Raw genomic sequence first — 72089 nt, forward strand, 5'->3', positions numbered from 1 at the left:
GGGTCCTCGTGCTGGCCCAGTCTCACTGTAAATAGGTAACAAAGAGGTAGTTCTGGCATGGCAGTAAATGGACTCACACAGGTAACTGTCACCGGAAGAAGCAGTATGGGGTTGAGACCAGGAAATGGGCTGAGAGTAAGCACCAGTAGAGGAGTTAGAAGCTTTCCAACTTTTTTGTTTTAAAGCCCAATTGCCTGTACTCTTTCCTACTTTGCCCCCCACTCACCCAACACACACACACGCATGCATGCATGCGTTCACTCTCCTACAGGCTGAAACTTCAATGCTCTGAATTTTTTCCCACACCACCTTCCAACCATATTGTCCATATCTGTGCAAAGTCCCACCTTTTCACAGCTCCCGTCTGAAGAACCAGTATCACTGACAGGATAGCTGAATACATTCCCCCTTTCTCAGGAATATTTACATTTAGACAATGGGGACTTCAATATCACAGTCCATCTATCTGACACAGAGATTAACCACATGGCAGTCCACAGCTGTGGTGAGGGGAGCGCAAGGGGACCAGGGGTATCTTTCAGTTCTCATTCTGATGGTGAAGCCTGGCTCTGGCCTCCCCCCCACTCCTGACGGTTTCACTACAGTAACTATGATGAGCTTCCTCTCCAAGGAGATAAAATAAGCGTGGGAGAGTCTTCCAAAGTAACCCTGCAGAGGAAAACAGAACAAATATCCAAAACGTTTCTCTGCACAGACTAATCCTATTGCAATTGCTTGAGCCCACCTGCCCCACCCCCTTCTTTTAAAATTTCTCCTTTACTTTTTCTTTTTCACGGCTGGCATATTTTTATGTGTCCATTCTTCAACATTTTGTGAAGAGTACCTTGAACTCTTTGGAGAGTACATGCTATATAAATACAATAAAGTAATGAATAAACAAAATGTCTACTTTTACAAGAGTATAGGTTTTACTATTCTTGATAGTATGAGATCAACCCCTTACTCAGCACTAGACCAGGAGTAGGTAGATGGTGTATTCTGAGGAATATCAAATAGATCTCCCTGCTCTAAAATAGCTCCCCACACTACCTGAAATCTCACAGTTTGGTGGTATATATATATTTTTACATATGTGCCCTGAAGATTTTTTTCAAGAACTCTTTATCAAAATGCAAATACCATGTGAGGGTGGGTAGATGGTCACGATTTGACCTTAGTTTCCTTTACATGAGCCCATCACTTCTGCCAAAAAAACCATATTTTTCACATTCTAGCATCTTCCATGCTTTTGTTCATGTTATTTTCCAGAGGTAATGCTAAATATAACATAAATTATAAATATAAAATTACCTTATATGTTAAACAGAGTCTCTCATCTGATATCTAAATCCAAACCTACTCATTCTTTTTTAAAACAATTTATTTTTTCCAATATAAGAGTAACAGGTTTATTATAGAAAATGTGAAAAAGGCAGGAAGAAAGCAGGAAGAAAAAATACCAACCATGGTCCTACCACCTAAAGAATGACCACTGTTAACAATGTGATCATGCTAGTGCTTTAAACAAATCTTAGTTTAGGTCCCATATCTGATGTGATGCCTTCCTTCAACTTCCTCCCCTCGCCCCCAGAATGCTTCTGTCATGTTTGTACCACTCCCTTGTACAAGTTAGTTGACCTGGTGTGTGTCCTGTGCTTCCAACTAGGTTGTAAGATCCTTGAAGGCTGAAACCATGAGTTATATTTCTTAATTTATCCCCAAACACCTACTGCGTTGGACCCAATATTTGCTGGCTTTCACCTAAATGAATACAAACCATTTAGGAAAGGATATAAAACAGGCCAAGTATCTACATCATGAAAATTATAGCTTTCAGGTCATCTGGCTTGGTGACTATTGCTTTTCTGTTCCTGGAAGTCCTGAAAGCCCATCAACTAGCCTCTTTCTCCACACCAAAACTGAGTAAGAAGCAGACTGAGTAAGAGCCAGGATTTCCTCAAAGATCCTCTACATAAGGCATAACGGTGAGAGAGAGAGAGAGAGAGAGAGACAGAGAGAGACAGAGAGAGACAGAGAGAGACAGAGAGAGAGGGAGGAGGAATAGAGAGAGAGAGAGAGGAGGGATAGAGAGGAGAGAAGAAGAGAAAAGAGAGGAGAATAAAGTAGAGTAGGCTAAAGGAGGGTGTATAGAGTAGTAAGTCTGGTGCTCAATCCAGTATGTGATTTGCCTCCAGCACCGTATACAGGATCCCATCCACTTGTTCTGAGTCAAACCCGATCTCACGAAGCTCCAAGTGAGGGAGGACAGAAGTAAGGAGATAGCTGACGTGGATACGCAGCCGCGTAAGCTTTGCCAAAGCCCTGTATGATGGAGTGAGGGGGCAGAAGAGATGACATGAAGTCATTAGCCAACAACAAAATGAAGCTCCTTACAAACGGGCCTACATTTCTCAACAATTAGGTTTTCATTAGCTAGACAGAAAGAAGAAAGCACAGTGCCACAAAGCACGGGGAGACTAACTGCAGCTCTCTAAGTAATTCCTTGATCCTTAGTGGCCTATGCATTAATTAAGGCTTCCGCCCTTATCTATGGCCAGTGACTGGGGTTCTTCAGGGATGCTTCCCATTAGCACTCACAAGCTGATAACTAAACCCTAGTAATTAACCTTTCTAGGTCATCTCCCTCTGGGGTCCGGTAGGAGACCTGAGCCTTCTGCAGCACTTCTAGGTGTGTCTCTGTCTCCTTCAGTTTCTCTTTGAGCTCCTGCTTTTCCTCCTTGGTTCTCTCCAGCTCAGCCTTCAGAATCTGGAATTCAGCTTGGCGATAGCCCATGTGTTTCTTGCTCCAGTACAAGCCTTCTGTCTCCTGGGTAGTATAGGTCACCAATTCATTTTGGACTTTCTTGAATTCAGAATGCCAGTGATTTCTCTCCTGTTCCAGCTCCTCCACCTGCAGTCCAAGAAACAGAAATTCAATGACCCCCACATGCTATGAGAGTGCCCTGGATTGCCCCTGATAAATTCACTCTGTGATTTCTCTATCCATATTCTACTTATGGGCCTTCTCAATCCCCAAATACGGGAGGGAAGCCCATTTGGGCCCATTCAATCTGAGACCCAGCACAGAATGACTCAATAGCTTCTTGTGTTTAAAGGCCTCAGGACACGAAACCATCAGAGCTCCAACTGTCTGGTCCCTTGGTTAAAATAAGGTCTTATATCCTAGTGTTAAGGGGGTGCCCTAACCTTTTGCTGGAACAAATTCCTTTCGGCCAAAACACGTTCCAGTTTTTCTGTGGTTCTTTTCAGTTCTTCCAGCTCTCTTTGGTTCTTCGTCTTTGGCGTACTGCGCTCTCCACTCTCCTCATAACCTTGTCCCTTCTCCCCAGTGGCTGCGGCAGGGGTGTTGACAGAGGCCACAGAGGAATAAGGCCCTGGGCTCCAGGATTCAACCACTTTTCTTCTCTCAGCAAGCTCCTCTCTGTTAAAAGGGATCAGCTGAATGGGAGCTCCTGAATCTCTAACACCTTTTGCGACACCCACGACAGCTACAAAAGGTCCCTTGTTCACTTCCTCCTTGTTTATGTTTGTGCTGCCTCTGTTAGACTCTTCTGCTATCAATCTTGGCATCTGATCTTCTAATTCTTCAGGGAGCAGGGACCCCTGGTGTTGGTCTTGGGCCCCTGAATACAGAACAGAGACCTCCCTACTCTGACTGGTACTCTTGCCTGCTTCTGGGTATTCTGGGGAAAGGTACGGTGGTGTGCTTCTCTCGGAACTGGATTTATCATGGCTGTTCTCCCCATCTGAGTAGGTGACAGCTGCCTCAACCCTCCTGTAAGGGCCAGGCATGGAATAATCTAGAGGAGGTGTTGTCCTCTCACTATGGAGCCTTCTTCGTTTTTCTGCCGGCTCCTCTCCCAGGATCCATTTGTACTTACTGCAAGAAGAAGAGGAAATTAAATTTTAAGCTGTCACAATACAAGCTAAATATATTCTTAATCCTGTGGAGCCTCTCTCCAAATTTCCTGCATTAAAACTGACTTGAGCTTTTATCCACAGAGCATTTCAAGTTAGGAATATAACTCAACCCCCAAACTCCAAACCCTTCAACTCATGCGACTTGCTGAGATAGCAATCGGTCTGAAGGGACAGCTGAAATCAAAAGGTAGGAGGGTGAGCATCTGGATATAACAAGACCAGATTGACCTTGGTAAGAATTCTGAAAATAGGATTGAAACCAGACTGACTTAGGAGGTCCCAAAATGCAAGGAAAGGCAGAAAAAACAAACAAAAAATACACATGCAAAATCCCTTAACACAAGAATGGAAAAAAGGTCATAAAAAGCCCCGCAGAGTATGTGGAGGAAAACCAAGCCAGCTCGTTAATTTTAAAGTGTCACAAAAACCTTCCAGTATCAAAGACTTAGACATATTTTTTTTATATTGCAAGAGAACACCATATAGTTCCTTTGCCAGCCAACTGGATTGTGGTTATTGCCCATTATTCACTTGTAAAAGTTAATTAAAACACAGGGTGCTAGTCAGGAACAAACAAATTGAATCGGCCAATTCAAGTCATTTCCCTCTTAGGGCAAAAGAACTCCCCTCTGTCACAGCAAACAGGCACTCCCTCATTTCTTCAGGAAAGTGCAGGACAGTAATCTTGAGTCACCTTCCATTTCTGGCTGCTATGTGCACTGACTGTTGAAGGAATTAACAAAACAAACTTGCACCATGAAATCCGTAGGCAATTTAAAATCATGCGGTAGGATGGGGACCTCACAGTAGGATGGGCCACCTCACAGTATTTTGAGGCCACTAGGTTTTCTCTGCAATTTTTGGCAACATCCGTAAGACATCTCAAACATTAGCTTCTTATAGCACCATGAATGTTCTTCAAAACTAGCGTTCACTCAGGAAGAAAACTGGTCTGCATCTTAATAGATCTTGCTGTGTCAACCTTTGGGGGAAAGCCAAAGTATTTGTGGGCAATGTGAGAACACACGGATCCATCTATATAACATGCGCAAGGGCCACTGCAGACGGCCCATTTAGCTGCAGTGTTGAGGAAGATAGTAAAGCAGTCAGTTCAGGGGCACCTGGGTGGCTCAGTCAGTTAAGTGTCCTACTTTGGCTCAGGTCATGATCTCATGGTCCAAGAGTTCGAGCTCTGCATTGGGCTCTGTGCGGACAGCTCAGAGCCTGGAGCCTGTTTCAGATTCTGTGTCTCCCGCTCTCTCTCTGCCCCTCCCCCGCTCATGCTCTGTCTCTGAGAAATGAATAAACCTTAAAAAATTTTTTAAAAATAAAAAAAAGCAGTCAGTTCAGAGGTCTTCATGAAGGAAAGTTATGGGATACTGGATAGCAACACCCAAAGTTTTATGAAAGGCAATGAAAGTCAAATGATCTGCCTTCTCTTCATTTTCCCACCTCTAAGCGTTCTGTCCTTAATTCACTTCTCTTCTCTCTTTTCTTTGGTAACTTCATACAACCTGTTGGCTATAACCTCTGGTCAGTAACTCTAAAGTCATTTCCCCAGCCCTGATTTCTAGTACTGAATTTCTAATTGCCCATCACTCATTCCTTCCTGGAGGTCCCACCTGTACGTCACGATGTATAAAACTGGCCTTTCCATTTTCATTTTTAAACCTGTTCCCTCCCCTATGTTTCTGATATGTGTTATGACACCAGCAAACTCTCAGTAATTTCATATAGTTCTACTACTATCAATACTCAAGTTCAAGCTCACATTACCTCTCCTGAACTACTGCAGTGGCTTCCTCCAGTCTCCCCTTCTCTCATCTCCAGATTACCTGCTGCCAAGTTAATCTTCCTAAGGTGTTACTCTGATTACGTTATACCATTAATTGAAATTTTTATGTACTGCTCCCCACAGCAGAATAGTTCAAATGCCTTAGCTTGGTATGCTTTAGCTTAGTCCATTTGGAGTGGACTCCAAAACATAAGAAACAATTATTCAGCACTTACTCTGTGCCAGACAGTGTGACAGGTGCTTAATGTGTATGGTCTCATTTAATTTTTCCAATAACCCTGAAGTAGGTGGTGGTATTATCTGCATTTTTTTGAAGAGGATGCGCAGACCTAGAAATGTTAACTTTCTCTAGTCAGTGACAGCACTGACTGCACTAACTGCAGCTAGTCAGTGACAAAGCTAGGACATAATTTGGCCCTAGCTGCTCTCTCATTACCTCCCTTCAAGAACACCAGCCAAAAGAAATGTCCCATGATTTCTCATGCTGCTTCTTTTGATTGGAATGCCCTTCTCCTACCCAACACTGCAAGTCTGACCAGCTCAAATGCTACTTCTGAATTCCCATAGCACCTTAGCACTCTATTATAATGTATATCACTTTTTACAGCGTGCCTATGTGTCTCTTGTAAGTTCCCTACCAAAGTACCAAAGTAGAAACTCCTTAACCGAAGAGAGCTTAACTAACTATGCTAGATGGGAATGAAGGAACAAAACTTTGCATATAAGAGGAAATCAAAAAGAAACTATTATGTGAATGAGAGAAAAATAGGTGGATATTACTTATTGGTTCTATAAGTACTTACTAGCTTTGTAAATTAAGGTCTGGTTCTTCCCTTTAGGGATTGACCTGGAGTCACTCATTTTAGTAAAGATTAATATAGGGTTTGAATAGCAGGAATTCTTCTCCAACTGCATAGTTTCTTCTCATTTTCTTTCTTCTTTTTGTCATAGCCCTCAAAGGTCTGTCTGCAGAAGAACAAGCTGATATTTTGATAGGGACTGCATCGAATCTGTAGCTCAATTTGAGGAGTACTGACATCTTATCAACATTACATCTTCTGATCCATAAACACGAAATGTCTTTCCATTCATTTAGGCCTTCTTTAATCTCATTCAGCAATATTTTATGGTTTTCAGTTCCCAAGTCGTTCTTGCACTTCTGTTAAATTTATTCCTAAATACTTCATTTTTGAGGCTACTGTAAATAGAATCATTTTACTGTTTTCTTAATTTTTGGTGGCTACTTGAAGTATAATTAACATACAGTGTTATATTAGTTTAAGGTATACAATATAATGATTCAACAATTCTATACATTACTCAGTGCTCATCAAGAAAAGCATACTCTTAATCCCTTTAATCTATCTCATCCATTCCACACCACACATCCCCTGGCAACCATCAGTTTATTCTCTATATTTAAGAGTCTGTTTTTTCCTTTGTCTTTTTTTCTTTGTCTCTTTTTTGTTTGCTTATTTTGTTTCTTAAATTCCACATATGCGTGAAATTATAGGATATTTATCTTTTCTTTGACTTACTTCACTTAGCATTATACCCTCTAGTGTTGCACATGGCAAGCTACTGTAAATAATGCTGCAGTAATCATAGGGCTGCATATTATTTATTCAAATTAGTGTTTTTATTTTCTTTGGGTAAATACCCATCAGTGGAATTACTGGATCATATGGTAATTCATTTTTAAAATTTTTGAGGAAACGCCATACTGTTTTCCATAGTGGTGCACCGATCTGCATTCTCACCAACAGTGCATGAAGGTTCCTTTTCCTCCACATCCTTGCCAACACTTATTATTTCTGCTCTTTTTGATTTTGACAGGTGTAGTGTGGTATCTCATTGTGGTTTTGATTTGCCTTTTCCTGATGATTAGTGATGTTGAGCATCATGTGTCTGTTGGCCATTTGTATGTCTTCTTTGGAAAAATGTCTATTCAGGTCCTTTGCGCATTTTTTAATCAAGTTATTTGTGGGTGTTTTTGGTGTTGTATAAGTTCTTCACATATTTTGGATATTAGGCCCCTTATAGGATAATTTGCAAACACCTTCTCCCATTCAGTAGGTTGCTTTGGCATTTTGTTAATGGTTTCCTTCACTATGCAAAAGCTTTTTATTTTGGTGTAGTCCCAATAGTTTAATTTTGCTTTTGTTTCCCTTGCCTGATGAGACATATTGAGAAAAATGTTTCTAGGGCCAATGTCAAAGCTTTCTTCTAGGAATTGTTTTGTTTTGTTTTTTCTTCAAAGACCTGACTTTTGTTTCCACTGATTTTTCTGTATTGTATTTCTACTCTCTATTTCATTTCCATTCTGATCTGTGTTATTTCTTTCTTTCTGCTTGATGTGAGTTTAGCTGGCTCTTGTTTTTGTAGTTTCTTCAAGTGGAAGTTTAGGTTATTGACTTGAGGTCTTCCTACAATTTTAAAATGAGCATTTACAAATATAATTTTCTCTTGGAGTGCATTAGCTTCATTCCATAAGTTTTGATATACTTTATTTTCATTTTAATCTCAAGATATTTTCTAATTTCCCTTGTGAGCTCTCCTTTTACTCATCTGTTATTCTGAAGTGTTGTTTACTAGCCACATATTTGTGAATTTCCCAAATTTCCTTCTGTTGTTGATTTCTAATTTAATTCCAATGCGACTGAAGGACATCCTTTGTATGCTATCAATACTTTCAATTTGTCGAGCCTTTTTTTTTCATGGTCTAACACATAGTCTGACCTGGAGATATTCCATGTGCACTTGAGAAGAATATGCATCGTGCTTTTTTGGGGGTGAAATGTTCCATATGTGTCCATCAGGTCCAGTTGGTTTATGGCATTCTTCAATTCCTCTACTTCCTTGTTGATCTTCTACCCATTATGGAAGGTGGGGCATTGAAGTCTCCAACCATTATTGGTATTTATTTCTCCCTTCAATCCTGTCTGCTTTTCCTTCATGTATTTTGGGGGATCTGTTGTTAGGTCCATATTTAGGTATAATTATTACATCTTCTTAATGAACTTTATCATTATGAAGTGTCCCTTTATATCTAGTGACATTTTTTTTTTGGTTAAAGTCTATTTTGTCTTGGGGTGCCTGGGTGACTCAAGTCAGTTAAGTGCTGCACTCTTGATTTCAGCTCGGGTCATGATCTCCTGGTTTGTGAGATCAAGCCCCACAACAGGCTCTGTGCTGACAGTGCAGAGCCTGCTTGGTATTCTCTCTCCCTCTATCTCTGCCCCTCTCCTGCTCGTGCTTGCTCCCTCTCTCTCACTTTCTCTCTCAAAATAAATAAATAAAAACTTTTTAAAAAGTCAGGTCTATTTTGTCTGATGGTAGCATAACCACTGAAGCTCTCTTCTGGTTGCTGTTTGCATGGTATATCTGTTTCCATCCTTTTATTTTCAACCTATTTGTATTTCCGAATCTAAAGTGTGTCTCCTGTATATTTAGGTATTTAAAAAATCTAATCTGATAATTTCTGTCTTTTGATTGGATAGTTAAAAGTTGTCATATTTAATATTATTGAAATGACAGAATTTATATCTGCTACTTAGCTTTCTGTTTTCTACATGTGTCATGCATTCTTTGTTCCTTTCTTCCTCTACTGTTTCTCTTTTTATGTTATGTGGATATTTTCTCATTTAACATTTACAAATATAACAATATATTATTGTTTTATGTAATGTCATGTCTTTTGAGGAAGCTGAGAGAAGAAAGCAGAGCAATCGCATATTGATAATGTTTACAGAGTTTGCTAAATCAACCTTATTTTTCCATTTAAAATTTTCTTCATTTCTTAACTATGGTGTTATTTCCTTACTCCAATACCACTTTGCTCCCACTCACCTCCTCTGTGCTATTATTGGCAAACATTTTACATCTGTAGATGAGCCCAACAATAAGGTTATATATTTACATAAAATTATATACAAATATATACATATTGTTTTGTGAAATTATTCTTTAATTAAAGATAGAAACAGGAAAAATGCTATTCTATTGTCTTTTATAATTAATTAGATACCACTGCCAGTGCTCTTTTATTTTTTCATGTGAATTTGAATTATTATCGGGTATCACTTGCTTTCAGCCTAAAGAACTCCCTTGAGTATTTCTTGAAAGGCAGTTTTGCAGAAACAAATTTCATCTGCTTTTGTTTATGTGAGGATGTATCTATTTCACCTTCATTTTATAAAGATAGTTTTCCTGGATTTAAGATTCTGGCCTCACACTCTTTCTTCTTTTACTACCGTGAATATGTGATCCTACTGCCCTCTAGTTTCCACTGTTTTAATGAGAAGTCAGCTGTTAATCTTACTGGGATTCTCTTGTACATGATGAGTATTTTTCTCTTTCTGCTTTAGAGATTTTCTCTTTGCCCTTGGCTTTCAATATTTTCACTATGCTATGTCTGACTGTGAATCTCCTTGCATTTGTCCTATTTTGAATTTGCTAAGCTTCTTGGATGTGTAGATTAATGGTTTTCATCAAAGTGGGGAGGTTTTCAGCTGTTATTTCTTTGAATATTTTTTCTACCCTTTTTCTTCTTGTATCTCCTACTCTGCAGATGTTAGTGTACTTAATGGTGTCCCACATTTCTTTTGAGGTGCTGTTCATTTTTCTTCATTCTTTTTTCTCTCTGTTCTTCAGATGGCATAATCTATAATTGATATATCTTCAAGTCTGCTAATTATTTTGTGCCAACTGATATATCTTCAAGTCTGCTAATTATCTTGTGCCAACTCTAATGTACTTGAGTCTTTTTAGTGAAATTTTCATGTTAGTTACTATACTTTTCACCTCCAGAATTTCCATTTGGTTCTTTTATATATGTATTTACATATAAAATATATAGATATAGATACAGATATAGAAACAGATACAGATGTAGGTATAGATAACTTTCCCCTTTATTGATATTCTCTAGTTGATGAGACATGCTCTCCTTTTAGTTCTCTGAACATATTTACAATGGCTGCTTTGAAGTCTTTGCTAAATCAAACATCTGGATCTCTTTAAGGGCAGTTTCTATTATTTGCTTTTTTTCTTATGTACAGGTCACACTTTCCTGTTTCTTTGCATGTCTCATAAATTTTTGTTGACAATTGGAAATTTTTTAAACTTTATTTGAGAGAGACAGACACAGCGCGAGCAGGGGAGGGGCAGAGATAGAGAGAGGGAGAATCTCAAGTAGGCTCTACACTGCCAGCACAGAGCCCAATGCCAGAATTGAACTCATGAAACCACAAGATCATGACTTGAGCTGAAACCAAGAGTCTGACGCTTAACCCACTGAGCCACCCAGGCACCGGATATTTTTTTTTAAGGTTTCTTATTTTTAAGTAATTGCTATAGTCAATGTGGGGCTCAAACTTACAACCCTGAGGTCAATAGTCTCATGCTCCACCAACAAAGCCAGCCAGGAACCCCAACAATTGGATATTTTAGATAACACAGCATAACAACTCTAGATACTGATCCCATCTCCCAGAGTAGTTGATACTGTTGTTGTTTGCTTGGTTGTTTATTTAGTGACTTGGCTGAACTGACTCCATGAAATCTATTTCCTCTGCAGTATGCAGCCTCTGATGTTCCTGTTCAGATTTCTTCTTGGTTTTTACCTTTTACCTGACAACCTAAGAGTCACCCTTGGGTCAACATAGGCCCCTTTACTGGTCAAAGATTATGCTTAAGCCCTCTTATCCAGTTAGATTTTTAGCTTTTACTATTTCATGTATGGTACCATTGGCTTGGAGGCTGCTATCACAGTTCAAGGAATCTGTTTCTACCCCACATTCAGCCAGATAGTAGCAGCTTGGATTTTCCCTAATCACCTTTGAAAGGACACAACTTTGAGCATGCACACAGTCTTCCAGTCTACCAGGAAAAGTGTGATTTATTTTTAAGCCTGGTTTCCTAGGAATTGCCCATGGGTCAGAAGAGCTTACTGTTCAGCCAGTGGTTATAGGTTGTGCTTAAGCCCTTAGTGCCAGTGAGAGCCCTGTTCTTTGTTGTTTGATCTGTGTGAGGCTTGAGGGCTGCTTTAAAGTCCACCTTATGTCCTAGTTTGATTGCTCTAGAGTAAATGCAGCCTTATGCTTATGCACAGCCTTCCTAATCCTAGGGCTATGATCCCAGAAGAGGTCTTCTTGACTTTTTTCTTGGTTTTCTCTGTTATCAAACTTCTGACTGCTCAGTCATCTTTCTTGTTGTAACTTGTATCATGGAGCTATGAGTGTCCTCTTAATTAATGCTCACCAAGATTTCCATTTTTTTTTAATTTTAGAGAAAGAAAGACAGCATGAGTAGGACAGGGAAGGGGAGGGGGACAGAAGGGGAGAGAGATAATCTTAAAACAGGCTCCACATTTAGGGCGGAGCCTGACATGCGGCTCAATCCCACCACCCTGGGATGATGACCTGAATGGTAATCAAGAGTTGGCTGCTCAACCGACTTAGCCACCCAGGCGCCCCTCCATTATTTTTGACAATGCTTTTATGAATGGAGTTCTCCATGATCTGTTCCACATAAAGTCAGCTCCTTTGGGCAGAACTAAGGAGTTCTTCATCTTTAAGGCCTCTCCCTAAGCAGAGCCTCAGTGCCATTGTGCACAAGTGGCATAAAGAAAAGAAAATTTTCTTTATGAATGGGTGCTGGGTGATGTTTTTTGGCTTGCTTCTTCAGGCATGAACCTCTGCCCTATAAGCAAGCTGGGTGTAGAGCAATAGGAGTCCAGTATTGTCAACATACTATCTCTACATGCTACGTGAGTGCTTCCCCTGAGTGGGGACTGCATAGAAGAGAGACCTATTCCTTTTGAGTCTGCCTGGAATAGAGCTTCTGCATGACAGAACTGGGGGAGATGAGAAATATCAGAGGCCTATTCCTCCCAGGTGAAACCATAGCTCTAGACTGGGAGCTAGGGAAAGAACTTCTGGATCATACCCACCTGCATTAGAGCTCCCTGAGAAGTTTTTGTAAAATATAGCTCGGAAGGGGGTGAGTGAGAACAAGCTAAATGTTGAAGACTGTTGCTGTTGTATCTGAGATTTCATAGATTTTCTTGACTGAATATTTCTGTATGCCTCTAGGACCATTTCTAGGAACTCCAAATGATTGTTTTTGCTGTTTAATAATATTTTCCAGTTAAATTGTTATTTGTTCATGAAAGAGTCCATCACACTCCTCATTTCTCCAGTCTGGAAGTTGCTTTCAAAGATCATCTTTTAAAATATTAATACTAGCTGCTGAATCAACCTTACTCATTTATAAAACTGTTCTTCTAGTTCTACCTGTATTTGTTGTTTCAAAAATTCCTTTAAACATATTAGAATGTCTTTCTTCCTCTCCTTCAGCTATTGCAGTGTCATTTGGATGGTATTTTTTGTTATCCTTTTAAAACATGAATTATAATTACCCTTTGACATATAGTTTATTCAAAGGGTCTCTAAATAGCTAAATGAATTACAGCCGCTGATTTTCTCCTTTGTCCATATGCTAATGGATACTTTAGACCTTAAGTTTGTATCACACCTAATGAAAAGTGGCATATATTGGAGATCCTTACATATATAACTTTACCATAAGTTCCTTCATTTTTCATTCCATTACTGCCTTAGAACATTGCCTTTCAGGGGCGCCTGAGTGGCTCAGTCAGCTGAGTGTCTGCCTCTTGATCTTGGCTCAGGTCATGGTCTCACAGTTCATGAGATTGAGCCCTGCGTTGGGCTCTGTGTTGATAGTGTGGAATCTGCTTGGGATTGTCTCTCTCTGTTCCTCCCTCTCTCTCTTTCTTTCTCAAAAATAGATAAATAAACCAAAAAAAGAACACCACCCTTCATTCAGCAAGCACTCAAATATATGCAGAATGAATAAAGAAAAAAGGACTATTTCCTTTAACAAAAATATGCTAAACGATTATGCCTGCTTACATACTGGCTGAACCTATTCTTTACTGCAAGTCCTCCCATCCCCTTGCTGGTTTGTGAAAACTCACAAAGTTATTTCCAATGACACCTTTGGAGCCCTGTACTCCACTAGAACTTTAAAAAACTCTGTAGGATACTGTGGGCTTTATTTTATCTAGAGTTGGAGAGCTGTACTACACGACCCAAGGAGCCTTATTAGCTTTAGGTTTTGATAATAACAGGGACCTTTGTAACTCCTGAATAAACCTATTATTTCAAACACTGTTTTACCAAGAAAACCCTGTAAATTTTACTAAACTCTTGTGTACCTTCATTTTTCCCTATAAAAAGGCAGACTCTTTGCAATCAATCTGAATCCCTTTATACATGTAGCTTAAAATGACAAAATCATCTTACCGACCTTACATAAAACATAACGTTAGCAGCATCAATTATCACGTATCTCTTTCCCTTGAAAGAATATTATTGTCAAATTAAAATTACACATGATTGAAGTACTTTACCTATCCTCTATAGCCAAAACCCAAATCTAGATATAGCAGCTCCATAAACAACTCATACGGAAATCCCATTAAAGGATGATGAAGTATGCCACCCAATGGATGTACTGCCATACTGCACTCATAAAATACACACACACACACATATATATATCAGCTATATATATATATATATATATATATATATATATATATATTTGAAATATATATATTTCAAATGCTATATATATATCAGCATTTGAAATCTCCTTCAGATTACCAGAAACCACTCTAGAGTAACAAAACAAACACTGAAGCAAAAGGAAAAGTTGTCACAGAAGGGAAAGAATAGCCTGCAAGGGCAATGAAACATTGATACAGCAGTGGCAATTTGGGTGCGTGACCATCTCAAGGAAATCAAAGTAGAGAGATAACAATGTGCTTTGAAAACACACAACACTTTACTGTCTATCCCTCCCAATATACAATGGGAGTTGGAAAACAATGGATAGGAACAGAGTTGAATTAGACTCAAGGCCCTGAGACTGAATGGATCATATTTTGTGGCACAGTTCAATCTTAGAAATTGCTCCTTCAGTATCACTCAGATTTAACATTAGTTACTGAGTACCTATTATCTTCCAAGGCACTGTTCTAGATGATTTCATACAGATTCTCATTTAATTCCTTTAGTGTTGTGTTAGTTTTACTCCTAATAGCTTACTTCCTCTTGAGACTTTCTGCTCATGTTCGGGGGTGGGGGATGGAAGGGGGGTCACACGATTCTTCCATTATCTATGGGGCTTAATTGTGAAGAATCACAGAATAGGGGACCTGCACACATGCAGAGATGTCTATCTAGATGAGAAGCTGAAGAGACCCACCTAAGAAAACAACCCTTTATATAATCATCACATTACTGATGACTGCAGAAGTTTCTACTTTTAGAGAGCAACTCTGTTATCTGCCTTATGGTTTGGCCCTGCCAGAAGTGAGAAGCATAGTAGAGAGGAGAAGGCAAGTCATAATTAGGAGCCCTGAGTTCCAGTCTCATGGTAGTAGAGGGGCAGTTGTATCTTTCAGCACTTCAAACACTCTTGTTATTTAAGAAAAAGGAAAGGTATGCTTCTTCCTGTTATAAAGATGAACAAAATCGTACTGAGGAGGTGCTAGAAGATGGACACGGGAAGACCCTGACTAAACTCATACCAATACTGACACAAACTTCTAATCGTTATTATTTATATGTGACCGACATGTTAGGCCTACGGGGCCCTACAGGACTAAATGTAAGGAGAGAAGTAATGCTTATCTAGGTACCACTCCCTTATATCTGGATTGCATATTATGCTTTTCAAAGAGTTTTTATGCCTGTTATTTCACTCACATAGTTCCCAACATAATGTGAAGACATAATACATAAATGAGTATTTGTCAGATGACTAGCTCAAAAGAGACAGACAGACTTGACATAGCAGGTGTAATGTCAAAAAAATTGGAAGTACATGCAACACATAAGTCTATCAGCTCCAAATGGTATTTCTCCATCTGAGTTCCATGCTAGGCCTTAGGAGAAACATACACATAAACACGATAACCATACCTACTTTACAGGAAAATGGACCTGAGGTTTACTATTGAAGAGAGACTATGTTTTACCCACCTGGAAAATTGAAAAATACTGGAATCCAGAGGCTTAAGCTGAAGAGAAGGTGTCCTGCTTTCTTCTCCAACAGATGGAGGCCGGCTAGGACTATCAATTCCCTTATATCCAATTGTCTTATTGTTCAATTCATCCATATCTTGAATAGCAGGAATCCTCAGTGGATTAGTGAACACCTAGCAAAGAGAGAAATGATTCATAAAAATCCTAATTTCAAATGAAATACCAAAGGATGAGTCAATCCTTCTGATGCTTGGAGAAAACACTTGGCCAAATAAAAAGAAACTGGTTTCTTACACAAAACAAACAGCACACGGTAATGTACACTAGAACACTGAACCCAGTTCAGTTATAACCTTATCAGCTGGACAGACCTCCCCAACTCACTTATTAGCTCCTACAGTCATCCCACCCACAACATAAAACCCAGGCCCCCTAATCACCACCTAATTCTCTCCTGTGACCCAGTTTTAAGGCTGGGTTTTCACTCCTCTGAAATCTGTGATGCTGGCAGGGGTGGAAGGAATAAGCATTGCAGCGAGTGTCAGTGCTGGTTTTGGAGAAATGCATGCGAGAGACTAATGTATATCCACAATGCACACACACAGAGACATGCATCTAAGATCTTGTGGAAGAGCCAGCTTATGAAGACAGTACAGATGATGAAGGTGGAGGGATGTAATGGGAAGGCAAACTGAATGAGGACAGGGCGGTCCCAGGAAATCTCCCAATCTCCAGATCAGACTACTAAGCCAAGACATTAGGGTCTGAAACCTGTGTATTCATATACCCGGGTTTCGGTAGGATGTCAGAAGAAGAATAAATTGCCTCTATCCTCACCAGTCTGACCTACCCTGATTGAGTGGGTAGAAGGTGAATCTAACATGCGACTAGCAGTTATCTCTGGGAAAGAGGGTCAAGAGGACAATCATGCAGAAAGGCAAGGTTGGGTGGGGAAGATACATGGGTGCTATGGTGGCTGTCAGGAAAGGAGTGTCCCTGAGAGGACGGCCAACCTTATTGCACCCTTCAGCGTCCGGAGCTGGGCAACCATGTCCGAGAGACAGTGCTCCTGAAAATTCAAAACAGCAGAGTCTTTATAAAGCCAGCCAGCCTGAAAGCGGGGAGAGGGCAGGGGCACAAAGAACCAACCCTTCTTCCCAAGAGGAAGGAGGAAGGAATCACCCCTGAATCCTGGAAGAAAGGAGATTGAGGAAAAAACAGACACTCAACAGGAGCAGCCTGTATGAGAATGGAATGCAACCCTGAATATTCTGTGACATTGAAAGTGATATTCACACTGTCCAGAATCAGTATGGAATCCCAATCGGGGAAATATATGATTTGGCTCTTCTATTGTTGGCGATCTGAACATCAGTAACAGGAGATCAAAGCAAAATCAAAAGATTCAACAGAAAAAAAGACCACCAGGAGAAATGTTTCATGATTTTTATGCAGCTTTCAAGATTGTTGCTTCCTTCCACCTATGTCCTCTGTTGGGGAAAATTTCATGTGAGAAAAAAAGACGATGGGCTGTCTCTCACCTGGTGGTTCTCACTCTCCACTGGCAGCTTCTTCTTCTCAAGAGCTTGATCTCTAGGAGAAGATAAAAGTGCTATTTAGTTCATTCATGAAATTTCTCCGTCTGAAATGGATTACCAATTGCAGATTTAGGTTATATATAATGTTCCTACCAATTTAAAAATAGTGTGGGCCTCACTGAATAACTGAGGGTGCCTTCCTAAACTCTGCTACTTAAGAGAGAGTTCAAATGTCCCATCAAATGAGAGACAGGGAGGGGAAGGTGAGAGACTAAAGACAATCACTAATTAGACACTCAGGTGATGATCAGCAGGAATAAAGAACTGGTAGAATAGAGAAGTGAGAGGGAAATAGTTAAAAATCAAAAAAGAAAAAAAAATCTCTCTTCTCAAAGGTCCCCTGTCCTATTAGAGTCAGGCTCCTCTACCTTATGATCTAGAACCTTAAGTATACTCAACTGTTTCTTGGCTTTGTTCAAGTACAGGTCTTCATCGCTGAGTTCTTGCTCCTCTGGAACAGAGCATCTCCTGCAGTACAGAGAAGAAATCATCTTTTGGAAACAAAATGTGCTTTTCAGTTTTATCCTTTACTTTCCTTACAACTATGACAAGATAGGTCATTGAGGTTAACAACCCTCTAACCTCACAGAGTTCAGATTCCACCCACATCACAAAACCTGTATGCAGGTTAACATGTAGCAATTCTTATTTCAAGGCATCATCTAATTCTTTTGGTGCATATATCACCTTTCTCTCATGACATTCAAAGTATATGACAGGTACAAAGTTCCTATTATGGTGGACAGCAAGAAGCATAATCTTTATTTTTACACAGTGAGTTTCAAGAGAGACCTGTTCGAGGTTCCATACAGAGATTATTGTTAACAGTAGAACCTGGGTCTTTTGCCTCTTGTTTACTAAGAAAGTAATTCCCAAAGTGCAGTTTAGAAGCACAAGAATCCCTAAACTAGGTGATGATGCCTGAAGAAAATCAAAGGCTATGAGAGAGAGAAACAATAAGGGATTAGGAGCTTACACTGCAAAAACCACACAACAGATTAGCAAAGAGGAGAGAAAGGAGGATTCTATAAATTGAAAGACATCTGTTATATGTAAAGCACACGGAAGAGAATTTTAGGAGTTAACACTAAAAGGAGTACTAGAAAGTGTATTCAAAGATCAAAAGCAGTCCTAGGAACAAATAAGCAAAAATTAGTAATAGTTGGAAACCCTCTTTTAAAACTATTTTATTTTAAAGTTTATTTATTTATCTTGAGAGAGAGAGAATTCCAAAAAGGTTCCACACTATCAGCACATAGCCCGATGTGGGGTTTGACCCCATGAACCATGAAATCATGACCTGAGCTGAAATCAAGAGTCAGACACTTAACCAACTGAATCACTCAGGCGCCTATTACACCCATTTTATAAGGAGGCAGTGTTCTGGAAGGGTATGTCTCTCAGATTGAGTAGAAACTGACAGGAGATACAGGATTAAAAAATGAGACTCCTAAGCACTCAGTCCCATACTCCAATCACACAATCCCAGTTATTCTCCAGGAAGAGGTGCTTAGGCACATCTGGGACTATGGGGGAATGCTTACTCATTACAGACCTAGACCTCACTTACTGAATTTCCTCCATTTTAAACATTTTTTTTCTAAAAAGCATACCCTGTTTTAGTGCCTTTTTTTCTACTGCTATTGTGCAGAAAAAATATTAAGAAAATCACAGCTAATTGAAGCAAACAGGATAATTATTTTGAGTCTCTGTGATTACTGAGTCAAATAAATATTTGTTAAATTGAAATAAATGCTCGTGGGTATGCCAGGCACTATCTAGATGTTAGATGCTGCAAGGGACATGCAAACAAATGGCATTAAATGTACAATATGTACTATAATAGATTCAGGCATAGGAAGCATATGAGTGAAATCATCAACTAAACGTGAAATGTAAAGCCCTTGTTCTTGAATAGTTTACAATCTTTTGAAGAGCCAAAGCATATACATATGAAAAGCATCTAAAAAAAATACAAAACAATATGCAAACAAATGTCAAGAATTAAATACCATGGGAAGCTAGCATAAAATCACTGTAAACTATTGTCAACAGGAGAAGTATCACACAAAATACTTAAGCTTCCCAGATGGATATGATTTGGATAGGCAGATGGAATGTAGAATGTCACTGTAAGCAAGCAGAATAACACTATCAAGTCATGGGAGAGGGAATAAGCATGGCATGTGTTGGAAATACTGAAGCCAGAAGCCTAGCTAAAGCATATGATTTGGGTTAAAAATAAGGTTGGATAGATAGGGTGGGATCAGTTAGCAAGAGGCTTGGATGCCAGGCTGAAGAGTATGGACTTGAGATAAAAAGTGTTTTAGTGGGCAAAGTGAGTGAAAGGGAGTGGGAGTCCAGTTATGGAATGAGTAAGTCACGGGAAAAAGAGGTAGAGCATGGGCAATACAGTCAGTGGTAGTGTAATAGTGCCATACGGTGACAGATGGTAGCCACACTTGTGAGCACAGTATAACATACAGAGTTACTGAGTCACTATGCTCATGCCATACATGAGCAACCAATGTAACATTACATGTCAACCGTACTCAAAAGAGCTTTTTAAAAGTGTTTTAGAACAGAGAGACAAATCAGGCATTTTCTCTGGCATAATAACCTTACCTGTACTTTGGATGGGAATTATAGTAACAGAACCATCTTGCAGGTAATGTAGATGGATCAACCTTGCCAGGAAGCTTCCTCCATTTAAGACACTCATCACACTGTACCCATGTCTGGTCGGGAATCTTCCTGAATGAAGGAAAACAGAAGTATGACTGTGTATATCCTAGCTCTGTGCTCTTATGTTAGAAAGGCACACCCTAAAAGGGAAAGAATAAAATTTTATATATGAATTGTGTTAGAACTGTAATGCTATGGTCTAAGTGTTTAAAACACACATCTTGGGGCGCCTGGGTGGCGCAGTCGGTTAAGCGTCCGACTTCAGCCAGGTCACGATCTCGTGGCCCGTGAGTTCGAGCCCCGCGTCAGGCTCTGGGCTGATGGCTCAGAGCCTGGAGCCTGTTTCCGATTCTGTGTCTCCCTCTCTCTCTGCCCCTCCCCCATTCATGCTCTGTCTCTCTCTGTCCCAAAAATAAATAAACGTTGAAAAAAAATTAAAAAAAAAATAAATAAAACACACATCTTGAACTTCACAAAGAAAATAATAATAGAATTATACCAAACATGGATAAGAAAAATAGTAACAAGTCTTAACATGGTAAGCTACCATTATTTATGGAACTAAATAATATTTTCCAGTATCTCTTGTTCTAAGCAAACCAAGAGGATCATTTTAACTCTAAAAATTAACAAGGAAGGGGGCGCCTGGGTGGCGCAGTCGGTTAAGCGTCCGACTTCAGCTCAGGTCAGAATCTCGCGGTCCGTGAATTCGAGCCCCGCGTCGGGCTCTGGGCTGATGGCTCAGAGCCTGGAGCCTGTTTCCGATTCTGTGTCTCCCTCTCTCTGCCCCTCCCCCGTTCATGCTCTGTCTCTCTCTGTCCCAAAAGTAAATAAATAAACGTTGAAAAAAAAAATTAACAAGGAAGAATATATATTACAATATTACCAAGAAATAAAACCCATAGAATCATTGTATTTGCTTCTATCCAACTGTGTAACAAGTTTAAAATGCATTTGTGGGGGTTATGGAAGCATCATCATCAAAAAGTCTTCCCCATTTCCCCGCAGACTCCCTAGTCCTCTCTTTTTGTCCATTTAAAAGTCTTTGTTTACACTTCAACCAAAATTTTATTAGGTTGGTATCCTCAACATTAATCTTAAAAACTCCTATAAATGTGATTAAATCTCGTAACTAGAAAGGGTGGCTTCAGTCTAACAACTGAGTGAAATTAAGGCAAAATCCTTCTAGAGGTCTATGCTTAAGATACAAAGCCACTCAAATCCCTGCCAGGAAGCATAACCCAGTCACCTACACCTTAGAGCAAATGTGTTTCTCTATGAAAGGAGGTGGTCCATATAGAACAGAAGTAGTCAGCAACTAAGGTGTGAAAAGCAGACTGGAGGGAGAAGGCTGGAGAAAAGAAACAGAAAGAGGGCACAGGGGTACCAAGGGTCAGTCTGAGAAACATGTAATTTAGCTTAGAGCATGATGTGCGTATGTCACATTTATACTGCTCTTACCAGTACCCATTTTCAATAGAGTGATAAGAGTTCTTTTATGTCTTAGTTTGTATCTTTTTCTTTAGTCTTTATTTTGTTTAAATAATGCTTTTTTTCTTTATAAGTAATATAAGCTCATTACAGAAAAACTGGAAAACACAGGAAGATATGAAAAAGAAAATAAAAGGCATGCATATTTCTACCACTCAAACACAGTGTCCTCTTCTTGTTTAAAAGTCTGCTTTAACATGGAAAATTCGTGTTTTTGGATATATGGCTTCCTTATCTCCTAGCTCCAGGCTGCTCTAGCCTTGAAACGTCCAAGCTCTAAGCTCAGGCCTGACCTCTGGTGTCTATTTATTTCCATACAGCTACTGCTTAATTTAGAGCCAGAGACAGCAAAGGGCAGTTTCAGCAGCAGTGGGAGGGAAGAGGAAAAGTCGTGTTGGCTTTGATTTGGCATGTGGATGCACAGAAGAGTTGCATGCAGAAGCATGCCAATGTGACTTCCTTGGAGAGAAGCATTAGAGACAGCAAATCCTTGCCTTAGGCTATATCAGACTATGGAGGATCCTTCCAACCAGGCAGGTAGGAGAGGCATTTAGCTGTGATTGCAATAAATAGGTAGTTGAAGGGCCTGTACCATCCATACTCCCCTACTGCATCCTTCCAGAAGAGCGTCATGGCTAAGCACTTGGGCTTGGGGGTCTGACTGCCTATATTTGAACTTCGTATCTACCACTTTCTACTTGTTTCATCTTGAGCAAGTTACTTAAGCTCTCAGTATATCAGTGTCAGTAAAAAGGTAATAATACCATCTGTCTATCCCACAGGGTTGTTGTTAACGATTCAATAAATCTAAATACATGTAAAAAACTTAGACCAGTTGACTGGCATGTAAGTACTCAATAAAGAATAATAATTATTACAATTCTGCCTCCAGAAAGGTTGAATAACATATACACACACTCTCTAGCAATATATGAACATCTGTTTAATGGCATTTATCACTGCTTATTTGAAAGGCAAAAAAATGGCATCTTGTCCTAGCTGGCATTTCTTTGAAAACCACAGAGGTTATACATGAGCAGAGATCTTTAGAGTGATATTCACACAACAGTCAGTCATGTTGAACCGAAACAAAATTTTGTATCATACATTTGCCTGATAACTTCCATTAAAAAAAAGTGCATGGATGTCAACCCCAAAATCTTTTAACACTCTAATCCTTGTCATGATAGGGGTGTAACTGATTATATATGTGTTGGTATGTATTCTATCCTCTGTTTTACCCTTTCCTGGTTACTGAGGCATGTCATCCTGATCCACACTTCTGTATGTAAGTCGCCATCCTAGACTCAATAAATTCTACTTTTTTCCTGATATGCTGGGTTCTCTACTTCAACCCTCAAATGCCTTGGTACAGGTCCAACAATGTTCACTAAGAATAAAGAGAAGGGAAGTTTGCTAACATTTCTGAACACCTACTATATGCCAGGCACTATGATACAAATGTTATGCTCATTTCATATTCCTACAGAGGTGAAGTAACTTACTTACCCAAGCTCACCCAAACTATTAAGCAGATCCAGAGTTTCAACCCAGGAGTGTCTCATTTAAATGGTCATCATCTTCCACTATATCACACTGCCTGTAGGATAAACTGACAGTACTAAACTCTGCATATTTATGACCCAAGCCACACAAGTGTTAAACCAGAATGAAGAGGTCTACAGAATGATGAAATCAGTACCTGTTATTTCCTATTTTTAGTTAATTAAACTTCCTGTGTGAAAGCACCATCTTACCTTTGTTCCTTCCATTTGCTCTATGGACATTAACCCCTGACATTTCTATATTCTACATTTACTACTCACGGTATTGGCCTGGCTATGGCTGAGGTCTCAAAATTCTCTTGGGAGGTCTTTTCCTTCCAATAAGCATTGAGCTTCTGGGCAAGGGCATTTATTGTCAACCTGAAAGAAGAAGGAAGAAGAAGCATATCAATGCTGAGGATCTGTTGAACAATTTTATGATCTCTGAGATGCTCCCATTTAATAGAGGCCACCAATGTAGAATATTCAGCCTAAGTTTGAACATCTACACTTTCAGGAACCAGGATGGGAATCTACTGCCTTTGCAAATTACATGTCAAAATGACGAAGTCATACTGTTGACTAGTCGCTTTGGTTGAAAAGGTAAAATGGTCACAAGTCCTAAGAAATACTGTGTTCTTTAAATTTTCAGGTCTTTTAGAATCACGAAGTGGGAGAGATGACATTCTAGACAATGAGAGAAGACTAAATTGCAGAGCTAGGACAGAACCAAATACTGGTAAGATTAAGGGGGAGCTGCTCAGACTGTCAGATGACTACAGGTAAACAATTCAGGACCAAACTGAAAGTCAGGGATCAAATGCTGTACCCTATGTATTAGAAATCAATCAAATACTAACATAAAAATGTCTACACAGTTCTTCATTCAAATGTTGATCACAGAAGTTACAGCACCAATGGACAACAAAGTCCCCTACAACCTTCCACTACATATCCGTTAGTGGAGGCTGGACCCCAGCTTTGGCTCTTGCTCAGTCTCCTTTATTTCTCTTTCCAAATGAACAACAGTAAACGTAGGGTCAAACAATGTAAGGTGTAGAAGACAAAACCTGAATTTTACTTTTTTTTAAACTTCACTTTTAAAAACTGTCAATTCGAGTGACCAATTCCTATTTAATTCTAGAACCTAGGATTACAATTTTTTAAATAAAAAAATTTAATGTTTATTTATTTTTTAGAGAGAGAGAGAGAGAGCACTCACAAGCAGGGGAGGGGCAGAGAGAGGAGACACAGAATCCAAAGCAGGATCCAGGCTCTGAGATGTCAGCATAGAGCCTGATGCAGAGCTTGAACCCATGAACCAAGAGATCACGACCTGAGCCAAAGTTGGATGCTTAACCGACTGAGCCACCCAGGCACCCCTTGAACCTAGGATCACAATAATGTTGAGTTGTACACACCTGGTATACTACAAATTTATGATTTAAAAAAAAAATCTTTGGACTTCTTGGATCATTGCCCAAGGGTTTTGTAGACCTCATCTCTCCTTAAAAGGAATTCTTCCTTACCTCCACCTTACTAATATTAAATTAGATTCTGACTACACAGAAAAGAATAAAGTTATTATATGTGAGCCCTTCCACAAACACTTACTCTACTCCAACCTACTAACGTTCATATTTTTATGATTATATCTTTCCTTCAAGTCACGGATGAAGAACAGTTTCTTGTCTTCTCTTTAAATTCTATTTTAAAAATATTTTTAAATTTTTTAAAGTTTATTTATTATTGAGAGACAGAGAGAAAGAGAGCATGAGCAAGGGAAGGGCAGAGAGAGGGGGAGACACAAACTCTGAAGGAAGCTCCAGGCTCTCAGCTGTCAGCACAGAGCCTGACACAGGGCTCAAACTCACAAACCGCGAGATCATGACCTGAGCCGAAGTCAGATGCTTAACAGACTGAGCCACCCAGGGGCCCCCTATTTTGAAACTATTTTTAAAAGAAGTAGATTAGATGGGATTCTGCAGAAGGCTTAAGTGGTAAACTGACACATTTCAGCTCTTAGAAAGGCAGCAACTACCCATCTCCCATCCACGCACAGCCCCCATGGCAGGCAGCTGTGCACATACTTTAAGAGCAGCTTGTAGGGGCCAGTGTGGGCAAAATAAGCCTGCCTCCAAATACAAGCTATCTGTACTCTGACTGCTGTTTGCTGCTCCTGATCACAGGATCATGTCATCCCATGGTAGCCACAAAGAAAACAGCTAGAGAATATATGCAAAAAGAAATTAGGAATAGATCTTTCACTATAAAAAATCAACTGAACACAAAAGAAGACAGTAATAGAGGAAATGAGGGACAAAAAAAATCTTAGAAGCCATACAGAAAACGGAGCAAAATGACAGAAGTCCCTCCTCATCAGTAAGTGCTTTAAATGTAAACGGTTTAAACTCTCCAGTCAAAAAACAGATTGGTGTAATAGGTAAAAACAAAACAAAACAAAACCACATGATTTAAATATATACTGACTACAGGAAATGAACTTTAGATAAAAAAAAAAAGACACAAATAGGGGGCACCTGGGTGGCTCAGTCAGCTAAGTGTCAGACTTCAGCTCAGGTCATGATCTCATGGTTTGTGGGTTTGAGCCCTGCATTGGGCTCTATGTTGACAGTGTGGAGCTTACTTGGGATTCTCTCTGTCCCTCCTGCACTCTCTTTCTCTCTCTCAAAATAAATAAATAAAAACTTGAAAAAAAGACACAAATAGTTTGAAAGTGAAAGGATAGGAAAGGCTATTGGTAAATAGTAACTAAAAGAGATAAATGGTGTCTATACTAATATCAGACCAAATAAACTATGAATCACAAAAGCTAGAACGTGGAAGCAGCCCAAGTGTCTGTTGATGGACCAATGGATAAACGAGATGTACTGTGCGTGTGTGTGTGTGTGTGTATGTGTGTGTGTGATTATTATTCTGCCTTAAAGAAGGAAGGAAATTTTGACACAGGCTACAACATGGATGAAGCCCAAAGACATTATGCTAAGTGAAAATAAGCCAGTCACAAAAAGACAAATTACTATATGATTTCACTTACATGAGGTACTTCAAGTAGTCAAAATCGTAGAGACAGAAAGTAGAATGGTGGCTGCCAAGGGCTGGGGAAGTGGGAATGGGGAATTATGGTTTAATAGGCATAGAATTTCAGTTCTGCAAGATGAAAAGAGTTCTGGGGATGAATGGTGGCGATGGTTGCATAACAGTATGAATATATTTAATGCCACTTAACTATACACTTAAAAATGGCTAGGATGGTAAATTTTATTTTACCACAATATTTTACCACAATAAAAAGAAAATTGGGAAAAAAGGGAAGTAGATTGTGTGGTTCCCAGGGGTTGGAGAAGGGGAAGTGTGGAGTGGCTGCTAGTGGACAAGTGGTTGCTTTTTGGGGTGGTGGAAAAGTTTTGGAGTTAGGTAAAGGTGATAGTTGAACGATTTGTGAATATACTAAAACCCTCTGTAGTGTACACTTAAAAACAGTGACATTAATGGTATGTGCATTGTATCTTCACTAAAAAGAAAATTAAAGCTCTGTTTTCATGTATTCAGGTAAAATTTACAGAGTGAAATGCATCTTTTTAAGTGTGTTGTTCTATCAGTTTTAACAAAGGTATATAGTCATGTAACCACCACCTTAACCAAGATACTGTTATTATGGATTCTCAATATCCAGTTCTTCTCAAAAAACCCTGGCTTGACTTCACTGTTCTATTAATCTCCTTCCACTTCCCCAATCCTGGTGTATGTAACTAGACACTATCTCCTCTTCATTCTCTTGTCTTAACCCCCTATAGGCTACTTTCTACCATCACCACTCCATGAAACTATTCCTTTTCCCAACGTCATTAATTCTATCAATGACCCTGCCAATATCCCAGTGTACTACATTTGAGACTTTGCAGTGATCTTTGATTCTTCCCTCTCCTTTATATGCCTTATCTGTCACCAAAATCTTTTGAACTTTTCTTCACAGTGTCTGTTGTACCCTTCCTTTTTCACAGCTATTCTTATTTCAGATGTTCACCTCACACCTAGGTTACTCCAATAGCCTTTAAAGTTTATTTATTTTGAAAGAGAGCACATGCATGTGTGCACATATGCATGTGTGAGCAGGAGAGGGGTAGACAGAGAGGGAGAGAGAATCCCAAGCAGACTCCTTGTTGTCAGCGCAGAGTCTGACACAGGGCTCAATCTCACGAACTGTGAGATCATGACTTGAACCGAAATCAAGAGTCAGACACTCAACCGCCTGGTGTCACTCAACCGCCAGGTGTCACTCAACCGCCTGGTGTCACTCAACTGCCAGGTGTCCCTCCAATAAAGAGCCTTTAATACTTCCTGTACCCTGTTTCCAGATTTGTCAGCTGACCTGATTCATGTAAAGGATTTTCTAAACCACAAAGCAGTACACAGTTATAACAAACTATATTCTTTAGAATTGTTTCAAGTCACTCCCCTATTCAAGAATACACAATGAAGTGTCACCATCTGAGGCGTCAACTACTCTATCCAACATCCCTCTAAGACAGACGTTCTCAAACTTTCTTGGTTCATGGCACCCTGAAGTCTCAAGTTTTTCATGGCACCTTTGGGTCAAAAGTGGTATGTACCAGTTCTAGTTATTAAACAGTTAGGTCCAAACAATTTAGTTGGTATTTATGTTCTAAAATGTAGCATTTATGTGAGAAATCAATGCATATGAATTGAAAATAAATTATTTCATTCTTAAAATAGTCACAATTACTTACTAATGGGAAGTGTGTGCATGCCTGTTGGGTACTGAACCCCTACTCGAACTTTGGAATGAAAGTGGACACAGTTTCCCTCACTTCTTATTCAACACTGACTTTCATGTATTACTTTTTATCACAGCAACCACCAAAAACCCAGATTCACAAAGATATGGTGCACTCAAAAGGAATGCAACAGATTTTGGTACCTGGAAATGGGGTACTGCTGTGACAAATACCCATAAATGTGGAAGCAGCTTTAGAGTTGAGCAGTGGGCAGAGGCTGAACGAATTTAAGGAGAATGACACAAATTGCCGAGATTGTAATCTAGGTTCTAGATTGAACAGACTGTGGGTAGAAATACGGATAGTAAACACCTCTGTGGTGAGGGCTCAGATGGAAGTGAGGAGCGTGACAGAGAAAACACAAATGTCCTCAGAGACTATCTGAATCACTGTGAACAGATGGCTAGGAGAATTAGGGATGTTAATGGTGCTGCTGGTGAAGGCTCAGAAGGAAATGAAGAACATGCTGATGGAAAATGTGAGGGAAGGTGGTCCTTGTTACACAGTGGCAGTAAGCTTAGCAGAATTGGGTCCTACAGTTCTGTGGAAAAGCAGAACTTGTAAATGATGTAACTAAACATTTAGCTGAGGAGATTTCCAAGTAAAGTGGTGAAAGCGTGGCTGGGTGTCTTCCTGCTGCTGACATAAAATGTGGGAAGAAACACACAGATCAGGAAAGAACTATTTGTCAAAAAGGAACCAGGGCTTAAATGATTTTGGACATCCTCAGCCTATGCAGATTGCAAAAGATGCTAAAATGAAGACATTCACTGTCAGGAAAGCATGCATGCTCTGGAGAAAAAGTCAAGGCTGTAGCTACAAAACCTTTTGCTAACATCTCAGATCAAAAGGTCAGAGCATTCGGTCACACAAAAAGCTCTTTCAAAAGATTAAACATGTGACTCAGATCACCACAGCCATCTCAGCAGAAGCCAAGAATAGAAATAGGATTATCTAGGAAAGACCTGTCAAGAGCTTCTTGTCTGACTGAATGAATATCCATGACATACATGTGGAGACCCACAAGGTTCTTGAGAACGGGGTGCTAGCACAAAAACTGCCAGACTGAAGGGATGGAGAGAGTATGAAATTGAAAGAAGGCTGGTGGACCTCCAAAACTCTAAGGCCAGGAAACAGGCTGATACAACAACTCAGATGCAAATACATGCTACCTTTCCTGAGAAAGGTAAGATGACTCTGAGGGTGCAGCCATGAGCCCACAGGGCAGGGCCTTCAGTTTATAGGAAGAAGCCACAAGCCCCAGAAGATTCTTCCCAGGTCTTGAAATTTAATGGAATTCGTTGGACTGGATTTTGAAATTGCTTGAGACCTGTGACTCCATTTTCCTTCAATTTTCTTTTCCGTCTGAAGTGGAATATCTATAACTGGTATCCTATGCTTGTCTTGCCATTATATCTTGAGAGCAAAATACAAAAAAAGGGACACAACTGCAGATGGAGTGGAATTTTATGCCAGGATGCATCAGACCCACACCTGATTCAGATGATGAGATTTGGGGATTCTGAGCTACTGATGGTTAGATGAGAGTTTAGACTTAAAGTTGTTGTAATAGTTGAGAGTTTGGGGGATGTTGGGATGGGATAAATGTATTTTGCATGTGAGATGTAAGTGGATCTCCGAAGGCCAGGAGGCAGGCTGTGGTAGGCGGAATAATGGTCCTCGGTCCTCTCCAAAGAGGTCATGTCCTGATGACTGATCCCTGAAACCTGTGACTATATCAGGATTCCATGGCAAGGGGGAATTAAGGCTGCAGATGGAATTAAGGTTACTTACCAGCTGACCTTAAGAGAGGGAGATTATCCTGAATTATCCAATTGTAATCACAAGGGTCCTTTAAAGTAGAAGAGTGAGGGCAGAAGAGGCAGAATCAGAGTTGATGTGGCAATGACAGAAGCAAGGTCACTGGAGGCATGTGATTTGAGAAGGACTCAACTCACCACTGATGGTTCTGAAGATGGAGGAAGAGGGCCACGGGCCAAGGAATGCCAGGAGCCTCTAGAAGTTGCAAACGGCAAGGAAGTGGATCCCCCTGGGAGCCCCCAGAAAGGAGTGTGGCCCTACTAATACCTTAATTTTAGCCTGGTGAGAGATCTGTGCTGGGCTTCTAACCTACAGAACTCGAAGAGAACAATTTAGTGTTGTCTTCAGCCACTAAGTTCGCAGTAATTTGTTCTAACAGGAGTAGAAAACTATTTCTATTATTTATAGGCAGAAGTCAAGCATCACTGTATTTCCCTCAAAAATCTAAAATATCCTGTGGCAACCCCGTGAGTTCATTATGTGCAGCTGGGCACATAGTTTGGGAACTGTGGCTCCAGGACAGGGATTGGCAAACTACAGCCTGGGGGCTAAATTCAGGCCACTGCCTGCTTTTGTGTGTGTATGTGTATATATATATATATATATACACATATATATTATATATATATATATATATATATATATATTAATTACTGGACACAGACATGCTCGTTCCTTTACTTATTGACTGGCTACTTTCATACTACAGCAGAACTGAGTAGTTGTGACAGAGACCATATGGCCCACAAAATCTAAAACATTTCCTTTCCGGCCCTTCACAGGATAAGTCTGTCAACTCCTGCTCTAGGATATGGCCCTACTCTATCCGTTTGACTCTATTTCCCTTCACTCTAGTTATATCTCTTATCCCCATGGCCTATATTGTCACCATTCTGAGTTCTCACTGCTTTATATCATGCTATAATTACATCTTGGAATTCCCTTCCCCCTGTTTCTAAATCCCATATTCTGTAAGACAAATCTCAAGCCCTATCTGTCTTATCAGGGCATTTTCCCTATACCATATCACTTGGTTTTGATTGATCACACATTTTATTGCTTTCCAAATTGTTTCACATCTGTGACAATTCATTATTACAAACAGACCGTAAGCTCCTCAAAGACAGCAACCGTGTCTTGAATTTCTCTGGAAAATTCCATAAAGCCCAGCCATGGTGCCATGCACCAGTGAGGTGGCTCAGTGGGTATGTGTTCATTATATTTCTTCAGCTGAAACTCACTCTAAAAATGTTGTAAGTTTGAGCCCTGATAGGTGCAGCTGAAATCTGATATCCACAACTATTAAGAGTGATATTACAGATGATTTATTTGTAGACATTCCAGCAGTATGATGGCTGGTTATCTCTTTTAGCATTTGCAGTTTTGATTATCTACAATGCTCGTAGGATGGGTTTCTGATAGCAAACAGCTTTCTCTAATCCTCTTCTCAAAGTCCCCTATTTTTTTTTAACTAAACACCTTTTCATTTTATATAAAATGGCATAAAAAAGGAAAATGATGCCAGAACTGGGATAAGAGTAGTGCAAATTTATTATCCTCAAAAGACTCTGTATGTAGGACAGTACATACAGTTTCCTGTTTTTAATAAAATGTGTAGCAGATATGAAGCCACTTAAGGCAGAAATCCTAGATGTTTAACTAAATAAACCTACTGTCTGTGGAATCTCTCTATTTGAATCCCCTGCAATCACCTCAAACACATCATGCTGAAAGATCACAAGCCAAGGTCTAATACCTCTAAAATTTAAAAAGGAGATGGGGAGGCAGTGACAAAGATGATATAAAAAAGACATTAAGTAGTTTTTAATATCTAATATTTGAATTTCACAAATCTTAACTACCTGGCTAATCACCAGAATTTCACTGTTCCTTTCACTCAAAAAAACAACCAAATAAACAAAAAACAAAAGCAGAAAAACTTGGCTCACAGACAGTGTCAAACTGATGTCACTTCTAAGCTTTCACTCTTAGGAGTCAAGTCTTAATTAAAGATCTCCATTATAAAAGGAGGATCTCACATTTATAAAAGGCCATTTTCCTTAAATTGGGGGCAGGTAGTTACCATACCCACTGAGCAGCCCTAGTGATCAAGAACCAATTTCCCTGAAATTAAATTGGGGCTGCCATCCAAACAGCTGTCTCTTTTTGAAGCACTAAACCTAAAATTCCCATGGTTGCTGATAAAGTGTAACACTTAACTAATTCTATTACATTTTTTGTGTACAAACGAAAAAAGATTTGGGGAAATACTTTTCCCCCACTCTAAAATCTGCTACTGAGGCTTCAAGGAAAATGGCACCAAATGTCCTGATGTCTTCTTCCTCCATACTCCCAGGACACCCCTTGCCCTTTCATGACTTTGCATATACTTCCCTCTGCTTAGAACGTCCCTGCCCTATTTGTCCACCTAGCAAACTCCAATTTCTCCTTCAGGTTTAAGCTCAGGTATAATCTGCTTTGTGAAGCCTTGCTTGACTCCTTTAGGCATATTTAAAGGCTCTTCCCATTTTGCATGCATCTCCCACTGAAGCAATTATTTTATAGGTATTTATGTTTCTTATCTGCACATATCTCATCCCATTTGTTCATAGGCATCAAGGATTCTTACCTTTCATTCCTATGTTCTAGTATCTGGCACCTAGGAAATATCTCATACTTGGTGAAGGAAAGAATGAATGATCCATCCCTCCCCAAAAGTTTTACAATAAACTATTAAATCCTGGCTTTATCAACTCCTTTTTTGTCTCCTAACAATATCCTTGCTGCTTGAGCCCCAATGTCAAATTCCTTTTTGATTCATTTTTAGTCTTACCTATGAAATCTAGATGCTTCCATGAAAACACACATGTCCTTCCTGCTGTTTTCCTCTCAATCTGTTCATTGGCTTCAAGAAAATCTTTTGGGGGCACCTGGGTGGCCCAGTTGCTTAGGCATCCAACTCTTGATTTCACTCAGGTCACGATCTCACGGTCATGAGATGGAGCCCTGCATGGGGCTCTGCACTGACAGGGTGGAGCCTGCTTGGTATTCTCTCTCTGCCCCTCCCCTGCGCACTCTCTCTCACTCTCTCTCTCTCAAAACAAACAAACAAACAAACAAATATTTTATCTCTAATCTTGGGAAAGTGACTGGAAAGAATTCTCAAGTTAACTTATCTGCCTGGTTTTCAGAGATGATTTTAGAGGTTTCAGAGAATAGAATCATACCTGAATAAACTATCAGAAACACCTCAGGTCAGGAGTGACTCACCGGTACTCCTTGGTGTACTCAAAGTCTTGTTTGTTGTAGGAAGGTTTTAAGAAATTGCACTCAATGACTCCAATCACTCCCACACCTTCTCCATGAGTTGGCTTAGAAGAAAAATATTAATTTCAACATTTACATTATTGTTGACTGTATGAGGCATTTCCTTTTGATTTTAAACAGCAATAGAAAGATTACATAACATTCAAAGGCAAGGAAAGTACATCATCTAGAGAAATACTCAAAATGAACTTCAATAGACTGCAAAAAATTAAATCGAATTGGAACCTCTGATAAATTCTAAGGCAGAGATTTTCACATGATCCATAGATTCTCTGGGATTTTCCAGGGATTAATGGCCATCTCTGCTTCACCCACATTACTTCCATTTCCATCTGTTTTGTATTATGGGATTGCCATAGGATTTCCTTTGAACAAAGAATGACAATGCTACAAAAAATCAAGGCTATATACTACTGCTCTAGAGAATGGAAATGAAACTTCATCTGAAAAAATGATTTTAAGGAGGCTATGTAAATACCACACTCTAGTCATATAAATAATTTATACATTAGGTAGGCTACCAAACAATTACTAAAGGGAGTCAGACTTGCAATGGTTATTAACTACAAGCTGATACAAGAGATTTTTGGATTTAAAAAGTCAAGGTGTAATTAGACTGGCATATAAATATGAGTTGTACATATAAAGATGATATAATAATAAAAAGCAGCTTAGCTGTAAACTAGCTACCCTGGATCTTACAGAACTTTGTCCTACTGCAGAATACAAAGTGGCTTCTCATTCTTTGTGGTTTAATAATCCTATCTGTACAATAGGAACAAATGGGATACTTATGGATATTACTACTTTAAATTGCCATTAAAACATTAAAGACAGGGGCGCCTGGGTGGCGCAGTCGGTTAAGCGTCCGACTTCAGCCAGGTCACGATCTTGCACTCCGTGAGTTCGAGCCCCGCGTCAGGCTCTGGGCTGATGGCTCGGAGCCTGGAGCCTGTTTCCGATTCTGTGTCTCCCTCTCTCTCTGCCCCTCCCCCGTTCATGCTCTGTCTCTCTCTGTCCCAAAAATAAATAAAAACCGTTGAAAAAAAAATTAAAAAAAAAAAAACATTAAAGACAATGGTAATATTTGTATAGTTCAGTTCATAAAGTATTTTCACATGCTTTATCCCATTTATGTCTCTCAAGCCTTTAAGCTGTGGAGCAGGCAGAGCAGGTAAAATTATTTATTGTTGTTTCTATTTTACAGGGAAGGAAAATGAGCCTCAGAGAAATTAAACAATTTAGTGAAGCTTTTACAGCTATACAGCTTTTAAGTGGAAAAGCCACAACTCAAATCCTGGTCCTCAAACACTAAATTTTATGCACCTTCTACTAGGCCTTGTTGTCTCCCCTAGAAAAAAGACAGAGCTACCTTAAAGCATTAATAAGCTGATACACATGCCAAAGTCACTGGTGTTCTAATTCTCTCTCTTCTCAACAGCTACCTAGAAAATGCATTCAGTAAAGTTCCTGGATTGATTAACATCTGTGAAGAATGAGAAGTAGAAGGGGCTTTTTAACACAAGATGGCTCACCAGCTCACCGGTAACAGAGTTCCGGGATCAGATTTAACAGCCATTGTAAGGTGGGAGTAAAAGCCTATAGTGAGTCTATGCCCTTTGCAAATTTTAAATCCTTGTTCTCCTTGTTTTAGACTTCTATAACAAAGAAACATTAACCACTTACCTTCACCTGGCATCCCACCTTCTCAAAAGACTTTATGAGGCGGTTGTTATGATACATCATTACTCCAAACTGGTTATCACTCTTGCAAGAGAACCCAAAAGTTATTTTCACCTGCTTATTCTGAGAGGAAAATCATTAAGGAGACAAACACCAGGGGATGTGGCAGACAACTTTTTGCACTGTGTTACAGCAAAAAAAAAAAACCAAACAAACAAACAAAAAATCAAATACCATTGAATGTAAATTGGTATAACTTTCCAGAGGACATTTAAAAAAAAATCTGTACCAACAGCTTTAAAAATACTCTTAATCTTTGACCAAGTCATTCTCTTTCCAGAAATTTATCCTAGAGAGACAGTCAGGAAAGCCCATAAAGGTTATGAGATTTATCAACTAGTTATGTCAGAAAAACATAAATAATTTAAATGTTTGACACTAAGGAAATAACTAAATAAATGTTGGTATAGTCACATGGTCTATTATGCACCTCTGAAAATTATGTCCTTAAAAAATATTTGGTAACATTAGAAAATGTTAGAATATAATAATAAGCATTATCTAAAAATATGTATATATAAATATATGCATAGAAAAGAGTGTAAGAAAATACACCAAAATACCATCAGTGGTTTAAAAATTCATAAATAATCACAAAACATGTCTTAACCCTTGCTAGTTGCTCAGTTGGCTGCTAGGTAAGATAAGAGTTGTAGCTAGTACAACACAAATCCACACAATCATAGTTGATGCTTGAACAACACATGTTTGAAACTGCACCGATCCACTTACGCGTGGATTTTTTTCAATAAATATATTAGAAATATTTTTGGAGGTTTGTGATGATTTTTAAAAACTCAGACAAAAATGAGCTGTGTAGCTCAGAAGTACCAAGACACAAAAAAGAAAAAGTTAGGTACTACTGTAAGAATGCAATATATAGTATCATACAAAATATGTAAACTGTGTATGTTATCGGTAAGGCCTCCCATCAACAGAAGGCTACTGGTGATTAGGTTTTGGGGGAGTCAAAAGTTATACTCAGACTTTCAACTGTGAAGGGGGTAAGTGTCCCTAACCCCCACACTGTTTAAGAGTCAACTGTATAAGCAATAAAGTAAGTCCCGCTAATCACACAAAACACACAATGAAAGCAAAAGCATGAAGAACAAAATCACTTTTAAAGGTAAAGGGCAACGAATAGTCCTGTTGTAAAATATTTCATGGGAAGAAGTGAGCAAGCTTGGATAGATGAAATAAAGTGGACTAAATATGACACATAAAAAATGAACAATGATGTGTTTTCAGCAATTCTATTTGATTTAAAAAACGAAGATAAGAGAATGAGAAAGACAAAGGGGAGACAGAGGAACTGAAATTTTCCTAAAAACAAATACTGAGAAATCTTCATGTCAAAATGAGTTAACTTAAAATTTACTTTTGTTACCAATTCAAAAAATGATCTCTAGGGGTGCCTGGGTGGCTCAGTTGGTTAAGTGTCCGACTTGGTTTTGGCTCAGGTCATGATCTCACAGTTCATGAGTTGGAGCCCCATGCAAGACTGCGTTCTGTCATCTCAGAGCCTGGACCCTGCTTCCAATTCTGTGTCTCCCTTTTTCTCTCTGCCCCTCTCCCACTCCCACTCTGCCTCTCCCCCTCTCTCTCAAAAATAAATATGAAAAAAATTAAATAAGTATTTCTTATGAAAAAAGAGATTTCCAGAATCTCCAAAATCTCAGGATGCTATATGATTTTAATAATTCCCAGGTGGTCTCTGATAAAACTGGTACATAGATTGGCATTTAAGGAATACCTTCTAGGGGCGCCTGGGTGGCGCAGTCGGTTAAGCGTCCGACTTCAGTCAGGTCACGATCTCGCGGTCCGTGAGTTCGAGCCCCGCGTCGGGCTCTGGGCTGATGGCTCAGAGCCTGGAGCCTGTTTCCGATTCTTGTCTCCCTCTCTCTCTGCCCCTCCCCTGTTCATGCTCTGTCTCTCTCTGTCCCAAAAATAAATAAACGTTGAAAAAAAAAAAAATTTAAAAAAGGAATACCTTCTAAAAATAAAAAATATCACCTTCTTAAAGAATATACCATAAAAGGATTAGTATTATAACACACATTTTTTTAATTAGAAAAGGAAAGGCTTTTGTTCTTCTACGCCAACTTGGGAATCTAATCCTGAAATGAAGAGGTCAACTTCATGCAGCTGTAAGGATACTGTGAAGGTAGGTTTATACAAATCATATCCTACATTGGCCAGGCTCTTGGCAATCATCTGGGTAGTCACCTTCTTTTGACGCAGAAAAATTTTCATTCGTGGCTTCATATACAGAATACCACAAAATGCCTATGGAACAGTGAAGGGAAAATTATTATGACATTTCCAATTCTACTGACACCCTCATAAAACACTGCTAGTGACTGAGGTCTATTCTGGGTAAAGAGTTGGCTTAGTTTCTATACCTTGTTTATGTCAACCACCACACTAAAGTGCTATTGACTCTATTAGCTAAATTCAGTGGAGACAGGGATAAAGGAATCCTAGCACAGGGCTAAGAGATAGTCATCTTAACTAAAGTGAGGGCTTGTTCTATAATGTTTTCATGTTACAAGAAATCTTACCTCTCATTGTTGAAGAAAAACCACCCTCACTCACCCGTAAAGAATACTCTGTTTCTGGCAGCTCACAGGTAACACCACCAGTCTCTTTTTCGTCTGTGCCAAAGTCTGATACCAGGATATCATACTGATCTGTATCAAAGTCCAACTCAGACTTTCCATCTTTATTTCTGGGTAAAAGAGACAAGTACCAATCTAACAAATACTGGCTCCAAAGGACAAAAATGCACTAGGAACCCAAGAGAAAAGAAACAATATGAGCCAAAACTCAGATACCTATTTCTTTCCCTGGCTACCAGTGCAAAGTAACTACAAATTACTTGGTTTGAAGATCACACAATTTTGAGACATATTCCCAGTTTAAACAAATTCACTATATTTCATAGAAGTGGTGATGCCAAGTACAGAAGAAAAGAAAAAAAAAAGGGAAGGTGGGAAGGTCTGTGATCTGATAAATCAACTGGATGTCAGCTACCCTCACGGTGGGATCTTAAAATAGATCACAACTTTCTGGGTATTGCTGGGTAGGTCATTCAACGGCATCTTCCCCAACCGTGTTAATAGATGAATGAAGCAAAACCCGCTTCTTCTAATTTCAGCAATAGTATAAGGAATAATGAAATACCAAGATTTCCCAGATCTAATCCTATTTCTTAGAGGGGGAAAAAGGTTGCTATAGCAACAGCATGTATCTGCTAGTCCTCTAGAATATCATTTATGGAATTATCACTTAAATATAACAGTATTCATATTCCTTTCATAAAGATCTTTCTTCTTCTCATAATCCTTTTTGGGCTACTTAACTTTGATCCATTCCAAGACCCTGGACTGTACCACTAATAACTGCCAGGGTAAAAAGGCAAGACCCATCTTTGTTCCTGGAAAAAACTAAAAACATATGATGGGTTATAGAGAAAACATCTTTATCAGAACAGTAGTTCCCAAAGTTTGTTCAGTGGAACAGTAGTTCCCCCAAATACTCTTAAATAAGAAATAAAGTAGTAAGGGTTATATGACTGAATAAAATTGAGGAACAATTCCTGGTTCTCAGAGCCACCTCAGGCTCTAGTGATACCTCCCCCTCATACTTCAGGCTCCACAAGCTCAGAGCCGATGTGCTGAAACTGTAGCTCCTTCTTCAGGGCTGTACCAGAGCCATTATGGTATGTACTAAAGCCCACCTCACTGTAATAGTATATTCTGGATTTTCCAAGGATATTCCTGATCCTTGCTACCTCACCCCACTATAACACATACTCTGAGGAAGTTCCCTGTCCTCCCTGCCTCTCACCATTCATGGAAAAGAGGTCTGGGGGCGCCTGGGTGGCTCAGTCGGTTAAGTGTCCCACTTCGGCTCAGGTCATGATCTCATAGTTTGTGAGTTCATGCCCCACGTCGGGCTCTGTGCTGAATGGCTCAGAGCCTGGAGCCTGCTTTAGATTCTGTCTCTCCCTCTTTCTCTACCTCTCCCCCACTCACCCCCTGTCTCTCTCTCAAAAATAAACATTAGAAAATTAAAAAAAAAAAAAAAGGAAGAGGTCTGGAGAAACTTTTTTTTTTTAATTGGGAAATACCACATACTATATTGCTCTCTTAAACATTTTCAATGCAGACTGAAATAACATTAGCATATTAAAGCCTCTGAGAAGTCGATCAATAAAGCAACATGGTAAACTTTGTGTAAGCCAGTTTTCCCCACAGTTACTTGACCATAGAATCTTTTATTCACATAACACCTAATACCATATAACTGAGAAACAATGTACAAAGAAACAAGTCTCCTTAATATGTTTAAATCATTAAAACACCTCAGGAAAATGATCCTTTATTATATAAATGTCATTACTAAAAGTTTTTCCAGTAGGATGTAGAAGATCTAAATTACCAATCTTTTTTCTTTTTAATTGAAAGCAGTCTATATAAACCATGATAGTTTTTATATAGTTTTACCCAGATAAGAAATGAGGCAAAAGACTTGACCTAAGGAGAAAAATAAGAATGAATACATCTGATAGCCTGTTCTATTAGATACCAGTATCATATCCATTTTATGTAAAAGGCTTCTAGATTTTTGTGGACACTTAAATGTATTACTTGACATGACCAGATTAAACAGATGGTGACGTATCCTAGAGTATTTCTAGATGGTTTTATTAGCTCTGAACACATGACCTAAAGCTAAATTGACATTATATGTCCAATTTACCTGCTTCAAAGATTTTCATACTTCTAATCCAGCTACTCTGAAAGCACAAATAAGAGGTCATCATTTTTAAAGATCATGTTGTACTTTTCTAACTTTTCTTTCTCATACTTAATTTCAATTGTCAAATATGTAAAGTAACTATCATTATCCTATCTCAAAACAATGCCCATGAATATAAAATAATTATAGTGGATCCTCCAGATCTTGGAATAATGCTGAACTGTCTTGATTATTTGTGGCAATAGCCTCAGGATATGCAGGTCTTCACTTTACCAAGCTCCACATTTTACCAGTAAAAACCACTATTACAAACGTCCAAGGAAGTAAATGCAAAATATGCAATGACATGCAAATATGTCAAAATTTATCTACTCTGCTTCTCTAAAGAAGACTTCTTAAAACGTGCTTCATCATACTACCTGTGATTATTTGAATCTATCACCCTAGAAATACTATACCTGCGGATGTTCCAAATGAGAACACGAGTGCCTTTTTTGCCTGGGATGGCATCAAACTGGGACAGCAGGTCATTTTCACTGTTGAAAATGGAATAGTTCAAGATGGCTTCTAGGCTAGGCAAGGAATCCTCGGTGATAATCATTTTTTGTAAAACCAAATATAGTCAAAGAAAAATTAGTATCTTAAAAATATCTTTTTTTTAAAATTGGGAAATACCACATACTCTATTAGCTCTGTCAAACATTTTCAATGCAGACTGAAATAACATTAGCGTATTAAAGCCTCTTTATAATAGAAATGTCATTAGAAGTTATCAATTCGGAAGATCTGCCTTTGGGGTTGCATGTTTAGACAAAACATGGACATACAGAGGGAAAGCATGAAAAGCACAGGCATTACTGCTACAGAAGGAAGGAAAGGGGGAACATGGAGAAAGGTTGTAGAGACAAACACCCAATCAGTTACCCCTGCAGACTGCACCTTCAAAGGTACAATGTAAACAAAGACTAAGAAACATGAAAGGCTGAATTTTTAGACTCTCTGGGAATAAGAAGTTCAAACTTTACTGCTATACTGCTTGGATCAAAACAACCTGTTGTCTAATAAAAAGAAAAAAAACAGCATTATCTAGATGTAGGGAAATGAGCCATTTTGCAATCAGATAAGCTAATAGTTTCTAGGAGTATGATGCAAATATAACTACCCTTAGGTGAAACAGAGAAGGCCCTGGGAACTTTACCAAGAGAGTGGTGGGGTGGGGGTGGGGGTGAGAGATTATTTAAATCAAATCTCAAAACAATGGACATTTTAATACAATAAAAACATTTCTAACATTCTATCAACAGTACAATTATTTTAAAAGTACTTAATAGGGTGAAATTCCAGTTAAATTTAAGATACTTGAATATCTCTTTAAATATGAAAACTCTTGTGGGTGCCTGGGTGGCTCAGTCAGTTGAGCCTCCAAGCTTCCTACTCTCCTACTATTGATTTCAGCTTGGGTCATGATCTCATGGTTCCTCTGGCCAGGGTGACAGTGCAGCGCCTGCTTGGGATTCTCTCTCTGCCCCTCCCGCACGCATGTGTGTATGAGTGCGCACACACGCTCTCTAAATAAATAAATAAATAAATAAATAAATAAACATTAAAAAAAGAAACATGAAAACTTTTGATAGCTGGATTTGAGCTGAAGAAAAGAGGTTTCTATCATTAACGGTCAGATCAGACTCGTTTTTAACCGACATTCTCCATTTCCAGAAAGGATATTGTTTTGATTGAATGGAACAATTGGTACAATAACTGCCTGTGCCTGGACACATTCCAGATAGGTCTGTGATAGGAGTCCAACAGTGAGAGTACCCCCATTCTTGGTGAAGACAAGAGCGTCCTTTCCTAGTCGCATGGAGCCTGACTTGAAACCATTACCAAAGACCCCGATGGGACACTGGCTCTTCTTTATTACTTTATCTGTAAAGCCAAAGCTGTAATTACACAAGAAAACAGAAATCAGAAAAAAAAAAGAATTCAGAAAAGTAGAAAAACATCCTAAGATAGGTAACAGAATGGCTTGCAAATTCAAAATACTTAGAAAAGTTCACTCCTGCTTTCTTCCTTTTGGTACTTGTGGGCAAAACTATTAAGTAGAAAACCTAGGAAATTACTGTGAGGTAATAGCACTGATTCTCCTGTGTGGTTTGTGGGTACACAGACACCTCCACCACAGTGGAGTCACACTTTACAAATGTAAAGGTAACAGAGAGAACTGGAGAAGGCCATGGGCAGCTGCCTTTCTTGCCTAGACAAAGTGGTTCTGATTGCGAATAGTAAAGTTACGGTAAGGTGGAAAGGGGGTTATCTCAGAGTACCCCCTAGAGAGGGTAACAAAAGTAACAGATGGTGGCACTGGTCAGAAGTACTAGACTAGGCATCCCCTAACCTGGTTATATCACCAGCTAGAGATCTGTAAGTCAGAGGTTACATATCTTAACAGTTTCAACTCTCCACCGAAAGGATAACTCTTCCAATTCTTACCCTCTGCTCCATCTGCTGGGACAGGTCATTGGAATGTGGCCAAGGGATAAAAATAGGTAGTTCTGCCGCTGAATATCAGCAAACAGCTGCAGTGTAAAGTCTCTCTTGTTTTATTAAGGGCCTTTCACTGAGTCACCTCAACAATCTCTGAAGCCAGATTCTTTCCCTTTCTTATATTCTCCACTCAAAATACATGACAAAGTAACAGAAACAAAAAATTATTGAAGACATGAAACCTAGAAAATGACTATTGGCTTCTTCATATGCCTTCTCTCACCACAAATAAAACTAATTTTAAGGATTGCTCCTCTCCAGATACAATGTTGTATGCTACCATTCATTCAGCAAATATTTACTGAGTACCTACTACTATGTGCTGGGCATTGTACTGAGCACTGGAGACACAACTGTTAATTAAAAAGAAAGACATGACTCTTGCCTTCATGGTTTGCATTGTAAGGAAGGATTTCATATATTACAGATTAGATGTTTCTCCAACATCAATGGACACTCTATCTGCCATGGGTGAGCAGGCTGGCCTTGGCTCTTACCCTTTTGAGCAGGGTTGAGGTACTTAGTTTCCACTTCCTGAAGGCTGTGGTTTGTGCTTACTCCTTAAGAAAGGGAACTACCTTTTAATTTTCTCTTTCAAAGTGTTAAACAATAATACCAACACGTCCTCCTAGCTTCATAAGAGGTTTGTATATCCTACAAATAAATCTAACCACAGAAAAAGGTAACTTCTAGGGCAGCAGTTCCTTTGAAGACACCAAAAGATCATTGAGTTTCTGTAGTCACGGGCCTTAGTATGCCAGGAAATAAAACGTATAGAAGCTGGTAAAATTCAGGCATTCCTAATCCTCTTGTCTAAGAATGGCCTAGAAAAGATGGCGTCATCAGGAGGATTTAATTACACATTGTCTGCGCAATGTATTTTAAGTTATAAAGTAGGGTTCAAACCTTAACTTTAACTCTAGAAGTCTAAGAACCGTCCCGTGCTATCCTCTACCTCAACTTCAGATCGAATGTCGTACCTAAAACTCAGGGCTCTGCATAAACAGTAATCTTACCTACCACATGGAGTGAATCTATATGGTTATCTGGACTTAAACCTCTAATGGACTTAACCTCTATCTGGACTTAAATATCTAATGCCACAAAAGCTTCAAATTGGTGGTTAAGAGAAAGTGGTGAAAACAGAGACTATATTAATCCCCTTAATTTCCTAGCCATTCCTGCGTCTTCTGCCATCTATCATCTCTTTTCCCCTTTGTAAAGTATAAATCCTCCTCATGTTACTTAGTTTGGAGAGACCAAATGACTACATAAGGTGAGAAGATAAGTAATAGCCCAAGGCCAGAACCAGACATGGAAAAGGATAAGAAAAATGAGAAACTCAGGATTTTGTTGTTGCTGTTGCTGTTTTGTTCCACTTAACCCATCCTATGTGTTCCATTATTCTATTTATATTCCCATGTTAGGTATTCTATTTAACTGAAAATTGCAGAATGACTGCCAGATACCAATCAAATAACTACCGAGTAGAAAAGCCCTCACAACGAAGAACAGAACTGTAGGGCTGAATTTTATATCGTTTGGTGTAGCACACTGATTTTCCAGATATCTCTTGGCTTAGGTGGCTTCCTTAAGTAAGTCCTGTTCTACCCTTTTGTGTGAGAGACAGCAGTGTTTACACACCAAGGGGGCTTGGATACCAGCTTTTTGAGTGGAATCCAGGAAGACAGCAGCTTGCTCCCGAGTTCCTTAAAATGTCAAGACTCTACAATCTGAAGAGAGAAATTCCAATTGAGACTCTGACCAATGAAACAAACCTCAGCAAATCCGTGGACATACAAAGTCAGGCACTGCTGTTTCCTAGACATACTGGTGATGTAAAATAGGTAAGAGAAAAGAATGGAAGGCTGCTAATAAGCACATTATTATTCTTTGGCTGTTGTTTTAGAACAGACCTGCTAGGAAATGCACTTCTGAGCAGAGGTAGCAAATACCTTTAATCCATGGATCTGTGGCTGTTTTTAATCCTTGACCTTTGAAAGAGGTTTTCTACCTTGCTGAAAAAGGTAGCTGAACATACAGACTAGCTGGTTCACACTATCCCCAGAAGCTAAAGAGAATTCACTGTGGACTTTAAAGGAATTTAATGATAGGCTGTTTCTTCTTAATTTGATTTTCACTGGAATTCTGTATTTATGGGAGAAACTGTTGCTGCAGTTACAGAACTATTTTATTAGACTGGAAACAGGAAGGGTGGCATGAAGAATTGAAAAACGTGAATAGGATTATTAAAAATGTTATACAGGTCAAATAGAATTTCAGTGGGCTTAATCATTTTTGTAAAATTACCTCTATGATTATGCAAAAGTAATATGTCCCTAACCAAATCCAGAAAAATGAACATTCTTGAATAATTTCCAAAGCTACCTCTAAAGTTCAATTATTTATAATCAAATTGTGGTAAGTGGAATCCATGGCTAGGAGTTAGGATTGGACTGCAAGAACTTTTAAATAAATGGGACCTCCCAGCTCATTCAAGTTTGTTTTAAGATATAATCACAAATAAAATCTGGTACATATACTATGCATTAATCCAGGACTCATTAAAATCCCCTAAAATTAATTTTTTAAGTATGAAGAACAATTGCCCAGTTCAGATTAGTGGGAAACATATTTGGTGTGATAATGCCAAAAATGCTATCGCTAAGTAAGTTTCTGCCTGTTTTGCTGTTTTGTTCCTTGGGGAGGGAACAGTATTATGAATGGATGATACTCATCCTTCATATTTCAACTCAAATGCCATGTCTTCAGGATAGCCTTTTTTAATTCCCTAGACTAGATTAGATCACTCCATTATATATTGTCATAGAAACTGTATTCTTCCTTCACAGCACTTACCACTAGGTGAGATAACCTATTTAGTTGTATCACTAGTCAATTCTTTTCTACTGTTCTCACTAGACTGTCAGTCAGCCCCTTGAGAGCAAGGATCACGTCTAGAGTCTGGTTCACCACTTTATCTCCAGTGACTTTCACGTAGGTGCTCAGTAAAAATTGGTTGAATGAGTCTGGAACAAAAATTGTTGCAATTACTTTGAAACCATCCTCTTCCCTTCTCTTGCCTTGTAACTATAAGCACCAACTTTCATAGATGTGGTTCCACAGACAAAATAGAAGGTGGTTAAGATTTGCTGGGTCTAGGGGCGCCTGGGTGGCGCAGTCGGTTAAGCGTCCGACTTCAGCCAGGTCACGATCTTGCACTCCGTGAGTTCGAGCCCCGCGTCAGGCTCTGGGCTGATGGCTCGGAGCCTGGAGCCTGTTTCCGATTCTGTGTCTCCCTCTCTCTCTGCCCCTCCCCTGTTCATGCTCTGTCTCTCTCTGTCCCAAAAATAAATAAATAAACATTGAAAAAAAAAAATTAAAAAAAAAAAAAAAAGATTTGCTGGGTCCACTCTTTGACACCCATGTCACTAGGATAAAGTGTGGTGGGAAGGAGTCATTAAAAAAATATGTGGGGGCACTTGGGTGGCTCAGTCCCAACTTTGGCTCAGGTTACAACCTCTCAGTTTGTGAGTTTGAGCCCCGGGTGGAGCTCTGTGCTGACAGAGCCTGGAGCCTGTTTCAGATTCTTTGTCTCCCTCTCTGTCTACCCCTCTCCCACTCACGTTCTGTCTCTCTTTCTCTCTCAAAAATAAACATTAAATTTTCTTTTTAATTTTAAAAATGAAAAATTTTAAATAATTTAAAAAAAGAAAAAAACGTGATTTTATGGGACACCTGGGTGGCCTAGTCAGTTAAACATTTGACTATTGGTTTTGGCTCAGGTCATGATCTCATGGTTCATGGGTTTGAGCCCTGCATCAGGCTGCACAGCTGGCAGTGCGGAGCCTGCTTGGGATTCTCTTTCTCTTCTTCTCTCTCTGCCCCTCCCCCGCTCACACTGTTTCTGTATCTCTCAAAACAAATAAATAAGCTTAAAAAAAGAAAATACGTGATTTTAGAAAAAAAGCAAATACATACATAATTAGAAATGTTTTGGTTCCATCCCATCTAACACTGTATTTTTCTTAATATAAAATATTAACTTTAGGAGATAAAAGTAATGCTAAAAATTAAAAGAGTGGGCCAACTCCACACCTTCACCAACATACTGGCCACATCTTTATCTCACTTTTAGCTTTCCTTGAATATTCTTCTAATTATAAGGGTCTGAGACACAAGGTACACAGACTGCTGAGTGGTAAAACATAACATATTAACTGGTTAGTGCCCAAATTTCATTTTTTTTCGATGGATCAAAGGTATTTCCTATAAATAGGGTTACACAATTAGAATACCTTTAAAGAGAACTACAACCAAATGAACGTTTTCCATTTTTATAGTTCAGAACCCTTTCCCTCCTCCACAGAACCCCTCTTCCATTGTTACTTATGTTTCACACACTAGTTCAGGAAGCCACATGGAGAGTAATTAATCTCATCTGCTAAAAATGAAGAGAGAAGGAAGGAGTTGAGGAAACACTCATCTTTCACTAAGTGATACGTGAAGATAAGTACAAACTCATTCTCAGCTACAAACCTTTTAAGGTAATTAAATGAATGGAGAGTGGCAACAGAAATCTCTATCACCAGCTTTAGCAGTCAGAAAAGGAAATTCCCTAATTTTGCAATTCTACTACAAAACTTCCTGAAGGTTATGTGTACCAACGCCTTCTAGTTATCTTTCATGGGGCTTGATTATACCCAGGCACATTCATGGTTCGAATCCGCAAATCATCCCAACTCTAATACTTCTGATCTAAGAGTGAGTTCAGGTTAAAATAAGTTGGAGGAGGTCTCAGACCAGTGAAGGCCTTTTAGGTCTTTATTATTTGCTGTTCTCTACCTGAACTCTCCTCCTTTACCCCCTGCTCCTTGACCTTGTTAAACTCTACTATTCTCCATAAACTGTAAGTTCTGTGACGGCAAGAATAGTGTCTACTTCATCACCAGTGCCCTGGCACATAACATATGCTCAATAAATATTTGTTGAATGAATAAAGAAAAACTAAAATACTTTAAAAAATTATTAAGCCTCAAATAGAGTTCATAAACTCAAGACAAGAGAAAAAGAATGAAGACATGTTTACCTGAGCATTCGGTGTAGTTTATGAGGTGTCATCCCACATCCATCATCAGTAAAGGTCAAACAAGATTTGTTCTTGACCTCCTCGACATCTATAAAGACCGTCCTGGCACATACATCTGGATCTACAGCATTATCTGCAAAAGGTAGAAATCTGTGATATTAGATCCCTTTTTCTAGTACTTCGTCAAATCTCTACGTCAGTGCCCCAAGACAAATAAACTATCCTTTATTCCCCTCATGTGGATGTTCCCAAAGGTGGGCAGGGAGCTTTAATGGTAGTGTGCTTACTAAGTTACAGGGAACGAGAGACATGGCTGCAGATGGGGTTATGAAGCTGATTTCTAGATTTCATATAATGATTGAGCTACAATCTGCCTTTCTCCTTTAACATTTCTGGGTCTGTGGGAAAAACAACTCCTATACACAAAGCATTTTGCTCCCTTTCATCTTACTACTTCTTTCTTATCTTTTAGCCACTTTACTGTTCATGAACACGTATAGTAAAGGGTGGCTATGGAGAACAGCTGAGTGTGCGATGTATACAAATAGATGCACGCTCTACACAGTACAGTGCATTTGTGAATGTTTTATTTTCTACTTTTTGACATCACGTCCTCTGTTAAAGAATACAGATATTAACACCAACCCTGTTTACCACCTAAGGAGCACTAAAAGAGAAGTTCAAATTGAAACATTTAATTGCTGGGCTAGATTCCAGTGAGGGTAACAAGCGTGCTTAGAGAAGAGTGATTCTGCTTAAGCACTCTGTAATAGTCTTAAAGGTGAAGCTGACCAACCCTCATCAAATAGAGAACACAGAAGTTAAGCAGAAAAAAAATTATATGGAAAGTTTTGCGATTCCTCCCCAGTTAGGTCTTCATAATGGGCTAATCATTTAAGACTCAGGAGACAGCAGATATAGCCATATTCTAACATGTACCATGTCTAAAACTGCAGGGGGTATCAATGTCTAGAGGCCACTTCTTTCTATTTTTAAATTTTGTAAAGTTTATTTACTTAGAGAGAGAGAGAGCACCCACGCACAGGGGGAGAGAAAGGGAGAGAGGGAGAGAGGGAGAGAGGGAGAGAGGGAGGGAGAGAGGGAGGGAGGGAGAGGGAGAGAGAGAGGGAGGGAGGGAGAGGGAGAGAGAGGGGGGAGGGGGAGGGGGAGGGGAGGGGGAGGGGAGGGGGAGGGAGAGGGGGAGGGAGAGGGAGAGGGAGAGGGAGAGGGAGAGGGAGAGGGAGAGGGAGAGGGAGAGGGAGAGAATTCCAAGCAGGATCCACGCTGCCAGCGCAGAGCCTGATACGGGGCTTGAACTCATGAACACTGAGATGATGACCTGAGCCAAAATCAAGAGTCAGACACTTAAATGACTGAGCCACCCAGGCGCCCCTAGAAACCACTTCTTTCTGCCACAGGCACCAGTTCACATAACTGGTGGTCACTGACACATGTACTGTAGAACTAGTCTCATTAGGGCTCACTGGCCCGAGAGGGAGGGCAGTGTGTACAATCTGTTGGATGGGCTCCCTAAGCACTCCTGTCCCTACTAGCTCTTTAATCAAGACAGAGACTAACCCTTCCAGCCCCCTTCCCTCTCCCTGGCATCCTTACTGATACCACATGGCTAGGCTGAGAGAGCCAGGTGGGGTCCTGGCTGTATACCTGTCCCACTACCACCGTTCAAATCATGGCATTTCTCCACTGGGAACATATCTTATAAGCAAGAGAAATATTACTCATATTCAAAATATCAATTTTTATAATATAATTAACAGTTTAAGCTACACTTAGATGTGTGTCATGGCCATCAAATAAAACAAGATGCAGATTAATTTCAAGGGTCATAATGGTGTTGCCTGTGCCATTGATAAAAGTCATTAACTGTAACCAGCATAAGTCTTAACAGCTGTAAGCCATCACCATTAGCCCCAGAAGGGAGTTATGAGGTCTGATAGTCAATCTTTAAGGACTAGGTAGGGCCAAAGCCTTGTGTCATGTGGTAAATCAAGTGGGCCAACTTTTGGCAGAATTGGAAGTTTGATGTGCAATAGAGGCTTTATCATAAATACAGTCTTTTACTTTGTGTAAGAGGCAACAGTTTTTTCCTTAAATGACAAAAGGATTCAGCATTGTGAAGCTGCCCACATTGTTTCAAGAAACTACTTGGCAAGCAGGCCCTGAATTGTTCTGGGACTTATCAGTCACTCTTGCTGGCAGGAAGCCAGGATCACTGAGATGGATACCTTTACCTTGTCAACCAACTGGGCATCATTTCTATTTTGCAAACTTTGAACACAGGAGGAAGTTTTCCTAACACTTTATGAACATTCACAGTTCAAACACATCACACGTATCAATTCCAAGTTTATATAACAGCACATTCAATGAATCAACACGGGCTTCTCACAAAATCACTTTGACTTCTTTGCTGTTTCCTGCGCATTTTGCCCAAACTTTATTAGATGCTTTTTTTTTTTTACAGGGACATACCAAAGAGTTTTAACACAAGCACTTCAGGGGTTACAAGGTAGCTGCCAGGAGCAGCTAGATATCTTATCTCCTTGGCTAGAGGCTTCTGGAGTCCGGGGAGGAAGGGGCACACACGAGGCCAGGGTCAGCTCCAGCAGCAGGGAACAAGACAACAGCAGGCAGCAGTTAGCACAGCTTACCCTTATTTTCAGTCTGAAGTGGACTTTCCCTTGGTCTCAACAAATGACATTATAATAGTGAGCCTCAGCAAATGACCTTATAAGAATATGGCACCAATCTGGTGGCTGGTTTCAATCCAACCTCTTGCTGTCTCACCTTCCAAAAATTTATCAACACGTTGCACAGGATATCCCAGCCCACCCGGCCAACGCACAGGCAGGACAGTGAGAGAACCCCTGCTCCCCTCCCCCTGCCCACCACTCAGGCAAGAGAGGCAGTACCAGACCCTGGGATGTCTTAACTCCCAACATGGCCCAGACAAGCTTGCATGCTACCAGATCCCAAGGAGTCTTGTCTCTCCTAACCTGGCCCCATGCTACCCTGAGTGGGAGGGAAACCCTATCTCTACCTCTCCTTGCCCCCACTGAGGCAAGAGCATGAGAAACCAGATCCCAGGGAAATCTATCTTATCCTTTAACCTGGTCCACCCAACCCCTGGTCTTCTAAAAGAAAGCATTCTATCTAAATGAAGCCTCGCATCTCATCAGAGCCTGGGAGGCAATGGGAAACTGTCGCAGGATAATCTCTCTGGGACAGATAAAATGGAAAGTGGGAGGGGACTTTAGGTCTGCACTTCACAAGCCGCCCATCCTCTCCTGTTCCAGGAGGACAACCTATGTGGATTCTTGCAAAGTCGCCAGGGCCAAGCTGCTGCCCTACAGACATCCTGCATGTATCTAAAAGCATTCTTGTCTAAAATTAAGGTCATTACCCACCAACACAAGCCTATTCTTCCTCTGTTCCATATACAGTAAAACCCTGGATTGCAAGTAACTTGTTCTGCAAGTGTTCAGAAGACAAGCAAACATTTCTAATCAATTTTAACTTGATAAATGAGCGATGTCTTACAAGTAGTTCGTGCAGCCAATCGTCACATGATCACAACCGAACCAATGGTTCTTGAAATTCACTTTGATATACGAGTGCTTTGGATTATAAGCATGTTCTGGGAATGAATTATGCTCGCAAACCAAGGTTTTACACACACACACACACACATACACATATATAGCGCCAGCATCCAAAGGACCTCAAATGTGAAATTCAAAAATCCTGGTTTGTCTCTCACTCTCTTACCCCATGCATCTCTAAGCTCTCCCCCATCTTCCTATTTATGGTCCCACTGTCAGTTTCTTAGTTTACAGAAATCCTCTCATCTGGATTATCACATTAACCTCCTAACTAGTCTCTCAAGGCCATGACTCTCTTCTCCAATCCATCTTTCACCTGGCTGTAAGATTAACTTTCCTGCAGCACAGCTCTGCTCATGACTTTCCCCTGCTCAGAAAACTTCAGACTAAAAGGCCCAATACCTGGGCCTCCCAGTCACATCCTGGTCCTAGTCTGCCTTTTCTAACCTTATTATCTACTTGGTACTTGGAGCAAAAAGACCTGGGCTTGAGTCCTGGATCTGCCACTTACTAGACCTACAACCTTGGAAAAGTCCATTAAATTCTGAGCTTCTGTATCTTCATCTGCAGGATGAGGATAATAAGGATGGTAATGACAGTACTAATATTAATTATAATAAGGCCGTTGACTTCAGAGGGTAAAGTTACAAATGTATTTGTGAAGGCTCTTTATCAGCTCTCTAACGACAGACAGTTTTGACTACTTGTAAACTCCCTGCTCTAATTAAACTCAACTACTCAATATTCTTCATGCTTTTGTTCACACAGTTGTTCCTTTTGCCTGGAATGCCCTTCCCTCCCCACATCCATATCCACATGTCCCGACCTTCAAATCTCAGGTCAAATGTCACCACCTCTACAAAGCCTTTCCTAACCCTCCTCTTCCTGGTGAGCTGGAAGTCATCCCTCCTTCCTCTGAACTCCCACAGCATTCGAGGTGTGGATCTTTGCTGATGCACCCCTTTCTGTTTTGCTGTTATACAAAGCATAAACCTCCTGGACATGTTTTATCTCCCCCTACTAGAAAAGGGAGTCTGTGCTGTGCTCATTTTTGTACCTATCACAGTGGCCTTGCCCACAGTGTGTGCTCAATAAATATTCACCGGATGAATGATTCACTAGAAAATTAATACATAAGTGAAGAAGAAAACCCTATTGAAGGAACACCTAAAATGAAAGCTTTGGGCTACCAGTTAACATTTTGCTCTCCTCTTTTTCCTATTAGTAATATTACCACAAAGAGTTGTGATTTGGTGTTTAAAATTTGGGTTTTTAAATCTGGGTTAAAGCAATTGCTTTAAGTAGAGGCTGGGGTTCATCTAGCAAGCTTTGAAACCACTTTCAAGATTTTGTACCGTGCTACCTTGTCCCATAAACGTCTCTCCCTTCTTTCAATTTCTGAAATATTTACAATGTGCTCTGTGTGCTGCATTTGGTCCGGGAATGCCTTTCTTTGCTTTCCACACAGTATTTAGCACACTACTGCAAAAGCTGATGTACTTGGCTTCAAGGGATCAACTGAAAACGCTTTAAAAGCAAACATCGGTGGAGCGAGAGGTTAAGTGCCCAGTATTCATTCCAGCGGTGTGAGGGCGCTCGTGGACCACGGACCCAGCCCTCCGCAGTCGCAGGGAGCCAAATGCACTCGTGTCATCTCTTAAGGGATGTCCCATCATTCCCAGATTCCCTGGTCCCAAAAGTTGAAGAACTCCGTCTTCCAGACCTTTCCTCAGGGTCCTCCGCAATGCCCCTCTGCTAACTTGGCGCCCTCCGCCGGTCGCCAGTGCCTGCGGAGCCCAGCTGCCTCAGGGCCCTGTATTTTTATGCATCACGTTTTGATTATTAACTAAGCTATCCTAAAGTGCCCGGAACATCACGAACCAGAAAGAAAACGCACAAGGGAGTCCTAACTCTTCCGGCACTCCTTGTTTCCTGAGCTTTATTCGCTGGACCTCGCCCCCCACCCCCACGCCTGGCGAGAGAGCCGTCCCCCTCCGCCTGCGGGGTCGGGGCCGGTCCCGACGCCCCCACCCCAGCCCCCGCCCGCCCCGCGCGGCTCCGCACATTCCTCTCGCGACCACGGCACCACGTTGGCACCGCTGCCTCGGCTATCGCGGCCAGGCCCGCCCTCGCCACTCACCTAGCAGCTCCGCGATGGCACTGAAGGGTCGCGTGTGGCTGCTGGAGTTGCTCTGTAGGTAGCGGGGGCTCATCTGGGGGCGAGAGAAGGTCCCGTCCCGCGTGAGGCCTCGGCCAGCCGGGCCCTCCCCGCGCGCCCCCCGCAGCCCCTCGGGTCCCCGACCTACCGTGCTCAGGCGGATCCCAAAGGCCTGCGGGCCGCCGCCCGGCCGGGCCAGCGCGCTGCCCGGCGCGCCAGGGCCCGCGGGGGCCCCTCGGTACAGGAGCATTTTTTTGGCCGCCACGATACTCGCTTGCTGCCGCCGGACTCCTCGCCCGGCAGTCCCGGACTGGCCCTCACTCACTCCCCCTCGCAGCTGGTGGCGGCCGTCTGGGGCAGGCCCTCCCTCGCTCCCACCCGCAGCCGGCGGGGGCGGGGCGCGCTCCAGCCACCTGTCCCGGGCGGGAGGGGTGAGGCCGGCGGAGCAGAGCGGCGGCCCCGCCCTGTCAGCACCTCTCCCGACCGACCGACTGCCCGCAGGGGCGGCCTCAGGGCCGTACGGAAATATGGCGACCTCCTGACAGCCGCTCCTTGATCCCCGCCCCTAATTAATTCTTGGCGTTTGCCATAGGCCAGGCCGCCGAGCGGGAAAGCGCGGGGGGGGGGGGGCGCGGGGAGGGGCGGGAATGAGGCAAGGGAAGAGAGAGGATGTAGGGATTTCTGGAACAGAGTCCCAGTTAGGCTGCATGACTAACGGGCAGGATAAGACAAGTCTTTCAAGTTCTAAAGACTGCAGTTTTGCTATCTGGGAAGATAGCAGGCTCGCGTGATGGGAAAGCATTCTGACTCCTCTGGAGTCAGAGGAGTCCACTGACTCCAGTGCCTCCAGAAGCACCCAGAAATTTCTGGAACGCAATTGGCAAATCATCTTCAAAGCTTTTCAAGTGTGTGTGGGGGGGGGGGCGGCTGTTTATAAAAGAAAAAAAAATGGGATGCACTTAAATGCTCCAAAATACAGTATTGGTTAATTTATGGAGTGCCCATGAAATGGAATACTATGCAGATCTTAAAGGCCATGTTTGTAGATGAATATTTATAGATGTGCAAAATATTCATGAAGGAATTAAAGAAACAAGAAGTTACAACATATTGTGTAATGTGAGATCTTTTTATTGGAAAAACAAGGATGTATATGCATATATATTCATACATACATAATACATATGCATGCATATACACACACAGTGAATAACACTTGAAATGATGTATTCCACGATATCTCCAGGTCTGAAACTCTAAATTTGTTTCTTATTTTTCTTATTTGTATTTTCTAATTTTTGTGCTACTACACATACACTATTTGATTATAGAAAAAAATTTTAATATTTATTTTTGAGAGACAGAGCATGAACGGGAGAGGGCGTGTGACACAGAATCCAAAGCAGGCTCCAGGCTCTGAGCTGTCAGCACAGAGCCCTATGTAGGTCTCAAACCCACAAACTGTGAGATCATGACCTGAGCTGAAGTTGGATGCTTAACTGCCTGAGCCACCCAGGCACCCCAAGATATTTTTAATTAAAAAAAACTATAACATTCCCTGGTATGGATGAACTATAATTTATTTGACCATTCCTCTATGAAAACTGGTTGTTTTCATTTTTTTTTTTTGACTACACAAAAAATGCTGCCTCAGACATCCTCATGTATAGATCATTAATTTCTGGTACTGTAATTTCTACAGGATATTGCTGTCTAATAGCATGTGCGTGGTTGACTTTAATAAATACTGTTAGGTAGAGGCAATTTGCCCTCCCAGCAAGTCAGCTATTTTGCTGTGCTCATAGCACTACATATCAGATCCTGCTCTTTTAACTCCTTCCAATCTTTTGAATAAAAAATAGTATCTCTTTATTGTTTTAATTTGCATTTCCCCAACTACAGGTGATGCTGAATCTCTTCTCAAATATTTATTGTACATTTGAATCTCCTTTTATATAAATGCCTGTTTCTATCCATTGAGCATCATTTTCCTCCCACTGGGTTCTTTGCATTCATCCTTTTTTTTTTTGGTATCTTAAAAATTGTGTTTCAAATACACAAAAGTACAGAGAATGATATAACAAATCCCCATATACTTATTATCCAGATTCAAAAATTATCAAGACTTTGCCATACCTGCTTTATATATTCTTTTTTTTCATTTCTGTAATCATTTTAGAGCAAATTTGATATCATTTTACCCTATATACTTCAGTGTCCTCTAAAAATATGGACACTTTTCTAAGAAAACAAACTGCGATGCCACTTTCACACTAAACAAAATTCATTAACAATTATCTGATGTCCTCTAGTGCCAGTCCATATCCTGATTTCTTCAATTATCTCAAAAATATGCCTTTTTACATTTGGTTTGTTTAAATCTAGATCCAAACAAGATGTACACATTGCACACGGGATTTGTCTCAAACTTACTTTAAACAGTAACAAAGTTACTTGCTGAAGAAACGAAGTCACTTTTACTGTTGAATGCCGTACATTCTTCTCAGGTGTCTGTTTGCTCCCTCATGTTGTCACTTAGCTTGATCCTCTTGTTAGAAGAAGTGGAACTTAGCTATAAATCATGAGTTGTTTCTAAAGGCTTGGTTCTAAAGCCTTCATTAGATTCCAGGACAAAGATTTTTCTGAAAAAAGGAATGCTTGTAGATGGTCCTGTATACTTCCTGTTACATCACATCAGGAGGTACATACTATCCAAGACTTAGTGGTATTCAGTTTGATCAGTAGGCTCAGGTGGAGGCAGCCTGAATGCTCCACCATAAAGTTCCCCATCAGCCTTTTCCTTTATGGTTTCATCCATCAATGTTCATCATCTAAAACAAAATTGTATTGGGGCTGCAAAACAATGATTGTCTAATCCCAGAATTTCTTGTATTAACTGGATCCTTCTGTATAGAGCTTACCTTCATCAACCATGGCTCTTTGGTTACTCTGAAATACAATTCGTATAGGAAGGACAGGATAAGTGCTCAATTCTTTACTTTTAATTGATAATTTTTAGGGTCAAGAGATGGTGCCTGTGGCGGCTACTGTAATATGCCAGCCCATCTTCCATTTATTTTTTGTTTTAATTTTTTTAATGTCTATTTATTTTTGAGAGGCAGAGACAGAGCATGAGTGGGGGAGGGGCAGAGAGAGAGGGAGACACAGAATCTGAAGCAGGCTCCAGGCTCCGAGCTGTCAGCACAGAGCACAGATGCGGGGCTCGAACTCGCAAACCGTGAGATCATGACCTGAGCTGAAGTTGGACGCTCAACCGACTGAGCTACCCAGGTGCCCCGCCCATTTCAATAAAGGACTTTTGGGCCCAGCTGCTCAGAGCACTGTAGGCAAGCTGACTTCAGCTCTTACCCCCTTCAGGGATTGCCCCAGGTACAGAGAATGGCTTCCCTTAGGATCACAAAGTTTTCTGAGGCAGCCTACAGTGTCTCACCAAAGAAGAGGTATAAAGGCTTGACCATCTCAGCCCAACTCGGGACAATTCTGAAGGATCATTCTAACTCCAGATCTCTCTGTGGGGTCGGCTGAGGCTGTTGTTGGGCCTGTAGTGCAGGTCCATCTCCCCTCTGCCATTGCCAGCTTCCTTCCATTGACACTAATCCAAAAGACACCTCTTAGTAAGCATTCTGCATGCTATGTTCTATCTTGGAGTTTGCTTCCTGGGGAACTCAAGTGATGATCCTCGAAACTAAGACTTATCCAAGAAATTGGCACTTAGATGGGATTGGGGAGCTAGGTCATTCACTGCCCAGTTGGAAATTAGGACAACATTACAGATAGCCCCCTGCCACAAGGTGGCAGTCCTATTATTGTTAAGATCTTCACTAGGTGGTGAACCGGAATGGTATACTGGTAGAAGGTAACATAGGATCTGGTATGAAATATCAAGTGTTTGAGAAATATGGGGGAAATAGTAGCCCTAAGACCAATAGAACTCAGTAGTTACTGAGAGCCAAAGAAGATTAAACTTCCAATGGAGACAGGTTTGCTATGCCCAAATCAGAATGCTTCCTGGGAAAGAATAGGGCACTGACACATGGTTTGTGGATATCTAGATTGATGCCACCAAAACCTTGAATCTCCAGATTTCCCTACAGAATTGGGCCAACTTCCCTACTGGTAATCTCCTCACCTCCCGCTTGGAGATGTTGCAGAATCTCTCCACAAAACGATGTGTACACTCCCTTTCCCTCCTGGCCGCTAGGCCTATAACAAAGAGTTAAGGCACAGCATGAACATGCTAAACCTGATAAGGGGAAGAGTTTGCATGGAATTGGATTCTGAGGGTGCTTGATCAAGGGAGCTAGACTCTAACGTTGGATAAAAGTGAGTTTATCAATCTGGGAACACTCTCCTGGAATATAGGATTTAACACCCTGGCATTGGCCACAAGAAATGGTGCAAACTCACTACTGGGATGGCTCCTAGAATACAGAAAAAGTGATGATCCATGCTACATGAGCTTGAAATGCCAGCATTGCTGTGGCAATAGTGGAAGAAGGAATAAAAAGATTCAGAACTGAGCATACTGGAGTGGATATACTAAACAAGACTGGAAAACTAAACAGAAAGGCACAGGATACACCATTTACTGAAGAAGAGGAATGAGCTGGTGAGAGGGGCACTAGCACCACTAAGAAATTCAGTGGTGGATGATCGTCTCGGTGGCTCAGTCAGTTAAGCTTTGGACTCTTGCTTTCAGCTCAGGCCATCATCTCATGGTAGTGAGATTGAGCCCTGTGTCTGGCTCTATGCTGGGCATGGAGCCTGCTTAATATTCTTTCTCTCTCTGCCCCTTTGCCCCTCCCCTGATCTCTCTCTCTTTCTCAAAAAAAAAAAGAAAAAGAAAAAGAAAAAAATTCAGTGGTGGCTCTCTTCCACAGGTTAGGGCTGATAATAGAGTGGTAGCAGGTACTACAGACCTAGGATCACTATAGCAGTGGGGATTGTAAAGCTCTGAAACAATAGAAAGCCTATGGCTGAGGGTAACTATCAGAAGTCAGGTGGGTACAATTACCAAAATGAGTAGCAAGGTTGGAGGAAGAGCCAGAGAGCCTGAAGTGAAGTTATGAAAATAGAATATAGCATCTCTGGGGGAAGAATACATGCACAGAGACAATAAATGTCCATTCTAATCAGAACCCTTATATCTGGAAGGAGCATTCCTAATTTTCCTTGCAGAGTGATCCACTGCCATTTCTTCCTTGCAGCAACATACGGTATTTTAAAAGCCCTGTTTGGCCCTCACTTTTATTTGACTCAAGATTTGGAACTTCCAACAATGTCCATTTACTGCTTTCTTCTAAGGTATGTGGTCTATGTCTCTCGTTTGCTTTGGGCACTGGGGATGCTGCACTAAGTATTGGTGTGCTTACTACTTGGGGGATTTGGTGTTTAAACAAAAGCTTTACTCCTCCCAAGGTTTTGGCCTCCTGATTGGCATCTGGGGTCAGAGACTGCCTCTCAGCCCCTCTCCTGCTCCCCAAGATACAGGGACGATCCTGAGGGGCCAAGGGAGCTGCTGGAAGTTTAGGGTTTGGCCTCCTCCGGGCCTTGCTGCCATTGCACAGCAATAAACAAAAGCAGCAAATGAATCCATACAAATCCCATCACCGTGGCTCCACGGAGCAGTAAAAAGGCCATAACACAAGGTTCCACATACTTCACCACCAAACAGGCCTGCAACAGCAGCTGGTATCTTGCAAGGGAAGATTCCAGTGACCAGATCCTGTCAGTGGGCAGAGTATGGGTGGCAGTTGTGAAACCCTGGGTCTTGCTTCAAAACAAAGATCAGGGAAGTGCTTGAGCGGGGTGTGGTGGGGCCCTCTGAAAATCCCCAGCCTGCCTGTCTCTGGCTTGGGGCAGAGCTTTAGACGTCAAGGCCAGCCTCACCCTGATCCAGGGCCTTGGGTCTAAAGCCCCGAGCCATCTTTTTGATCTTTTTTATTTGTGCCTAGTCCAGGCCGGGTTCTCCCAGCCATTGTTCTAGGCAAGGGAAGGAGCCCTGGGAGAACAGAGAGGCACCTTGCATTTGCTCCTGGCTGATTCGCCTGGAACAAGTAGCTCCATTTGTGTGACACGCACATGTACTTGTTACCACGCAGGGCGCTCCTGGGGAAGGAGGCGTTTCTCCTAGCATCTTTTGACTCAGTCTCTAAGGTCACTTGTCCCAACTTCCCGGATGGATGTGCAGAGAGGGAGCCTAAGAGGAATCAGTATGGGAGGTCAGCAAGATGGAGTGAAGGGTCGAGAGTCAGAAGGCACGGGCTCCTGTCCTGACTCTACTGAATTGGCCTGTGACCTTGGGGAAGTGTCACCTAGGGAAACAGTGTGACACAGAGCTTTGCGTGCAGGAGGTTTCTTGGGGGGCATTCTCAGGATCAACACCTACAGGGAATGAAGAAAACAGGACTGACAGAGGAGGAGGCGGAACTGCAATGTGGCCACACCAAAGGCCTCAGCTGATCCCACAGGGAGCTCTGGAGCCAGCGTGGCCCCTCAGACATGTCCTAAACTGTGGTAAACGGGTTGGCACTTCATGCTCCTGCACTGACCAGTGACCTGGGATGGGTATGTGACTTTGGGCATGGCGGGTCTTCTCAGACAAGGGCCACTGCTGGCGAGGCCTTCAGCTGTGCACTGATGACCACCGACACTCCCTACAGCTGGGGAAATGGGACTTTGACACTAAAGGGTCGGGGTGGAGCTGGGAAGTGCTCCCACAGCTTCCCATCAGCCAGTCAGGGAGTCATTTCCCCTCTCCGGGGCCCCACTTTTCTCATCTGTCAGATGTGTGCTGAGGATGAGTTCTAGGATCCCTTCCAGCTCCAGGGCTCTCTGATTCCACCAGCTCACCCCTCTGCTCTTACCACCACCTCCCACTCTCTTAAGCTACACCCTGTTTAATGTCCCAACCCTTCTTAAATGTTTGTAGGGATTCCTCATCCACTATGGCAAAGTACAAATTCCTTAGGTGACGTCAAGACCCTCCACGATCTAGCCCCAACCGGTTCCCTCTGTCTCCTTTCTCATTACTCCATGGGGAGCATTTTGTTTCTATCATGTTTTTCCAGAAAACACTCTCCCCTCCTTTTCTCAGTTCTTTCTGTAAAGGATGTGTCCTTTGTGCATTCATGAGCAAAGCGACTGCAAGGGCTGTGCAGCCAGAGCTGGGACCCAGGTCCAATTCTTATCAGTTGTGAGACCTTAGGCCACTTAAGCTCTCTGAGGCTCAGTTTCCTTATCTAAAACAATGGAATGTCTTTTTTTTATTGGTATCTTTTCATATGGTTGTGGCAAGAAGCAAATGACGTAACATATGTACAGGGCTTAGTGCAAAGCTTAACAGAGCTCATAAGTGTTAGTTCTCTTCCCTCTCTCCCTTGTTGAAATAGCTGAACCTAAACAACATCATCCAATGATTGGTTTAAAAAATATTTAGGATGTACAAATGCTGTATATAATTTGGTATTTTTCTCTCTAATTCTTAACTCAAGAAAAATCAAGTCACTTCGAATTTTTAGTTTGATGCCCAAATAAATCCCAAGGCCTGTTCAGGCTGCTCCTTGGTGTGCATCTCTCTCAGGGGCCAAGGCCCCTCTGCCTCAGGCACAAGAACACAGGAAGCCTTTTTATTTCCTTGACCAAGAGGTGTCAGTCAAAGTCACCTGGGAACGTGTTGGAAATGCACATTCTCAGCCACCACCATCCCAGACCTACTGATCAGAATCCCTGCGGCTGTTGCCCAGCAATCTGGGTTTTAGCAAGCACTCCCCTCTCCCAGTGACTCTGATGCATGTTCAGTTGGGGAGTCACCCTGCGCTACAGCAAAGGGCTCATAATGGGCCACGTGTTCTAGGGTTTATTGGTGCCTCAGTTCCCTCCACCACACACAGGAAGAGGGAGGCATGACAGCGGGGGTTAGATGACTCCAATAGAGACTAGACCTTTGACAGGATGTTCTGCATATAACTTAATGCTCTTTAGTCACTGTAGGTGTCCCAGGAGTGGGTTGCTGAGCTCTGCCCGAGGCCTGACTGCATTGACCCAGAACCTCCTCCAGGTTACATGGTGCAGTCCCTGCCTCTGGACAAGTTCTCCCAGGACCATAGATTCCTGACCTTCAAGCCTACTCAGCACAGCACCTACAGCAGTGGTTCTCAAAGTGTGGTCTCCATTACTACTGAGCTCAGAGAAATAGAAAGGATTCTAAGGAATACTATGAACAATTGTATGCCAGTAAATTAGATAACTTCGATGAAATGGACAAATTTGTAGAAAACCACAAACTACTGCAACTGATTCAAGAAGGAAGAAATAATCTGAATAGTGAAGAGATTTAAGAGATTGCATTAGTCATTCAAACCACCCCTCCCCCAAAAAAAGGAAAGCCTAGTAAAAGATGGTTTCACTGGTGAATTCCATTCCATATTTACTGGACAGTTAACACTAATTCTTCACAAACTCTTCCAAAAATAGAAGAGGAGAGAGCACCACCCAGCTCCATCTATGAGGCCAGCATTACCCTGATACCAAAATCAGACAGATAACACCAGAAAGCTACAGACCAATATCTATTATGAATATGGACACAGAAATATGTAAGAAAATACTAGCAAAGTGAATCCAGTGAAATGTAAAAAGAATTAGATACTATGACCAAGTGGGATTTACCCTAGGAATGTAAGATTACTTTAATATCTGATAATCAATCAATGTAATAAGCCATATCAATACAAATAAAAAAACAAAAACCAAATGATCATTTCAATGGACAAAGAAAAAGCATTTGAAAAAATCCAACATCTTTTCATGATAAAAACACTCAACAAACCAGGAAGAGAGAATCTTCTTCAACCCAGTTAAGAGCATCTAAAAATCACCCACAGCTAACACCATGTTTAGTGGTAAAAGACTGATGTTTTCCCCCTAAGGTCAGGAACAAGACAAGGATGTCCACTCTTATCATGACTATTCAACATTGTACTGGAGGTTCTGGCCAAGGTAATTAGGCAAGAAACAGAGACAAAATACATTCAGATTGGAAAGGAAGTGGTAAAAACGACCTCTATTTGTAGATGACATGATCTTATAGACAGAAAACTCTAAAGAATACACACACACACACACACACACCACTATTATAATTAATAAATGAATCCAGAAAAGTCGCAAGATACAAGGTCAATATATACAAATCAATTTCTGAACACTTACACAAACAATCTGAAAATGAAATTAAGAAAATTCATTTGCAATAACATTAAAAAATAAGATGCTTAGGAATACATTTAAATAAATTTAATAAAAGAAGTGCAAAACTTATTCTCTGAACATTATAAGACATTGTTGAAAGATATATGAAAAGCTCTAAATCAATCAATCAATCAATCAATCAATAAAATAACAAGTGTTGGTGAGGATGTGGAGAAAAAGGAACCTTTGCACACTGTTGGTGGGAATGCAAACTGGTGCAGCCACTGTGGAAAACAATATGGAGCGTCCTCAAAAAGTTAAAAAATAGAAGTACTATATGATCCACTAATTCTACTATGGTATTTATCCATAGAAAGGGAAAACACTAATTTGAGAAGATACATGTGCCCCTATGTTTAGTGCAGCATTTTTTACAGAAGCTAAGATATGGAAGCAACATAGCACCCATTGATAGATGAATGGATAAGAAAGATGTGGTATATACAGAATGGAGGGTTACTCAGCCATAAAAAGGGTGCCATTTACAACATGGATGGACCCAGAGAGTATTATGCTAAGTGAAATAAGTCAAACTGAGAAAGACAAATACCGTATGATTTCACTCTTACGTGGAATTTAAAAAGACAGATGAATAAACAAAACAAAAAGCAGAATGATACCTATAAATACAGAAAACAAACTGATAGCTGCCAGGGGGTGGGTGGTTGGAGGAGTTAGGCAAAATAGGTGGAAGCCAGTGGGAGGCACAGGCTTCTAGTTATTGGATATATAAGTCACGAGAATAAAAGGTACAGCACGGGGGTGCCCGGGTGGCTCAGTCAGTTGAGCACCCGGACTTCAACTCAGGTCATGATCCCACAGCTTGTGGGTTTGAGCCCCACGTCAGGCTCTGTGCTGACAGCTCGGAGCCTGGAGCCTGCTTCGGATTCTGTGTCTCCCTCTCACTCTGCCCCTCCCCCACTTGCACTGTCTCTCTCTCTCTCTCTCTCAAAAATAAACATTAAAAAAAGTACAGCACAGAGAATATAGTCAATGATATTGTAATAGTGTTGTATGGTGACAGATGGTAGCTACACTTGGGGTGAGCACAGCATAATGTATAGAGAAGTTGAATCCCTATGCTGTATACCTGAAACAAATTTAACATTGTGAGTCAACTACACTCAAGTGAAAAAAAAGCTTATAAAGCTTGAAATAAACAGCAAAACATCCCGTGATCATGGATTGGAATGTTAAGATGGCAAGGCTCCCCGAATTGATCCATAGATTCAAGATAACCCCTATCAGAATCCCAGCTGACTTTGTAGAAATTGGCAAGTTGATTTTAAAATTCACATGGAATCACAAGGGATCCAGAATGGCTGAAACCATTTTGAAAAGGAAAACAAAATAGGAGGACTCCCACTTCCTGATTTCCAAGTGTAGTCATCAGACCAACATCAGTGACACAGGGAGCATGTTAGAAACACAAATTCTTAGGCCCACACCGGACCTACAAATTCTCAGGACAGGTGATTCCATACAGGCTCAAGTTTGAGACTCACCACTGGCATAGACTGCAAACTAGGTTAACTCTATAAGACGAAATTAATTTGTTTTTTCAACCTCCCCCTTCTCTGGATACCTCTGGATACAAACAGAAAGATAAAACCATATTTATGAAGAGAACATATGAAGCCCTATTTCCTAATTAGAAGGAACCTTTCCACTTTGCTCTTTGAATCTCTTTTCTGACCAGTCAACCGAATGGGACCTGCGGCGGGTCTAACTTGATTTGCACTTGCTACTTATTTCTCCAGTGGCTACTGGTAAAAGCTTTGGTAAACAAAACAGAGCATTTGGAATACAACATGAACAAGCATTTTGAACAGAGATTTGGTTTCATTACAGCCACTGGCATGGTGTGTTCTACAGCTCTGATCTCAGTTCCAGTTGTGAAGACTCAGGGAAGGCAAACAGATTTCAGAAAATAAATAAAGAAAATAAAGGGCAGGGGGAGGAGGAAGATATACTCCCCACGTGGCACATCAAGGCCATAGAACTAAATTAGTCAGGAAGTTTTATAGCAAGGGGAAATAAGCTGTGGAGCCCTCACCAGGGAAGGAGGGGGCTGGAGAACAGCAGGGCTGGCTGGGGGCCTGGACAGGAGAGACCAGGGACCAGAGGGAGCTCTGTGGGAGAATCCCAGAGGGCGAATCAGGGCCAGGGGCTCAGGCCTAAGGGTCAGTGGTAGGGACTACCAAAGGAGTTCCCTCTGCAGCCAGGGTGATGGTTCCATAACAGACTGAGAGAGGAGTCAGCACTCGCCCTGCGTACCTGCCAGTGTGAGAGAGATGACAGGAACAAAGTGTGAAGTGAGCCCCCAGGCCTCCCCTGCCCCCCACCGTGCCTTCATACAACTCAGTCCCTCTCCCCAGTTAGCAGGACAAGACTGCTTTCCTCCTGCTCATGCCAAGCGTAAGGCCTTCCACAGAAAGCCACTCTCCCTTCTGGGCCTTGTTGGCTTTCTCCTTCTTTCTCTTCCTGGGGTCTAACCAGGAGCCTGAGCAGACCTGCCCTGGGACTGGCGCCCTGGTCAGCACAGAGCATGTGTGCTCAGTGACTTCAGGAAGGTTTTCCCTTCCTGACATGGGCCGCCCGCCTCCTGGCTCCTACCTGGCAAGAATCCCAGAGAACCTCAGGGGAAAGGAGAGGGAAGCCTCAGCTACCAGGAGAAGTGGGATGGGGGAAACCCCTGGGGGGGTGCACTCCAGATGAGGCAGGAGTGTGCTGTTAGCTCACCCAAAGCTTACTCTCCCTGGGAATGCTCTTGATGCTAGCTGGCCACAGTGCCAGTCTTCAGCTGTGAGTCAAGGAGATGCGTTCCCTGGGTATGCGGGGCTCAGAAGAAGGTGCCTGTGTAACTTATGCACAAAGGACTGGCTGAATAGCTTGTTAGCTCACCCAGGTGGGGCTGGTCCCAGGTGGGGGTGTGTTTTGGGGACGGTAGGTACTTAAATGGTATGATACATGGGTTATATGCATTTGTCAAGTCATCAAGTGGTGCACTTAAGATTTGTGCATTTCATTATAAGAAAATGTTATCTAAAATTAGAACTGTAAACAAACGTCGATATACATGCTCAAATATTTCAAGGAAAGTGTTCTGATGTCTGCAACTTACTTTGAAATGTATATAAAAAAATTACATAGGTTGTGGGGCACCTGGGTGGCTCAGTTGGTTGAGCGTCCAATTTTGGCTCAAGTCATTATCTTGTGATTTGTGAGTTTGAGCCCCACATTGGGCTCTGTGCTGACAGCTCAGAGCCTGGATCCTGCTTTGGATTCTGTGTGTGTGTGTGTGTGTCTCTCTCTGCCCCTCCCCTGCTCGCACACTCTCTCTCTCTCTCTCAAAAATAAATAAACATTAAAAAATTAAAAAAAAAATTAGGGGCGCCTGGTTAGCTCAGTCGGTTGAACATCCTACTTCGGCTCAGGTCATGATCTCACGGTTTGTGGGTTTGAGCCCCGTGTCAGGCTCTGTGGTGACAGCTCGGAGCCTGGAGCCTGCTTCTGATTCTGTGTCTCCCTCTCTCTCTGCCCCTCCCCTGCTCATGCTCTCTCAAAAGCAAATAAATGTAAAAAAATAAAAATGAGATAGGTTGATAGATGGTTGAAAAATATAGATAAATAGGGGATAAAGCAAATATAAAATGTAAAATTTAGAATCTAGTTGGTGTCTACATGGGTGTTAACTGTATAGTAGTTCCAACTTTTTGGAAGTTTAAAATTTTTCCCTAATGGAAAATTGGGGAAAATACTATTGCATTTAACAGGTAAGTATGGAAATCACTACCATTTGTAAAGATCTAAGCATGCAAGGGTGTTAGGCCCTGTCACGTCTATTTTAATTCACTAATGTAACCCCTGGGGAAAAAATGGACAGATCTTAGAAAATGACAGACCATTCTAAACTCAAGTCACATCCTAACTTCTGCCACTGTGCTAGATGTGATATATTTGCATGTAAACATGGCTTCATGTACATGGTATGTTGCTGTTGATTTGGTGAATGTCTTCTTTTCTATACTATTCAGAAAAGAGGATCTGAAAAGGTTCAAATTCATATGGAACAAACAACAACGTACATGTGTAATTTTGTGATAGTTCTGTGTTCACTCTCTTGCCCTCTGCCGTAATATAGTCTGAAGAGATCTGGATACACTACAGAACATCACATTGATCCATTACGTGAAAGAAAGTCCACTCATCAGCCTGGAGGAGCAAAAAGTGGCTTGCATATTGGTCATGGTGATAGAGAATCACTCACAACATGGGAGATGAACCCTATGAAGCTTCAGGGGCTTGGCATATCAATCAATTTCCTTAGTGTCCATTGGTTATGGGCACATGAGTAACCCTATCTGAGGTAAAGAACACGTTATTGCACCTTGCGCCTCTCATCATAAGGAAGGAAAGAACAACATCTGGCAGGCCTCTTTTGGCTATGGAGGCAGTATATTGATCACTTGGGAATACTGCTCTGACCCATATACTAGATTATGGGAAGACTGACAGCTTCGAGTGGAACTTGCAGAAGGAGGAGCTCTGCAACAGGTCTACACTACAGTGCAAGTGACACTGCTGCTTGGGCCATATGACCAGAGTACCCTATAGTATTAAAGGTAATAGCGGTGGGAAAAGATGCTATGTGGAGTTCACGGCTAATCCCGTGGGATAATCACAATGTAGACCCCAGGAGTTTCAGAACAGAGCCATGACATCTTCAGAGAATTCTATGCCTTTGAAAAAAACTCCCAGCACACTACCAGGCACTGGAAGAAATGGAACAAGCTGGTCATAGGACACCAAGTGAGTATGTGGTCACAGCTGCTCATCACGAGCTGGGCTCTGTTAGACCCACCAAATCCTAAGGTCAGCTGGGTCTAAGAGCAAGCTCTCATAAAGAAGTGATAAATCCAGCACAAGTAGGATCAGAGGACGCAAGTAGCTATATGAGTGGGTGGCCCAGACCTCCATGGCATCCACCATTAGTTCACTGGCATCTCTTCCTGTGCTCACATTTATGATGTATGGAAGCATCCCTTATGACCAGCTGACAACAGAGGGAAAAGCCTGAACTTGGGTCATGGATGGATTACCATGGTGCATAGGTATAAGCTGAAACTGAGTGATAGCCACGCTACAGCCAGACTCATGACAGCCTTGGAAGAAAAGTGATGAGGGGTAACTCTGAAGAATTGAGACTGTCTTTGAGCCTGCATCACAGCTCTACTTCTCCCTCTGCCCACTCATGCTTCCTTCCTCTCCCTTCCACAGCTGTTGGTCCAAAGGTTACTTCTTTTTTTTAAGTCTTAATTTCTTTTTTTTAATTTTGAGACAGAGTGAGCAGGAGAGGGGTAGAGGGAGAAAGAGCGAGAGCGAGAGCAAGAGAGAGAGAGAGAGAGAGAGAGAGAGAGAGAGAATCCCAAGCAGCCTCCATGCTCAGCACACAACCCAATATGGGCTTGATTGCATGACTCTAGGATTATGACTTGAGGTGAAACCAAGAGTCAGATGCTCAACCAACTGAATCACCCACGTGCCTCCAAAGGTTACTTCTTAATTAACATCCTGCTTACCAACATCATCTCAGAGTCTGCTTCCTACCACAACAGTGCCCTTTAAAAAAAAATCTTTTGGGGCACCTGTGTGTCAGTTAAGCATCTGACTTGGGCTCAGGTCATGATCTCACAGTTCATGGGTTTGAGCTCTACATCGGGCTCTGTGCTGACAGCTCAGAGCCTGGAGCCTGCTTCCAATTCTGTGTCTCCCTCACTCTATGCCCCTTCCCCACTCATGCTCTGTCTTTCTCTCTCAAACATAAATAAACATTAAAAAAAATTTTAAAAATATACTCCCTCTCTAAAAAAAAAATCTACTCCCTGTTACATGCGTTGCAGATTTTTTTCCTAATCTTTTATCATTTAACTTTGCCTACATTGTTTTTTGCAAAACAAATAATTCGATTTTTTTTGTAATCAAATCTGTTAATCTTTCCTTACATCTACCAAAAGGTAGTGGCTTCAATATATAGGCATTAACCCGAAAGGATAACCATGTTGTATTGTATTGTCGTATTGCTAGGAGATAAAAACAAGTTGTAGAATAATATAGACAGCATTTATCACACTCTTCTGATTATAGAACTCACTAAACTAATTTGCATAGGGTGGGGCCCAGGACTCTGGATTTTTATTATTTATTTATTTTTAAAATACATTTAAAAAATATTTATTTTTGAGAGAGAGACAGACCAAGTGTGAGTGGGGGAGGGGCAGAGAGAGAGGGAGACACAGAATCCGAAGCAGGCTCCAGGCTCTGAGCGGTCAGCACAGAGCCTGACACTGGGCACAAACTCACGAATCCATGAGATCATGACCTGAGCAGAAGTAGGATGCTTAACCAACTGGGCCACCCAGGCACCCCAGGAATCTGTATTTTTAAAACAAATACTCAAGGCAATTCTATGATCAGACTCCTTTGCATGTAAAGTAACACTCCAGTTTTGTAAAGAAAATGAAGGGAGAAGGAGCTATCTATTGGGGTGTGTATGTGGGTATGTGTGCGTACGCAGTATAGAGCATAGAGAAAAGTGTGTAAGGATACACACCAGATTAATATTGATTTTTCCAAGTGGATGGAATCAGAAAAAATTAGAATATGTCTTTATATACTTTTGTTATTCTTATTACAATGGGCATGAATTACTTATGACATTTTAAGAAATCTAGTACATTTTTTTTAGGGGCGCCTGGGTGGCACAGTCGGTTGGGCGTCCGACTTCAGCCAGGTCATGATCTCGCGGTCTGTGAGTTCGAGCCCTGCATCGGGCTCTGGGCTGATGGCTCAGAGCCTGGAGCCTGTTTCCGATTCTGTGTCTCCCTCTCTCTCTGCCCCTCGCCCGTTCATGCTCTGTCTCTCTCTGTCCCAAAAATAAATAAACGTTGAAAAAAAAAATTAAAAAAAAGAAAAGAAATCTAGTACATTTTTAAGGCCATTTTCAAATTGCCTTTTGTCCTTTTAAAAGAATACAATAGAGGAAAAAGAAGCATTAAGAAGAGTCATCTTAATTCTTGGCTAAGCCTTCCCTGCAAGCTCCACCAAAGCATCAGGAATTTCCCCTCTGTTAGGGCAGCTAAACCTGGCCAGTGGTGGATGAGGTTTATACCTATGTGACCATGAAATGGTTAATACTTTCTATGTTGTTAAAATTTTGGTTCACACCAAAAATAGTTTATACAGGTTGTGTAACAGCTGCTGTTGCAATTATGTCTAATGGAAGGTTTTGATTCACACCAAAAACACTTACATGTGTTTTGAGTGGCTAAAACTTCTGGTTTCCTAGGAACTAACTACACAAGTCTCCCCTAGGGACTCTGAAATCATCCTTCTTACTTTTGCCTGGTTCACTGCCTTGGAAACATTCAAAACAGATTGCTGGTCTGCTTCTAGGCACTGAGCGTTTGAGACTTGCTTGTCCCTTTTATTTAGAAAAAAACGTTTTTCTGATTATACAAGTGATTACATGCTCACTGTAGAAAATTTCAAAAAGAAAAGTATGAAAAGAAACAGAAGAAAATTCACTCATAACTCTGCAATTCAGAGGCAAACACTGCTAACCTTTTAGCATATTACCTTCCAATTTTGTTTCCATGTACTTTTTACATAGGTGAGCTCATCCTAGACATACAATTTTATATACTGCTTTTTATCATGTAATGTGATAAAATAAGCAATTTCCAACCATGCTTTTATAAGATTTCATTTGTATGTATGCACTCTATTTCCCTTTTATTCAACAGCTGTTTCTATTGCTTTGTTATTTTAAGTAACACTGAAGCTTGTATCTTTAACAATAAAATCTGTTTGAATTTGAAATCATAGCCCATTTGTAATGCTGATGATGGGAGAGCCTGACAGTTGTACTCCATTAAGGTGCTTACAACTTTTCACCTTATAATCATCACTGTGAATTGCAGGATCTCTTAAGCTCATGAACTAGAGGCAGCTCTCCCAAAAATAGGAGACAAGGAAATAAATGAAATCATAGTTCCAGTGACAGAAAGGACAAATGTGTTATCTTAAAGCACAAGTCTCCCGAAATTCCCAAACAGCAGCAACAATGGCATCCTCTATATCCAGCCCAAACTCCTATGTATCTATGTCTGAGCTGTGCTTTGTTCTTATCTGAAGTGTTCAAAGAACTTTTCCATTCTGTTTTTTCTGGCAGAACGCTTCTAAAGGGAGAAGGGCCAAAAGACACCTTGTCCAGTTGAGCTGTGTGTTGCTAGCTGAGCTAATGCCATAAAAGAGATTTCACTAAAGCTGGAATCATTTTTAAAAAATTATGCTGGCAATTTAATTAGGGCTAAAGACCCAGGAGGCTTGGAAGGACATATATTTTCTCATTCTAATTTCACACCCCTTCAAACGTTTCTCAAAAATAAGACTGTAGTTGCTTTAAAATGCTCCAGGAAAAAAAAAGTATGGTTGTATGAAGAAAATAGATGAAACAGGATTAGTAAAGTGTTGATAATTGTTGAAACTAGATGATGGGTATGGGTTATATGATTCTTCTACTTTTAGGTATGTTTGCAAATTTCCATGAGAGAGGGAGAGAGAGAGAGAGAGAGAGAGAGAGAGAGAGAGAGAGAAACACTAAAAGACATCCAATAATCAAAAGTAAAACCAAACACTGTAAGAGGTCCATGCAAAAGGTAACATTTGATCTTATTTAGGCTAGAATATTCTAGTGAGCCTGTAGCTTACTTTCTAAAATAGCTAGCAGCTACATAAACAGTTTTAAGGGGCACATTTGATTATGTAGTTTCTCACCTATAATAATTTAGCTATTTGTGACAAATAGTAATCCTATCAGTAGCTATATGATTGATGAAGTGATATTGCATTGGCTTAGAAAATGTACTTCAATTAATTAATACTGCCTTTCATACCTTGCAGAAGGAAAAGTTAGATGAATGAGATGGACTACAAGTTTTCAGAGACCAACCAGCCTTGCTATGATTTACTGCACAAAGCAAATAGATGTTCCAGCAGCATGGACAAAGCATGCACGGCCTTTGAGTTGTTTGTCACACGTGGCATCCTTTTAATGGTGGCTCCCACAGCACAACCTAGTCCAGCATCCGGCATGTGATATTATGATATACCTCTCTATTGGTCTTTCTTCCTCTCTAGAATGCCAGCTACTTCAAAGTCAAGACTGTGTCTTAATCAGTGTTTGTTTTCATTGTGCCTGGTACAGTCTCTTGAAATGTAGGGAGCATTAATGTATGATAAATGAACAAAGGAATAAATAGACAAAATTACTGGAACCAGAGTATGTGGACAGAGGGTTAAGATCTGGCTTATATTTATTGGTTTTTACAGTCTTCAGAAAGTTCCTTAACCTAGGTGAGTCTCAGTTGCAAAATGGAATGACAATGCCAAGCTTTCCTAACTTCACAGTGTTATTTATTGCAAGACTTAAGATCAATTTAAAGTGGTGCATATGAAAGGATTTAGGAAACCAAAAGGAGGGAGGGCCACCTGTGTTGTGTTAAGGAGGGAGATCATACAGCATGGTGTTTATGGCTCCTATCACTGAGTTACTGTGAGATTAAAATGAGGTGATATATGTAAACTGCTTGGCAAAGTACCTGGGACAAATAACCTTTCCAGAAATGGAAACAGCGAAGATTATTCTCTTGCATGTGAAAAGGTTCATGCAGCTGAGAGGGTGGTGGGAATATAAGGGAGCTGACAAAATGGACCAGATGTCCTTTAAAATGAC

At 40.9% G+C, this 72089-nt stretch overlaps 1 protein-coding gene across 2 annotated transcripts; it reads right to left on the reverse strand.

Annotated features, from left to right (window-relative positions):
- Positions 1 to 1372: 1372 nt before the first annotated feature.
- On the reverse strand, positions 1373 to 53550 carry MORC4 (MORC family CW-type zinc finger 4). 2 transcript variants are annotated; one of them, XM_047844615.1, is made up of 17 exons: positions 53169 to 53550; positions 53003 to 53075; positions 47240 to 47372; positions 41332 to 41546; positions 40065 to 40212; positions 37438 to 37570; positions 37000 to 37128; positions 34786 to 34905; positions 33043 to 33143; positions 23414 to 23512; positions 20037 to 20165; positions 17811 to 17879; positions 17355 to 17406; positions 15811 to 15986; positions 3208 to 3901; positions 2666 to 2911; positions 1373 to 2322 (listed from the first exon to the last, which is right to left on the reverse strand). In XM_047844615.1, exons 1-17 carry the CDS (start codon positions 53268 to 53270, stop codon positions 2242 to 2244), a joined length of 2700 nt encoding a protein of 899 aa, XP_047700571.1. In that variant the 5' UTR covers positions 53271 to 53550; the 3' UTR covers positions 1373 to 2241. The 2 variants fall into 2 exon arrangements, with proteins under 2 accessions (XP_047700571.1, XP_047700570.1); XM_047844614.1 differs by having other exon boundaries at positions 2628 to 2911.
- Positions 53551 to 72089: the final 18539 nt, after the last annotated feature.

This window comes from Prionailurus viverrinus, chromosome X, assembly GCF_022837055.1.
Source record: "Prionailurus viverrinus isolate Anna chromosome X, UM_Priviv_1.0, whole genome shotgun sequence".
NCBI lineage: Eukaryota > Metazoa > Chordata > Mammalia > Carnivora > Felidae > Prionailurus > Prionailurus viverrinus.

What these genes read in the sequence shown, in the direction of transcription:
- MORC4 (XM_047844614.1), bottom strand. Translation starts at nt 53,270, where the DNA reads ATGCTCCTGTACCGAGGGGCCCCCGCGGGCCCTGGCGCGCCGGGCAGC. An exon ending in AGTATTTTTCAATTTTCCAG is followed by an intron (nt 3,902 to 15,810) that starts GTGGGTAAAACA and finishes TTCTTCTTGCAG; the next exon opens with TAAGTACAAATGGATCCTGG. An exon ending in GAGGGAGATGACCTAGAAAG is followed by an intron (nt 2,323 to 2,627) that starts GTTAATTACTAG and finishes TCCATCATACAG; the next exon opens with GGCTTTGGCAAAGCTTACGC.